Source organism: Giraffa tippelskirchi, chromosome 6 (genome assembly GCF_054371585.1).
Source record: "Giraffa tippelskirchi isolate mGirTip1 chromosome 6, T2T-mGirTip1v1.2.pri, whole genome shotgun sequence".
In the NCBI taxonomy this organism is placed as follows: domain Eukaryota; kingdom Metazoa; phylum Chordata; class Mammalia; order Artiodactyla; family Giraffidae; genus Giraffa; species Giraffa tippelskirchi.
Genome location: NC_137280.1, coordinates 116007004 through 116071865, shown reverse-complemented (window position 1 = coordinate 116071865; position 64862 = coordinate 116007004). Strand labels below are relative to the sequence as shown.

Below are 64862 nucleotides of genomic sequence, written 5' to 3'. Positions count from 1 at the left end.
TGGCATACTTAGCAATATTTCCAATGAATAAATAGGCACACAGGAAAAAAATTATAAAAAGGAAACATTTACCTTCATGCTTAGTCTGAGGACTAGATCCACACCTATATGAATTACATGGTTCCAAATTCTTATTTTCTGCCTGCCAATGCAGGAGACGCAGGAGACATGAGTTTGATCCCTGGGTTGAGAAGATCCCCCGGACGGGGAAATGGCAACTCACTCCAGTATTCTTACCGGAAAAATCCCAGTGGACAGAGGAGCCTAGGAACTACAGTCCCTGCAAAGAGTCAAACACGACTGAGCGACTGAGCATGCACACACAAATTTTTACATACGTGGGTATCCATGTGATGCATTTCTCTTAGAAATAGATGAGAGCCTGTGACTGTGGCAGACAAAGTGTGCTTTATCAGCTAGCAGAGCCACGCATGGCCATGTTTCTCTTGTCACCTTGTCCCTCAGGAGTCCCAGATACACTCATTGTGTTCAGAGCTTATAATCGTTTTTCACATGGGTTTCTGGAAGTATGTTGTCCTCATCTTCATAACTGTCACCTCGTTTAAATGGTTTCCCTATAGCTAAGTCTTATCTCAGTAAGAAGATCCCTTTTCAATTTTTGATAGTAAATGGTTTTCATGCTAAGTATAAACCTGTAGATGCCATGGTAGGAGTAAGTAAATCAGTTTCAAAGTTTCCCTTAGGAAGGCTCTGAGGCTTTAAAGCTCTCTCTTGTTAAATTACATTTATTCAGGTAAAGTCAATTTCAGTCAATGTCAAGCTATGATGGCAAAGATGTCATCCTAAGGCAACTTAAAAAAGTGTAGACAAGGGTCAAACTCAAACTGCTTATTCTGCTATTAGTGAGCCTGCAGGGAGCTGCCCACCAGGCAAATTCCCTGAAGTTTTGAGTTCTCCTAGATTCTTGGTTCCAAATGTCCCAAATCCTAGGAAATGACTTGAATTCTGGCTTGTATCTCCAGTCTTGAGTTTGATAGCAAGTGACTTAAATGAAGAGATTGAAGGGAAATAAATTGAACTGCCCAGTGTTCTATATGAGCTGAGAATATGGGAGAATTTTGGAGCTGATGGACACCACTGGGTCACTGAGAGTGAGCTGGAGGCACCGCAAATTTCAGAGGGATGCCAGAGATGTGACAAACTCTGGCCTTTATTTGCATGTCTTTCAGAATCCCTAGCAGGGCTATACAATCTATTACAAATTTACAAGTTTACAAATTAGGGGCAAACAGTAATTTACAATGCGTGGGTGTGTCCCAAGTTGCCTCAGTCGTGTCTGACTCTTTGCGACCCCATGGACTGTAGCCCATCAGGCTTCTCTGTTCATGAGATTTTCCAGGCAAGAATACTGGAGTGGGTTGCCATGCCCCTCTCCAGGGGATCTTCCTGACCCAGGGATCGAACCTGCATCTCACGTCTCCTGCATCGGCAGGTGGCTTCTTTACTACTAGGGTCACCTGGGAAGTCCATATAATCTCTGGGAGATCTGTATTTCCTGTTTCCCTGAATCTAATCCCTGGGAGTGGGCCCTGAGCACCCGTGCTTCTGAAACCTCCCAGGCTACTCTGTTGTGTGATCTGAGTTGAGACCTACTGCCCACATCTCACGGTTAAATGTGCAAAAGAACTTAGAAGACACAACTTGCCTTGGGTCTCACTGTGTATCACAGTGAAAGCCTTTCCTCAGTGTTCGTCCTGGCTCCTCCTGCTAAGCCATAGGGCTCTTCTAATCTATGGCTTTAAACTCCACCATTTCCAGGCTGCTCACACTGGACACACACAGACCCCTTGCAGTTGAAGCAAATATGCTCAGAGTATAGCAGGTCTTGCTCCCACAGCCTGTCTCTGAAGCTGAGCATGAGAAGTTAACACTGTTAAACCCAAACATTCAAGATGAGCTTTTAGTAAAGATATAACACACTGCATCTATTTTCTCTGTTTTACAATGCTTTGTTGTCTTGATAGCTCACAGGACAGGAAGAACTGCTCCTCTTGAGGGTTAGCCAATCTTACACATAGTAAACAACTTGCCTGGGAGAATGACTTTGATGTGAAAACCAACCATCTGCCTCCAAATATCAGGATTCTGGAGTCCAGGACACTATTCTTATGCCCTGAATCACCATTGGGCCATGTCCCAGACAATGAGAGATAACCCCTGTCACCCAGAGCCTGCTGACATTATTATTCAATGTAATCCTAAACTTCCTCAGTTGCTTACCCTGTCTCACTCAATTCTTCCCACAAAACCCAGTGAACACGTAAGGCTTTGTCTTATGCATTCCTCTCACTCCTCCTGCCTTCTGGCCAACCTTGGTTCTTTACTGCATGGTCTTGTATGGTGTAGCATTTCCTCTCCTCTTGGGAATTGTGAGTAACAATCTTTTCGATGGCAATGATCTCCTGATCTGTTCATCCTATCCACCATTCCTTCAATAAAAGTAAGATCTCAGGTATATTTTAAATATTCCCTTAAAGAGCGTTTTCTCACGTTGTCCCTGTTTTGGCATCTTGCAGGCACAGCTTGCATTGTTTGACATCTCACATGACTCAGCCTCCATAGATTTTACAGCTGTAAAACATTCCCATCTTCCCAATGGGAAAGCAGTGTGAGCTTTGGTCAACATATTTTTTATTTTCTGGGCCAGATCCCAACTTTTTATAAGTGTTCTATAGTAGGCTTTCTCAACCTTGGCACAATTGGCATTTTAAGGTGGATCACTGCTGAGGGAGGGTGCTGTCCTATGCATTACAGGGCATTTAGCAGCATCCTGGACTCTTCCATTAGATGCCAGAAGCATTTTCTCTCAGTTGTGACAAACAATAGTGCAGACATTGCAAAATGTTCTCTACATGACAAAATTGTCCCCAGTTGGGAAACTCAACACTAAAATTTTACTATCAGTTACCTTCTTTCCATTCCCACCCATTCCTCTAAGGCAAATTAAAAATAAGAACTCGCATGTGTAGAACCTACAATAATGCAGATATGATAGAATGTCTTTTGCAGGTTTTACCCAGTTTAAGCCATTGTGCTTAAGGAATTAGTCTCTGGAGTCAGGCAGTTTAGTCTCAAGCCTCAGCTCCACCGTTTCCCAGCCCTGTGAGTTGGACAAGCTACTCAGCCTTAGGCTCCTCATCTCAAAAATTGTTGGGACTGTTGAGAGTTTTAAATAATTAGTACACATTTAGTGCTCTTTGGTAATAGTCTTGGCATTAATAGCAGCTGACACTTAAATAGCACATTCTTTCTGCCTATTACCGTTTTTATAACCTTATCTCCCTGTAAAATGGGTCATAAAACTCATTTCTCAGGGTTATTGCAAAATGTTGAGTAAGAAAAATGTTGAGAGTGTGTCTTTTGCATAATACATATTCAATAAATGTTAGAACTCTTCCTTTCCTCACTTAAGCAAATTAGTTTTGCAAAATAATCACATAGTCAATACGTGTACCTGCAAAGAGCCCCTAGTCTCTTCTACTTGGAGATTTACTTTCCAAGGTTTTCCTCTCAGAAACCTTGGCGGGGGTTCTGTTTGTTGTGATAGGATGGGCTTCTTCACTGCGTGCAGGATCTCCCGTCTTGGTTGAGAAGTACCTGTAGTGACTGACTCTGTCCTTTCCTTCTTTGCACAGAATGTGGTTCACTATTGGCAATGTTTGTAGGATGTGTGGTGAGTAGTTGAAAGAAACAGACACTTATCCACAAAACACTGTTACCTCTGTGGCCATCCTCTGGCATAGCCATCTGAATTCAGTATCTGCTCTGTGGGGCTGTGCTTGAGCACCTGCACCCAGAAATGCTTCTTTGGTTGTCCTGACACTGTTCACTATTCTTTTCATGACTGTTTCTCAGTATTGACACACATGTCTGCAATGTAGTGCATGCAGTGAATGGGTGATGTCTGTGTGTCTCAGAATAATTTGGGGTGATTCTTTTTCTTTTAAGCTGTTCCATGGAGGAAGAGGATGTATTTTTCTATTCTTTCATCTTCTAGCTTACCTAGATCTGAAGTGGTACCCAACATACATTAAAGAATTACCACAATGAACAACAGCAAAGAAATCCTCAGTGTAAATGACCGTTTCATGGTGTTGGCTAAATATAGCCTAAGCCTTCATTTTCTCCCTTATGATTTTTCTGCACTGATATGATTTTTTTATTCCCTTGCAGTGTGATTGATTTTTCCTTCTTTCTTTTTTTTGTAAAGCACAGTCTTGGATTTTACAATTTAAGAGGTCTCATTTTTGAAGATGAGTGGTGTAAAAAAACAAACGAAAACAACTTCCAGTTAGAGATTTTAAATGCTGCAAAGTTTTAAATGAGGGGAGTTGTAGAATTGCCCTTTGTCAATTATGGGGCTGCATAAATGGAGGTAAAAGTTTTAAATTACTTCCCCACCTCTCCATCTCCCATTTCATCCCCCTACTCACCTCACATTGTCCCAATCTGCAGTTTCCATCAGGAGTCTCAGTCTCTTATTGACTTTTTTCCTTCCTAGGCTCCAGGCTGAGGTTCAGAAACCAGAGCAGGTGCTTTGTGGAGTCCACCTGGAGAATCTGAAAGCTGAAGCTTGAAATCCATCTCCTTTCAACAGGGCATGCCAAAAGGCTTCCTGTTTTCCCCCTAGAGTCCTATCTTTGCACAACATATATCTACCTTTACCATGATTAGTGTGAGCTGCTGCCTATTCCTATTGGAGAAGGAAATGGCAACCCACACCAGTGTTCTTGCCTGGAGAATCCCAGGGATGGGGGAGCCTGGTGGGCTGCTGTCTATGGGGTTGCACAGAGTCGGACACAACTGAAGCGACTTAGCAGCAACAGCAGCAGCTGCAGCTGCCTGTTCCTAGTGCTCCTTCCAATTTCAGAGTGCCATGACTGGAAAGCTTTTGTAACTATATTTGCCCCCGTTTTCTCATCCACAGATGCAAGGATTGCACAATCCCACGTAGATCAGTTCTCCTGATTTACCTGTGCTGTTGAGACTTGTAGGACATACATGCTGAGAAAATATAAACTGCTTAATCCCACATTACAAATAAGGTAATGATATTTAGAGCAATGGTTCCCAAATCGGTCTGCATGTCAAAATTATATGGGTAGCTTCAAAATACCAGTGCCTGTGGCTCATCCCCAGAAGTGGATATTGATTTGGTCTGGAATACAGCTGGACTGTTAGAAGATTTAAACAATTTCCAGGTATTTCTAATCTGCAGACAAATCTGAAAACCACCGAATTAGAGATTTCACAAACATGCCAGATATGCCAACGGCTGGTACCCAGACCTCCTTAGGCCAGAGGTGGTTCCTGGATCAGCAGTATCAGTCACTGTTAAAATGCAAATCCTCAGGGCCCACCTCAGACCTATCTGATTAGAAACGTTGGGTGGTGGCTCAGAAGTCTGTTTTCACAAGCCCTCTGGTTGGTTAAGACTTCCCTGGTGGCTCAGATGGTAAAGCATCTGCCTACAATGTGGGAGGACCCAGGTTCGATCCCTGGGTCGGGAAGATCCTCTGGAGAAGGAAACAGCAACCCACTCCAGTACTCCTGCCTGGAGAATTCCATGGACAGAGGAGCATGGTAGGCTACAGTCCACGGAGTCGCAAAGAGTCGGATACGACTGAGCAGCTTCACTCACTCACTGGTTGGTCTGATTTTGCTAAAGAATGAAAACCGCTGCTGTAGACCAGAGGTTCTCTGTAATCCAGAGGGTGATTTTGCCCCCCAGGGGACACTTGTCACTGTCTGAAGACATTTTTGGTTGTTACAACTAGAAGGAAGAGTGCTAATGGCATGTAGTGGGAAGAGGTCAGGGTGCTGCTGAACACGGATACACAGGGCACCACCCCCCAGCAGAGAATTAACCAGCCTCAAAATGTCCATAGTGCTAAGACCAAGAAAGCGTCTATAAATCACTCTGATTTCCTGGGTGATTTTTGCCCAAACGTATGTTCCCTAATGGTATTCCTATTACAAGTTCCATGGAGCAATATGATGAATAGTGCATGTTATGGCAGCTGAATGAGGCTGTTGAGTGGTTAAGTGAGTGAAAAAGACCACCACTCATGACAGAAGTAAAGGGATAGACCAAAGCTCACCCAGTTGACTAAAGGAGATGCTTTTGAAGTAGTGAAAATTCACACCTATTTAGGGCATCAAAACAACCTCAGCCTGGGTTTTATAGGATGCAAACTGACATGGTCAGGCATTTCCCAAGCAGTGGGCAGCTTGGCACAAACAGCTAATTCCACTGATGAATATTTGAGGTTGTTTGATATATACAGAAACATTGGTAAGTGTGGTTACTTTATAACACAGGGATGGAATTGGGCTTTCATGGATATAGTTCAGGATTCGTGAGGGAAAAACTGCCACTCTTGCCATTGGCCTCATTTACAGAGAAACTTTCCACAGTTCTGTTGATTTGTTTGATGCTCTGTAATTGTGGCCAAAATCTAAACTGTGCCAGGGAGACGATGAATGACTGATTCGTGAGCAGTTTCACCACCTGTTGAAACAGATCAGGGAATAGTGATGGTGAGAGGAGACATAAGCTTGTTGGGATTTCTCAGTCTGCAGTCTGTAGACACACATGGCTTTAATATTTCTACCTACCAGCTTACTGTGTGCCAGGATTGGGCTCAGTGTGCAAAATGCATATGTTCTACATAGGCTTTGTTATATGTGTTTTACAGGGTAGAAAGCCAAGATTCAGAGACGGCAGATGCCAGACTGGTAGGTTCAAACTCAGTCTGACCTGAAGCCACTACTTGTGGCACCATGCCGTTTTGTTTAGACAGCTTTCTGACTGCTCTCTGAAATCTCACAGCTCCAAAATATGTGTGTGACTGGTCACCAAATGCCAGCCTAAATTCTAGTAATTACTTTTAGAAATGTCTGTTAGCAGATGTACTTTAACCTTGAGCCAAGAGTAGTAGTAGTAGTGTTAGTGGCTAAGTTGTGTCCAACTATTTGTGACCCCATGGACTGTAGCTTGCCAGGCTCTTCTGTTCATGGGATTCTCCAGGCAAGAATACTGGAGTGAATAGCCATTCCAACAGACTCTGCTCAAATAAAACTTGAGTGGATCTATCCTAGAGAATGTTCTATAACCAAACCACTTTTCTGTACATCTGAAACTAACATAATATTGTAAATCAACTATATTTCAATTAAAAAAATGATTAAAATACCTAGGTAGAAACATCTAAAGAAACTGCTTACATATGGACAGGAGGAAAGAAGGTGGAGGGTGACTAAGACCTCTTAGTTCTCCTCCGGACCAGAACTTTAACAAAGTCCTCATGGTTAATGAATGCAGAATGAGGTGCATTATAAGAAGGATGTCCTGGAAGGGAAGGTTGTTTATTTCTAAAATAGCTGATTGAGGAAGATTGTGACTCTCCATCCTTTGGGATATTTTTACATATAGGTGAGCAGGTTCCTTACCTGTGCAGATACCTGAGTCCCTGCAGTTGGACAGGATGAGTTTTCCAGAACTGAAAGCTTTAATTCACTCCTTGCTGGCTCCTAAGTACTTCCTGGGGTTGGTTCATTTGTTTGTTTTTTACATGTAGGCAGTTAAGTGGTTTCAGAAAGAAGATACAATCTATATTGAAAAGAATTGTAAGTAAGAGCAAGTGTCAAGATCTGAGATAAAGTTCATGGTTTCTTGACTCTTGACATGGGGGGGCCTCTCTGAAACACACGCACACACACAAATATTTTCTTAGCCATGATGCAGTGTCTTCAGGGCCTTCAGGGCCCCCGCACTATTGTTTCAAACCCTTATATACACAGGGTAATTGTGGACCAGGCTTGGGAATTGCTGGTTAGATCAGCGCAGTATCATTTTGGTGCCTGAGGGAAACTGCTCCCTAGTCAGCAATTAGAGATGTAAAGAAGCATCTTTTCTCCCTCCCTGCCTCCCTTCCTTCCTCTCTTCAAAATATTTACTAAGTTACTGTAGTTATAGCTGTGTTTTTTTTTGCTTCAGTCCTACTGTTCTGAAAGTGAAAAGTAAAAGTGTTAGTCGATCTGATTAGTGTCTGTTTCTTTGTGACCCCATGGACTGTAGTCCACCAGGCTCTTCTGTCCATGGAATTCTCCAAGCAAGAATCCTGGAGTGGGTAGCCATTCCCTTCTCCAGGAGATTTTTCCAACCCAGGGATCAAATCCAGGTCTCCTGCATTGCAGGCAGATTCTTTACCATCTTAGCCACCACAGAAGCCCTATTGTTCTAATGGGTTTTTATTCCTCAGTTCTGAAAGGAATCACAATGGAAAGCAAACTAATTATTCTATCTCCCATTTTGTATTAGATACAACCTATTTAATTTAACTTTATCTTCATAGTAATCTTATCATGTAAGTAAATAGATCATTGTTTAACACATGAAGAAACAGAAATTCAGAGTTAATTAGCTTAGTGCTTAAGGTCATCTGCCCAAGAGATGTCAGATCTGGGGTGTAAACCAGGTCTAGATTTTGGTGAAGCCTATGATCTTTGTCTACATGCAGCCAGCATGTGCTATGTGTAATCTGCCAAAATCAGATTAATATGCGGGAATGTAGGTAAAGTTAACATTCGTCTAGTCAAGGCTATGGCTTTTCCAGTGGTCATGTATGGATGTGAGAGTTGGACTATAAAGAAAGCTGAGGGCTGAAGAATTGATGCTTTTGAACTGTGGTGTTGGAGAGGACTCTTGTGAGTCCCTTGGACTGCAAGGAGATCCAACCAGTCCATCCTAAAGGAAATCAGTCCTGGGTGTTCATTGGAAGGACTGATGTTGAAGCTGAAACTCCAATACTTTGGCCACTTCATGCGAAGAGTTGACTCATTGGAAAAAACCCTGCTGCTGGGAAGGGTTGGGGGCAGGAGGAGAAGGAGACGACAGAGGATAAGATGGCTGGATGGCATCACCGACTTGATGGACATGAGTTTGGGTAAACTGCGGGAGTTGGTGATGAACAGGGAAGCCTGGCGTGCTGCAGTCCACGGGGCTGCAAAGAGTTGGACACGACTAAGCGACTGAACTGACTGAGTCTGCCTGGATATGGATTTCTCTTTTCCTCCCCAGGTTAAAAGTTTTTCTGCCATGATTTCTTCAAGTAATTTTTCTGTTCCTTTCTCTTTTATCCTCCTGAATCTCTATAATGCAAACATTATTCTGCTTCATGTTGTCCCATAGGTACCTTAAACTCTCTTTGCTCTTTTAAATTCTTTATTTGTTTGTTTGTTTTTGCTACTTCGTTTGTTTGAGTTCCACTTATTGGTTTTCCTGGTCATTGTTCCCTCTCTTCTGCTTCTAGATGCTTCAGATTGGATATCTGCTGTTGAAACCCTCTAGTATATTCTTCACTCAGTTGTATTCTTCAGCTCTGTGATTTCTGTTCGGAACTTTGCTATACTTCTGTCTTTTTGTTGACATCCTCACTGTGTTTATTTTTCTCCTGAGACCAGTGAGCATTTTTATAATCATTACTTTGAGCTCTTTATCAGCTAAAATACTTATCTTTGTTTTCTTAAGTTTGTTTCTGGGTTTTATCCTTTTCTTTAATTTGTAGCGTATTCCTTTGTTTTCTCATTTTGCTTGACCTTCTCTGTGTGTGTGTGTGTGTGTGTGTGTGTGTGTGTACACAGCTCTCTCTCCCAAGACTGAAGGAGTGGTCACAAAAAGCTTGAGAAAGCATGAGGAAGTTTGATTCTGATGTCTGTGCAGTGCCCTGGAGATGTTAGCCTGCCAAGAACTGCCTTTCTGATTGTTTCAGTCCTATAGATTTCAAGAACATTAGCCCCTCTGACCACAAGAGCCTGGCATTCAGGGGGTGTTGCCTGTGGACTACACATAACTGGTGCATTTTGTGGGACAGAGCCAGGCCACAGTGGAGCAATGGGATGGGTTGAGGCTGCTCACCAGGTTTGATGAGGTGAGACTGAGCCATTTTGGGGCAGCAGAGCAGGGCCAGCCTGCATGTTGGGTTTGACAGAGTAGGGCTAGGCCATGCTGGAGTGCCAGGGTTGGGAGAGTCTGTGTGCCACATCTGGCAGTTCAGGGCAAGGCACGGTGATGCATTAGGGCAGAGCAAGTGATGCTAACAAAGTAGATGAGGAGAAGTGCCAAAATTGGACTCCATGAAAATGAACTAGCAACATAGGTGGAAGGTAAAATGGCACCTGCTTGCATATATGTCCCCACAAAAAGTTCCAATAGACCCCTGCCCTCTGCAATGGGAGTAGGGTGCTGGAAAGAGTGTATCTCTGCCTCTCTTAACTCATCTTGATATGATTTTTCTGTCACTTGTTGTGCAAGAGCTGTTCAGCTAGTTTTCAGAGAATATTGTTTTAGGTGTAGCTCTAATCTTAGTGTGTCTGTGGAATGAATATTTACAATTAAAGTAAGTACTGGTAAAGAGAGGCTTCTGCCAATTTGCTAAATAGTTTTCTCTACATCATACAGCTTTTAATTTTTTTTTTTGTCTCTCATTTCCCCGATAATTGTCTTCTTTGTATTACTCTTCGTAGTGACACATTTAAATTCCCTTCTTATTTTGTGCATTTTTTATAGTTTTTTTTTTTGGTATGTAGTTACAATGCAGTATAACATCCTAAAGTTTTAATAATCTATTTTAAGTTGATACTACATACCTTCAGTTGCTTAAAAAACTTTTTGCTTTACAGCTTTAGCTCCCGCTTTATACTATCCATATCAAAACTGCTGCTGCTGCTAAGTTGCGTCAGTCGTGTCTGACTCTTAGCGACCCCATGGACTGTAGCCTACCAGGCTCCTCCGTCCATGGGATTTTCCAGGCAAGAGCACTGGAGTGGGGTGCCATTGCCTTCTCCTATCTATATCAAAAATCAATCTTTAATTATTGTCTACTTATTAACTTAGATTTATGGATGTTTTTGTGCATTTGTTTTTTAATCCTGTAAAAAATAAAAAGTAGGATTACAAATCAAATTTAAATAGTGCTCTTTAAAAAAAAATTGCCTGTGTTTTTATCTCTACTGGAGAACTTTGAATTTTCATTTTATTTCAACTTGAAGGACTCAAGATTTCTTGTAGGGCAATTGTAGTGGTAGTAAACTCACTCTGAAGTTGTTTTCCAGACAGTGTTTTAATTTATTTCTCATTTTAAAAGAAAATTGCCAGAAGTAAAATTTTGGGGTGATGGTTTTTTTTCTTTCAGCTGTGTAAATGTATCATTCTACTGCTATCTGGCTTCTGAGGTTTCTGCTGAGAAATCTTCAGATAGAAATCACGAAAGGTCCCTTGTATGTGATCAATCACTTCTTTCATGTTGCTGTCAAGATTTTCTTTGTCTTTCAACCATTTCATTATGTTTCTCACTGTAGATATATTTGAGCTTATCTTATTTGGATTATGATGAGCCTTTGGATCTGTAAGTCCTTGCTCTTCCTTAAATTTGGAAATTTTCAGATATTATTTATTCAAATAATCTCTTTTCAGTTCTCTCTCTCTTTTTCTTCTTGGATTTCCATATGCATATATTTTCTACTTCTTGGTGTTCCATAAGTCTCTGAGTCCATTCATTTGTCTTCATTCTTTTGTTTTTTTTGCTTCTCAGACTCAATAATTTCAAATGAACTTTTTCTAAATTTGTTGTTTCTCTCCTTTGCCTGTTCAGCTCTTCTATTGAATTCATATATTTTTCAATTCAATTTTTGAATTTTTAATGCAAAATTTCTAGCTTATTCTTATATAAAATTTCTATTTTTTTTTTTTTTTTGGTATTCTCACTTTGCTCATATGTCATTTCTTGATTTTTTTTAGTCCTTTTTTCTGCTTTCCTTTAACAATGTAAGCATACTAACACTTTGGAATTGATATGTACACACTACTATATATAAAATAGATAATTAATAAGAACCTACTGTATAGCACAATGAACTCTACTCAATACTCTTAATGACCTATATGGGAAGAGAATATAAAAAGGAGTGGATATATGTATATGTATAATGGATTCACTTTGCTGTACAGGAGAAACCCATCAGTTCAGTTCAGTTCAGTCATTCAGTCGTGTCCGACTCTGCAATGCCTTGAACCGCAGCACGCCAGGCCTCCCTGTCCATCACCAACTCCCGGAGTTTACCCAAACTCATGTCCATTGAGTTGGTAATGCCATCCAACCATCTCATCCTCTGTCGTCCCCTTTTCCTCCTGCCCTTAATCTTTCACAGCATCAGGGTCTTCTCAAATGAGTCAGCTCTTCGCATCAGGTGGCCAAAGTATTGGAGTTTCAGCTTCAACATCAGTCCTTCCAATGAACACCCAGGACTGATCTCGTTTAGGATGGACTGGTTGGCTCTCCTTGCAGCCCAAGGGACTCTCAAGAATCTTCTCTAACACCACAGTTAAAAAGCATCAATTCTTCAGCGCTCAGCTTTCTTTATAGTCCAACTCTCACATCCATACATGACTACTGGAAAAATCATAGCCTTGACTAGACGGACCTTTGTTAACAAAGTAATGTCTCTGCTTTTTAATAAGCTGTCTAGGTTGGTTATAACTTTCCTTCCAAGGAGTAAGTGTCTTTTAATTTCATGGCTGCAATCACCATATGCAGTGATTTTGGAGCCCCCAAAAATAAAGTCAGCCACTCTTTCCCCATCTATCTGCCATGAAGTGATGGGACCGGATGCCATGATCTTAGTTTTCTGAACATTGAGCTTTAAGCCAACTTTTTCACTCTCCTCTCTCACTTTCATGAAGAGGCTCTTGTTCTTCTTCACTTTCTGACTTTCTGCCATAAGGGTGGTGTCATCTGCATATCTGAGGTTATTGATATTTCTCCCAGCAATCTTGATTCCAGCTCATGCTTCTTCCAGCCCAGCATTTCTCGTGATGTACTCTGCATATAAGTTAAATAAGCAGGGTGACAATATACAGCCTTGACATACTCCTTTTCCTATTTGGAACCAGTCTGTTGTTCCATGTCCAGTTCTAACTGTTGCTTCCTGACCTGCATACAGGTTTCTCAAGAGACAGGTCAGATGGTCTGGTATTTCCATCTCTTTCAGAATTTTCCACAGTTTATTGTGATCCACACAGTCAAAGGCTTTGGCATCATCAATAAAGCAGAAATAGATTTTTCCTAGAACTCTCTTGCTTTTTCGATGGTCCAGTGGATGTTGGCAATTTGATCTCTGGTTCCTCTGCCTTTTCTAAAACCAGCTTGAGTGTCTGGAAGTTCACAGTTCACATATTGCTAAAACCTGGCTCGGAGAGTTTTGAGCATTACTTTACTAGTGTGAGATGAGTGCAATTTTGTGGTAGTTTGAGCATTCCTTGGCATTGCCTTTCTTTGGGATTGGAATGTAAACTGACCTTTTCCAATCCTGTGGCCACTGCTGAGTTTTCCCAATTTGCTGGCATATTGAGTGCAACACTTTCACAGCATCATCTTTTAGGATTTGAAATAGCTCAACTGGAATTCCATCACCTCTACTAGCTGTGTAAAAATAATTTGTACAGAGAAGTATAACAATGAAGGGCTTTCAATTACAGAGAAACAATTTTCTAAAATAAATGAATATTACATGACACATTATGGTATGAGAATCTAAAGAATAATATTTGTATAAGACCAGAAAGTTCTGATATACAGAATGAAGAAAAAGAAACTACAAGTATAAAAATATCTCATTTCACGGTTCTCTGAAAGATTCTACATTCAACACTTTTTTTTGTTAGTGCCCTTATGACATCTTTATTCCTAAGACTATAGATTAAAGGGTTTAGAACCGGAGTGAGTATGGTGTAAAAGGCAGATACAGCCATGTCCTTCTCAGGGGTGTGGTAGGAGATGGGAAGCATGTAGGTATAGATGGCAGCTCCATAGAAGAGGATGACCACAGTCATGTGGGAAGAACAAGTGGTTAAGGCCTTTTTCTTGCCCTCTGCTGAATTCATCCTGTGGATGGTGAGGAGGATGAGTGAATAAGAACTTGAAATGACTGTCATGGGAATGAGGAGCATGAGGACACAGCACAGGTACATGAGTGTCTCATAGAGGGCAGTGTCTGAGCAGGAAAGCTTCATTACAGCAGGGACCTCACAGAAGAAGTGATGGATCTCCCGGGATTTGCAGAAGGGGAAGGTCATGGTGACTGGTGTGAGCATAAAGCCATCCACTGATCCCAGGAACCAGCAGCCAGACACCAAGAACAGCCACACCTTATGGTTCATGAGAGTAGAATAATGGAGTGGATGACAGATGGCCACATAGCGGTCATAGGCCATGGCAGCCAGAAGGAAATATTCTGAACCTCCAAGTGTCACATAGAAAAACATCTGCATTCCACATTCAGGGGCTGAGATCTTATTTACACCCATGACCTGGTCCATGAGCATTTTGGGCACAGTGACAGAAATGTACATCATGTCCATGAGAGACAATTGGCTGATGAAATAGTACATGGGGGTATGGAGGTGGGCATCAGAATATATCAGAAGGATCAGGATGCTATTTCCAGACAAGGCCATCAGGAAAATCACAAAAATGACCACACAAAGGAGAGCTGGATGCTTGGATTGACCGAAAAGTCCCATAAGGATGAAATCCAACTGTCCAGTGTGGTTGGTGACCCAGGTAGATTTGTCCATGAAGTTTCTCCTAGACCACCAAGGAAAGATTTGTGATTAATAAATCACTCATGGTATATGACCACCTGAGATGAATGTTTAGTGGGCTTGTGTGTGTGTGTGTGTGTGTGTGCGCCTGTTTGTGGATGTGAAGCAATGCAACTGTGCTACAAGAAGTTAGTAGTATAAGACTGGAGATTCAGGGGTTATAAGGTGCCTGTAAATAAAAAATTTAGTGGAAAACTAAGAATTCACAACTGTTGATTAAAATTATTTATTTATAGTAAAATATTAGGCTTTTGTTATATAAGGCAGAATTGATTCAATCTGTCTATTTTAAGGATTCAATTGGGTCTTAAAAACCTTTGGTAATATATGAAAAAATTAGAAGATAACTTAAACATAATTTGGTGAACACATATACCAAAAATTCCACCTATCTTTGTGTGTTGGTTCAAGCAATTTTGTGAGGCTCTGCATTTTTGTGGAGTGAGCCACGCATTCACAGGGGCAGATTTGGGTTCTCAATGATGACCAATCCCTTAGATATACTAAAGAGAGTGAGTGAGAAGCCCAGACTCTAAGGCTGGACTATGGGTCTTTATTATCCTATATCCACCATTCCTCTGTCTACTCTACTTAAACAAAGAATAATTTTTGATATAAAATGCACTTAGAATGAAATGAAGTAAAATATTGAAAAGGCTGAAAACATTACCAGTTACAGATGAATAATCATACATATTGTCAAAGCATTAATATCTAGTGTAAATATTGTGCATATTCTAAGAGAAGATTGTTATTATTTCTTTTATGATCAGATTCATTATTTCAGCTTGCTAGTTTTAATATCTATTCATTTATATAAGAATTTGGATTTGATAAATTCTGTAGTTCAAGACATATATATATACAAATTATATTGGTTTATAGTATTATATATTATATTATTCTAACATAATCTCTCTAAAATATATATAAATATGTGTATATACATAATCTCAGACTTTCTACAGTACAAACTTCATATATTTTATATAAATGGGAGAAAGTTGCTCAGTCATGTCTAACTCTTTGCAATCCCATGGCATACAGTCAATGGAATTCTCCAGGCCAGAATACTGGAGTGGGTAGCCTCTCTCTTCTCCAGGGGATCTTAGTTGTCTTGTAAACATCGTCAGCTTTATTGTCTATGGCAATCAATTTTTCATGAAAACAGAGATGCAGAGAGGAAAACTGAACAACATTGAAATGTCTCTGACTTTAGTTTTCTTTCCTCTACCTTGCTGTACATAGCTTATATCTGTGTTGGAGGCTGAAGACAAATCAAAGAAAAATTAAACTTATTTACATTTAGATGAGTCATATTCAGTCTATTTAGGGAGAAGTATTATGTAAATATAATTTAAATTAGAATTTTAAAAGGGCTACAAAATAAGAAAGAGGACTAAAGCAAAATACACCTGGTGTTTTTGAAGAGACTCAGTAATTGCTTCTACTATATTTTTTCTTATGAAGATTTAACCTTTGCAACTTTTCAATTTCTGATATGTTAAATGTTAAATTTTATGAATCTTACCAACAAAAGGAAATGTTGGCTCCTCTTGCAGAGAAAAGTTTAGAAGTACTTGTGATTGTAGGAATATGTCAGGAAGATTATCCAAGTCCTAATATACTTTATACTCTTATAATAATCCCAAAGACTTATTAACAGTCCCAAGTTCTGGGGTGCTGAAGCAGTAAATGATATAGAAAATAATCCTTTATTATAAATATCCAGCAAATCTGGGAAAAGTACCATTAAAAATGTAATATTCCTGTCAAATTCCACCTACACTGGCAGAGGAAAGCTGAACTCTGTGCAAAATTTAAAAACAAATAAACTAAAGACACACTTGTGGCTGAGTTTTTATTTGTGATCAAAGAAGCAAAGGACCAGTGCAGTGACTGGCAATGTGAAGACCTCAGAACTGCTGAAGGAATGAAGTGAGAGCAGGAGGGGAAGTGGGAGGCACTGGGCAAATCTCTTTGCCCTTTGGAAAATCACAGTCACTGTGATTAAGGCCACACTAAACAGCCTACCTAGGACACCAGACAGTCAAAGGAATATAGTCTGTATCAGGCAAGGCAACTTGCTTTCCTGGTAACTCTTACTGTTCTTTATCCAACTGTCTGAGTTTAATATAAGTAGAATAGTGCATATTGAACTTGCGGAGTTATTAACCGTAGGGGTAGAATCATATAAAATCTTGGGTGAAGCCAATTGTTCTATTATGTTGCTGTTTTTTTTTTTTAATCTCCCCAGGAGCCTATGAATTACATACTCATTTTATTTTCTTCTTTTACAGATTAAATAATTCTGGTGCCTGGGCATCTGTCTAGCATCACACAATTCATCTGAAGAAGTAACCAAGTCTCAGCTCATGTGTAGGGACACAGAACTTTTAATGCTATCTTACATTCTCTAGGCTACCATCTTCCCTCTAAAGTCTACAACTTGGGTATTAGCCAACCACTGTTGATTTCACCTGAGAAACAAGATTCAGACATTTATTTCAGTGTTCTATCAGAAATAATCCTCACTCAGAGTAAAGTTAGTTCATTTTCTTCTGTAAAATTTAAATCACAAGGACACAAGTTTATCATATAGTAATAGAGGAGAAATGTGAGTTCTTTTGTCCATAAATGATTGGAAATCAAAACCCATATTTTAATATGCTGCAGTAAATAAAGATTATATAAAAGATTTAAGAAAAAAAACAATCACTATTGATTTTCTCCATAAAAATAGATAATGGGGTAAAATTAGGAAATACAGTCAAGTATTAATAGCATGTCAGAAATAGAACAAGAAAAAAAATAATAATTACCCTTTTGATCCTGTAGACCTATATTCCTATCTGATTTACTCCAATATCAGATGCTGCTGAAAGCCTCAGCTAGATGGGCTAATGGAGAGGGGTCACAGTTAAATGTATAAATAGAGATAGGACATCCCTGGTGTTACTATGCTCATTAGGGGAGTGGAGGATGATTTTCTATTGATAAATCCTCTCTGGAACCTTCAAGCAGCATGCAATTAAGAGAACTAAAAAAAGATAATTGATCCCTCTGTCGCACTTTTTTGGTTTTCTCCTAATGTCTTTTTAAAAAATCCCCTTTTATTATTAAATTAGAAGTCTTAAAAAAATTAGCAATAATCTCAAATCTTACCATCATCAGTAAAATTTTATCTATGGCATGGATATTAGTTTATATATGGCTTTAGCCTTTTCACATTACAAAAAATGACTTCTTCTGTGTGTGTGTATATATCTTCATTGCTTCTTCAATACTTGTTGTGTGGTATTGATGCTTGTCTTTCAGAGTTACAGAGTCTGAAATTCATAGTCTAATTGATGTGTCAAAGACAGCACTACTAATCAGCACTGTGGTTGAGACTAAAATTGTGATGGTCTTTCATATTTTCATCTGGATTGATCTTCAGTAGGGTACTGATTTTAATCTTTCTTTAGTCACCCAGTTGCAATCTCTGTTGCTTTAATACTGCATTTAATTTTAGGTATTTGGTTTTAATTTATATTTTGACATGCTAATTGTAGAAAAAAAATTTTAAAACCCACAAACCATTACAAAGAAAATTTAAAAATCAACCATAATTTACTTTCCCAGGCAAAAATTATGCCTTAATGGTTATATCTTGATTTCAGAATGCAAATATTTATGAAATGTGTACCATATACCACGCAGGGAAGAAAATAAAGCAATCCTATTCTCAGGGAAATCGTAGCAAAATTCTTCTTAACCTTATTCTGTATGTGTATTCTCAAATTATGTTGATTATTTTTCCTTGCCATCTTTATTCCTTGGCCTCCTTTCTCTAAATGGTGACTTATGTTTGTGAGGCCCACACTTTGTGGGGTGGTCTCATATGTCCTCTGAGTTTCTGCCTACAAATGGTTTGTCCTAATTCCTTTGTCACCTTGTTTTCTATAAGACACTGAGAATGCAAGTACTGGGAGACAATGGACAGTGGGAGAAATAAAGAAGCTACATATTTTTTTCTTGTTTCTGCTGTTGGTCTCTGGCAGCTGCAGCAGTTGTAGCCAACTGAGGACCACATGAGAGCTATGGGATCCATCACTTCAAAAGTAGTTTCAGTGGCACTACGGGTTGCAGGCATCTGAGTTGCAGCAGAGGAGGGTCCCACCAGTAGCCCCAGAATGCAGTAGCTCAATCAGCTCAGCAGTGTGGGTATGTGGGTCTCCAGTGGTTCATGAGGGGTCTTGGTGCTTGGATGACAATACTCTCTTTCTTGCTTCCCCAGCCTTCTTTACAACACTCTACCAGCTAATCTGTAGCCAATCCCCTATTATATTCCATCAGTTTGAAGTGTATGAAGTGTTTGTATATAATTGGACATGAGGTTAATATCCTATCAAATTAATTGTACATTTATTATAATCCTTAATATTGAATAATTATGTTGCATTCAAATTTCTAAATTATAAGTTATGCTCAAATAAATGCACTTTAATTTACTAAAGGGTATAAAATGTTTCAGGTGTCTTCATACATAGCAGTAAATTTCTCTTCCAAAAACTTTCTCAAGTTTTGCTATTATACTGAATCCAGGCTCTTACAGATTGCTGCACAAAAGGTCAATAAATCAAGAGACAAGGTATTGGTGCAAGGAACAGTGAATTTATTTGTGTAAAGCAAGCAAACCAAGAAGATGGTGGAATAGTGTCCCAAAGAATCATCTTACCAAAGGGAGATTCAGGCTTCTCTCATGTTAAGGCTGTGTGCCAGAATCCTTCATTCTTGCCCCTGTCCATGTAGGCCTGGTCATAATGTTTCTGTAAACCTCCAACAAGACAATTGTTCTTTTCTGTTCTGCAGTTTTTTATCTCCGTATGAATGGAAAAAGTGTGGGAGGCAGAGCATTGAGATATTTCAGGCAATAGGCAACATTCTTTTACAAAGGCACAGAGCCAGCACAACCAAGTAAAGCCAATAGAATACAAAGATTAGAGGTAGAAAAATAGGTCCCATATGGAGTCAGATTTATTCTGTGTTCCAGTTCCCCACTGTCCATGTACATTCCACATTCTTGAGTGCAAGGGGTAATGATCATTTTGGCTACTTCCTGCTGAATTAGGGAAATAAGGGAGTGATTATGGGATGGAACTGATTAACTTGGGACTGACAGTATTCCTGAATCCCAAGCTGGGCGTACATTGTTTTCCTTTTTATTGCTATATTATAACACTTCAACAAACACCTGAATATATACATAAATTCTGCAATGCAGGAACCTGGGTTCCCCTGGGTTGGGAAGATCCTCTGGACAAGGGAAAGGCTATCCACTCCAGTATTCAGGCCTGGAGAATTCCGTGGAGGCATAGTCCAAGGGTCGAAAAGAGTCAGACACAACTGAATGACTTTCACTTTCCCTTCTCCTGCATTCAGGATGGTGAAATCCAAGATACTATTCCTTATGCTATTTTTATATCTTGCCAACATTTTACAGAAAGGAGGATTATTTTTCACATTGGTCCTTTACATAAGTGTCTATCACCAGTGTGGTGAAACAAAAGGGAACAAAAGGCATCATAACTTATCTTGACTTAAAATAGCAAATTAAGACCTTCTCAGTTCAGTTCAGTTCAGTCGCTCAGTTGCGGCCAATTCTTTGTTACCCCATGAACTGCAGCACGCCAGGCCTCCCTGTCCATAATCAACTCCCGGAGTTCATCCAAACCCATGTCCATTGAGTCAGGGATGCCATCCAACCATCTCATCCTCTGTCGTCCTCTTCTCCTCCTGCCCTCAATCTTTCCCAGCATCAGGGTCTTCTCAAATGAGTCAGCTCTTCGCATGAGGTGGCCAAAGTATTGGAGTTTCAGCTTCAACATCAGTCCTACCAGTGACCACCCAGGACTGATCTCCTTTAGGATAGACTGGTTGGATCTCCTTGTCGTCCAAGGGACTCTCAAGAGTCTTCTCCAACACCACAGTTCAAAACCATCAATTCTTTGGCATTCAGTTTTCTTTATATTCCAACTCTCACATCCATACATGACTACTGGAAAAGCCATAGCCTTGACTAGATGGACCTTTGTTGACAAAGTAATGTCTCTGCTTTTAATATGCTATCTAGGTTGGTCATAACTTTCCTTCCAAGGAGTAAGCGTCTTTTAATTCTGTGGCTGCAGTCACCATCTGCAGTGATTTTGGAGCCAAGAAAAATAAAGTCAGCCATTGTTTCCACTGTTTCCCCATCTATTTTCCTTGAAGTGTTGGGACCAGATGCCATGATCTTAGTTTTCTGAATGTTGAGTTTTAAGCCAACTTTTTCACTCTCCTCTTTCACTTTCATCAAGAGGCTCTTGAGTTCTTCTTCACTTTCTGCCATAAGGGTGGTGTCATCTGCATATCTGAGCTTATTGATATTTCTCCCGATAATCTTGATTCTAGTTTTGCTTCATCCTGGCTAGCGTTTCTCATGATGTACTCTGCATGTAAGTTAAATAAGCAGGGTGACAATATGCAGCCTTGACATACTCCTTTTCCTATTTGGAACCAGTCTGTTGTTCCATGTCCAGTTCTAACTGTTGCTTCCTGACCTGCATACAGGTTTCTCAAGAGGCAGGTCAGGTGGTCTGGTATTCCCATCTCTTGAAGAATTTTCCACAGTTTATCGTGATCCACACAGTCAAAGGCTTTGGCATAGTCAATAAAGCAGAAATAGATGTTTTTCTGGAACTCTCGCTTTTTCGATGATCCAGTGGATGTTGGCAATTTGATCTCTGGTTCCTCTGCCTTTTCTAAAACCAGCTTGAACATCTGGAAGCTCATGGTTCACATACTGCTGAAGCCTGGCTTGGAGAATTTTAAGCATTACTTTACTAGCATGTGAGATAAATGCCATTGTGCGGTAGTTGAGCATTCTTTGGCATTGCCTTTCTTTGCGATTGGAATGAAAACTGACCCTTTCCAGTCCTGTGGCCACTGCTGAGTTTTCCAAATTTGCAGGCTACTGAGTGCAGCACTTTGACAGCATCATCTTTCAAGATTTGAAATAGCTCAACTGGAATTCCATCACCTCCACTAGCTTTGTTCGTAGTGATGCTTCCTAAGGCCCTCTTGACTTCACATTCCAGAATGTCTGGCTCTAGGTGAGTGATCACACCATCATGATTATCTGGGTCGTGAAGATCTTTTTTGTATGGTTCTTCTGTGTATTCTTGACACTTGTTCTTAATATCTTCTGCTTCTGTTAGGTCCATACCATTTCTGTTCTTTATCAAGCCCATCTTTGCATGAACTGTTCCCTTGGTATCTGTAATTTTCTTGAAGAGATCTCTAATCTTTCCCATTCTGTTGTTTTCTTCTATTTCTTTGCATTGATTGCTGAGTAAGGCTTTCTTATCTCTCCTTGCTATTCTTTGGAACTCTGCACTCAAATGGGTATATCTTTCCTTTTCTCATTTGCTTTTTGCTTCCCTTCTTTTCACAGCTATTTGTAAGGCCTCCTCAGACAGCCGTTTTGCTTTTTTGCATTTGGTCTTGATTCTTGTTTCCTGTACAATGTCATGAGCCTCTGTCCATAGTTCATCAGGCACTCTGTCTATCAGATCTAGTCCCTTAAATCTATTTCTCACTTCCACTGTATAATCATAAGGCATTTGATTTAGGTCATACCTGACTGGTCTAGTGGTTTTCTCCACTCTCTTCAATTTCAGTCTGAATTTGGCAATAAGGAGTTCATGATCTGAGCCACAGTCAGCTTCCAGTCTTGTTTTTGCTGACTGTATAGAGCTTCTCCATCTTCGCCTGCAAAGAATATAATCAGTCTGATTTCAGTGTTGACCATCTGGTGATGTCCATGTGTAGAGTCTTCTCTAGTGGCTCATAAGACCACACCTGCTTTTTCTTCATACCATCAGTTTCTGTAGAAAAAATTTTAATCCACAGTTTTATCTCAGCTAATTTAATAGCACAGTGAGTGTTCAGCAGTGCCCGCTATGGTCCTATCCACTTAGGGGCAAGTTGATGCTTGGGTCCTTGTTTTCTCCAGTTTGTTTTTATTGAAATATGGTTGATTTGCACTATTGTGTTAGTTTCAGGTGTACAGTAAGGTGATTGTATATATAACTTTTTCAGGTTATTTTCTATAATACATTACTAGAAGATATTGAACATTTTTCCGTGTGTTATACAGTAAATCCTTATTTCTTACCTATTCTTAAGCAGTTTGTATATGTTAATCCCATATTCCTAATTTATAACTTCACCCTTCTTTTCCCCTTTGGGTAGCAGTAACTTTGTTTTTTTCTTTTGCCTCTGAATCTGTTTCTCTTTTGTAAATACATTTATTAATTTATTTGTATTATTTTTTAGAATAAACATGTAAGTGATACAATATTTGTCTTTCTCCATATTTCACTTCATAAGATATTCTCTAGGTCCATTAATGTTGCTGTATTATTTCAATTTTTATGACTGAGTAATATTCCATCATTTGTATATACTACATCTTCTTTATCCATTTGTCTGTTGAGGCAGACAGGTTGCTTCCATGTCATGGGTATTATAAATAGTGATACTATGAACACTGGGGTACATGCATGTTCAGTCACTTCAGTCATGTCCAACCTTTTGTGACCCCTTGGACTGTAGCCCACCAGGCTCTTCTGTCCATGGGATTTTCCCAGCAAGAATACTGGAATGGGTTGTCATTCCCTTTTCCAACTGGGGTGCATACATATTTTCAAATTGGAATTTTCATCTTCACTGGATATGTGCCCAGGATTGGGGTTGCTGAATCATATGGTAGCATGATTTCTAGTTTTTTAAGGAATCGCCATGATGTTTTTCAATGTGCCTGCAAAAATTTACATTCCCATTAACAGTATAGGAGAGTTCCCTTTTCTCCACACACTCTCCAACATTTATCATTTGTAGATGTTTTAATGATGGCATTCTCAGTGATGTGAGGTGATACCTCATTGTGATTTTGATTGCCTTTGCTTAAAAATTAGAGATTTTAAGCATCTTTTCATGTGCCTGTTGGCTCTCTGTATGTCCTATTTGGAGAAATGTCTATTTAGGTCTTCCACTCTCTCCAAGGGTCAACTATGACTCAAACTCTGGTGTAGAAAGGGAGCAGGATGACGTCATTCAGGTATGTGAACCTCTTTGAAGTAAACTCATGAGCAAAAATTAGCAGTGCCTAAAGTCTTGCTTTAGCTGGTGACAGTTAGATTCTTTAAGACAGCTACAGACTCTCCTGCCCAGGCTGACATCTGGAGTGGCCTACTATACAATAATTTAAGAGGGCTTAATTTAAGATTGCTTCTGAGAGCCACTCTAATCTGTAGTCTATTTAACTTATATGCAGAGCACATTATGCAAAATGCCAGGCTGGATGAAGCACAAGCTGGAATCAAGATTGCCAAGAGAAATATCAATAACCTCAGAAATGCAGATGACACCACCCTTATGGCAGAAAGTGAAGAGGAACTAAAGAGCCTCTTGATGAAAGTGAAAGAGGAGAGTGAAAAAGCTGGCTTAAAACTCAGTACTCAAAAAATGAAGATCATGGCATCCTGTCTCATCACTTCATGGCAAATAGTTGGAGAAACAATAAAAACAGTGACAGAGTTTATTTTCTTGGGCTCCAAAGTCACTGCAGATGGTGACTGCAGCCATGAAATGAAAAGATGCTTGCTGCTTGGAACAAGAGCTATGACCAACATATATGGCATATTAAAAAGGAGAGACATTACTTTGCCAACAAAGTCCATCTAGCCAAAGCTATGGCTTTTCCAGTAGTCATGTATGGATGTGAGAGTTGGACCATAAAGAAAGCTGAGTGCTGAAGAATTGATGCTTTTAAACTGTGGTGTTGGAGAATACTCTTGAGAATCCCTTAGGTTGCAAGGAGATCAAAGCAGTCAAATCTAAAGGAAATCAATACTGAATACTCATTGGAAAGACTAATGCTGAGGCTGAAGCTCCAATACTTTGGCTACCTGATGCAAAGAGCTGACTCAGTGGAAAAGACCCTGATGCTAGGAAAGATTGAAGACAGGAGGAGAACGGGATGACAGAGGGTGAGATGGTTGGATGGCATCACTGACTCAGTGGACACGAGTTTGAGCAAGCCCCAGGAGTTTGTGAAGGACAGGGAAGCCTGGTGTGCTGCAGTCCATGAGGTTGCAAAGAGTTGGACATGACTGAGCAACTGAACTGAACTGATAAAGAAAATAATCCATCCATATATAAATTAAATCAATTAATGTTGTTAGGTATACATTAACCGACCATAAATCTATTTTTTAAATAAAATTGAGGACAGTGGCTGCCTTTCAGGCAATAATGGTGTTGGATAAACAGGTATAGAGACTTTAGGCATGAGGGAAGTTTTCCTTATATATGTGGAGGATGGGCACTTCGTGGTACCTTTACAAACATTTCATAAAGTATAAACTTTAAACCAAAACACCTTTTTGCAATGTTAATTTTCACAATACAATTTTATTTTGGAAGAATGAATTGATTAGAAGAATACAGAAGGCTAAACAGGAAAATATTTTACTATAGTTTCTGAATGTAATGTACTACATATCAATTAAGTGGCAGCTGGAAATACTGAAAGAAAAATTTTTAAGAAAATTATTGAGAAAATTTTCAAATTGTTCTTTATTAAATTGGGAATTAATTTCCATTTCTCTTCCTTGAGAATGGCAAACCACTTTCTCTTAGGTATGTTTGCTTCTATCCTTGCCTTTTTCCAATTTCCAAAACTCTGATACTAGACCAAATGTTGTAAAATTGATATACTAGCACATATATTTAATTTTATATTAATGAATTATATATAATGCATTAGTACTGGAATGCAAAAGTAGGGAGTCAAGAAATACCTGAAGTAACAGGCAAATTTGGCCTTGGAGTACAGAATGAAGCAGGGCAAAGGCTAATAGAGTTTTGCCAAGAGAACGCACTGGTGATAGCAAACACCCTCTTCCAATAACACAAGAGAAGACTCTACATGTGGACATTGCCAGATAGTCAACAACGAAATCAGATTGATTATATTCTCTTTAGCCAAAGATGGGGAAGTTCTATACAGTCAGCAAAAACAAGACCGGGAGCTGACTGTGGCACATACCATGAAGTCCTTATTGCCAAATTTAGACTTAAATTGAAGAAAGTAGGGAAAACCACTAGACCATTCAGGTATGACCCAAGTCAAATCCCTTATGATTATACAGTGGAAGTGACAAATAGAATCAAGGGATTAGATCTGATAGACAGAATGCCTGATGAACTATGCATGGAAGTTCATCACACTGTACAGGAGATAAGGATTAAGACTGTCCCCAAGGAAAAGAAATGCAAAAAGGCAAAATGATTGTCTGAGAAGGCCTTACAAATAGCTGTGAATAGAAGAGAAGTGATGGAGGAGGAAATGGCAACCCACTCCAGTATTCTTGCCTAGAGAATCCTGTGGACAGAAGAGCCTTGTGGGCTGCTGTCCCTAGGGTCGCATAGAGTCAGACACGACTGAAGCGACTTAGCAGCAGCAGAAGAGAGGCAAAAGGCAAAGAAGAAAAGGAAAGATATACTCATTTGAATGCAGAGTTCCAAAAAATAGCAAGGAGAGATAAAAAAGCCTTCCTCAGTGATCAGTGCAAAGAAATAGAGGAAAACAATAGAATGGGAAAGTCTAGAGATCTCTTCAAGAAAATTACAGATACCAAGGGAACAGTTCATGCAAAGATGGGCACAGTAAAGGACAGAAATGGTAGGGACCTAACAGAAGCAGAAGATATTAAGAACAGGTGGCAAGAATACAAAGAAGAACTATACAAAAAAGATCCTCACTACCCAGATAATCATGATGGCTTGATGACTCACCTAGAGCCAGACATCCTGAAGTGGGCCTTAGGAAGCATCACTACGAACAAAGCTAGTGGAGGTGATGGAATTCCAGTTGAGCTATTTCAAATCTTGAAAGATGATGCTGTCAAAGTGCTGCACTCAGTAGCCTGCAAATTTGGAAAACTCAGCAGTGGCCACAGGACTGGAAAGGGTCAGTTTTCATTCCAATCGCAAAGAAAGGCAATGCCAAAGAATGCTCAAACTGCCACACAATTGGACTCATCTCACACGCTAATAAAGGAATGCTCAAAATACTCCAAGCCAGGCTTCAGCAGTATGTGAACCATGAGCTTCCAGATGTTCAAGCTGGTTTTAGAAAAGGCAGAGGAACCAGAGATCAAATTGCCAACATCCACTGGATCAACGAAAAAGCAAGAGAGTTTAGAAAAACATCTTTTTCTGCTTTATTGACTATGCTAAAGCCTTTGACTGTGTGGACCACAACAAACTGTGAAAAATTCTTCAAGAGATGGGAATACCAGACCACCTGACCTGCCTCTTGAGAAACCTATATGCATGTCAGGAATCAACAGTTAGAAGTGGACATTGAAAAACAGACTGGTTCCAAATCGGGACAGGAGTATGTCAAGGCTGTATATTGTCATCCTGCTTATTTAACTTATATGCAGAGTACATAATGATAAACACTGGGCTGGATGAAGCACAAGCTGGAATCAAGATTGCTGGGAGAAATATCAATAACCTCAGATATGCAGATGATACCACCTTTATGGCAGAAAGTGAAGAAGAACTAAAGAGCCTCTTGATGAAAGTGAAAGAGGAGAATGAAAATGTTGGTTTAAAACTTAACATCCAGAAAACTTAGATCATGGCATCTGGTCCCATCACTTCATGACAAACAGATGGGGAAACAGTGGAAACAGTGAGAGACTTTATTTTGGGGGGCTCCAAAATCACTGCAGATGTTGACTGCAGCCATGAAATTAAAAGACGCTTGCTCCTTGGAAGAAAAGCTATGACCAAGCTAGACAGCATATTAAAACGCAGAAACATTACTTTGCCAACAAAGGTCCTTCTAGTCAAAGCTACGGTTTTTCCAGTGGTCATGTATGGATGTGAGAGTTGGACTTTAAAGGAAGCTGAGCACCAAAGAATTGATGCGTTTGAACTGTGGTTTTGGAGAAGACTCTTGAGAGTCCCATGGACTGCAAGGAGATCAAACCAGTCCATTCTGAAGGAAATCAGTCCTGTTTGTTCATTGGAAGGACTGATGCTGAAGCTGAAACTCCAATACTTTGGCCACCTGATGTGAAGAACTGACTCATTAGAAAAGACTCTGATGCTGGGAAAGATTGAAGATGGGAGGAGAAGGGGATGACAAAGGTTGAGATGGTTGGATGGCATCACCCACTCAAGGGACATGAATTTGAGTAAACTCCGGGAGTTGATGATGGACAGGGAGGCCTGGACTGTTGCAGTCCATGGGGTCGCAAAGAGTCGGAAACGACTGAGCGACTGAACTGAACTGATAATGCCATTTACTCTAGAGTAATTGGTAACTGGATGATGACAAGATAATTTAAAGGATATTTTATATTTGATACAGAGTGAATTTAACTTATTTTAATGTATTTAGTATTTTTAATTTAATATGTTAAATTTAATTTAATATATAAAATATATATTCTTTACATGCTCCCTGTTAATTCCAGTGTAAAGCTATGTTTAATTTGGCCTTTATAGCTTCCTGATATCTCCACTGCCTTTTTTATACTCATGTCTGTTCATGTGCTGGTCCTCTCTTTGATATGTTCTTTTGTCTCTTTACATGTATACGATCGTTAGTTTAGAATCACTGCTCAAATCTGGGCTTCCCATCTAAATGCTGCAGGGCTTTCTGGGTGCAGTCATCTCATAGTTCTTGTGACTGGGAACTCATGACTAGACAGCTCTCTCCTCCACTAACAAATAAACTCCTTGAAGTAAGGGCTTGTGTTCTGGCCACTGTTGTGTCTCTCAGAAATTGCAGACTATCTGTAACATAGAAAGTAATTCATGAAGATATAATAAGTGAGTAAATGATTCAAGAATCTAGGAACAGCTGCTTTGCAGAGAGTTTGACAGAATGGCATTTACATCATTTATATCAAATGATATTTGAAAAATACACATTTGTTACTTGACACAAATGTAATATGGTTTTACAATTTAATCAAATACTTCTAAGAAACTGCCCAATTGAAAGATGAAAAAAATACCAGAAATGCTGTAGTTTAATTCAGCAGACAGCTGACGAGCTCCTCTGAGGTGACAGAGAGTCTGCAGTGGCTTCCTCTTATACATGAAAATATGGAACAGACACACAGAGGCAGAGTCATGGGCAAAGTCATCTTGATTCTGTCACACGTTAGAAAGGAGAACTATTTATCTAGACCTTTCAAGGGGCCAGGCTCTGGACTGGGCCAATGAATTAAATTCATTTAACATTCAAAACCCCACGATGATACTTACATTGCTAGTTCTATTTTAGTGGAGAGAAAACAAGGCCGTGGTGGCATAATCAGCTCCACAGAGCTGCTAAGTAGCAAATCTAAGATTTAGCTGGAGGTCCTTATGGTTCTACACAGTCTCTCACACCTTCACCCCCTGAAGGCAAACAAGAGACTAGGATTTATAGAGATAGAAAGAGAACTCACCGTTTGGAGCAGGTGTTAGGGCTATCTGTGTGTATTATGCCGCTTAGTCTTACAAGTAACTTGATTAAGAAGTTTTTCTTTCCCTGTCTAAAAACCGATGTATGTAAGCAATTGAAAAGATTTGGGCAAGCTAAAAATGTCACACAACTCATGCTAAAATGATCAATAAACTTGGGATATGAGAGCAGATAAAAAGGCGTTATGTGCAGTTTTCTTTATGACAGCTATCATGTCACAGACAAATGAAGTACAAAAACATTGAATATAATGAGATAAATTATGATAGGTAAATCATATGGAGAAGAAATATCACATGCATAAGAAAGAAGAAAGTGATTACTGGGCTCAGTGTTTGCAGCCCTGGAAACAAGTGACAAAGGAGAGGAGAAATAGGGAGGAGAGGAATAATATAATAGGGGAAAAATGTATGGTCAGCCTCAGGCTTTCTTCTTTACAACTTTTCTTAGGCTCAGCCCTGACTGTATCCTGCTCCTCAGGGCCCCTGTGACATCCGTATTCCGGAGGCTGTAAATGAGGGGGTTCAGCACAGGGGTGATTATGGTATAAAAGGCTGATACCATCATGTCCTGCTCAGCTGTGTGGTAGAAACTAGGAAGCATGTAGGTGTAAATCGCAGCACCAAAGAAGAGCAGCACTACAATCATGTGGGAGGAGCAGGTGGCAAAGGCTTTCCTGCGGCTCTCTGATGAACTCATTCTGTGGATGAGGTGCAGGATGAGGGCATATGAGCTTGAGATGACCACAGTGGGGATGAGGAGCATGAGAACACAGCACAGGTGCATTACCATCTTGTAGAGGGAGATATCGGAGCAGAAGAGCTTCATCAAGGCAGGAGCCTCACAGAAGAAACTCAGGATTTTTCTGGAATGACAGAAGGGGAAGCTCATAGTGATGGGTGTGAGCAATAAACCATCCACCATTCCTAGGAACCAGCATCCAGACACCAGGCATTCACAGACTCTCTGGTTCATCAGCAGGGGATAATGGAGAGGTCTGCAAATAGCAGCATATCTGTCATAGGCCATGGCAGACAGGAGAAAAAATTCAGCTCCAGCGAGCGTCAGATAGAAGAACATCTGGATCCCACAACCTGAGGGAGAAATTGTATGATCTCCTGTCACCTGGCCCAAGAGCATCTTGGGCACAGTCACAGATATGTACATGAGGTCCATGAGGGAGAGCTGGCTGATGAAGAAGTACATGGGGGTGTGCAGGCGGGGCTCCAGGTGGACGAGGATGATGAGGAGGGCGTTCCCAGCTAGGGCCATCAGGAAGAAGATGAAGGTCACAGTGTAGAGGAGGAGGGTGTGTTTGGTTTCACCAAAGAGCCCCACAAGGATGAAGTCAGTATTCAACGTTTGATTCTGTGAAGTTTGATTCTCTGAATACATGGTCTTGGTTATAGTTTTCATCTGAGGAAGAAATGAGTCACTGTTTGCAGATATTTCATATGCATATGATATTCTTAATCATTTTTTTCAATAAGAAAAATACTTTGAACTATTTTTTCAAATATGAAGTTGTACTGATATAGAATTAAAAGCTAAGTTCTCTAAGAGGCCAGATTGCATATTGGCCATAAGTCTAGAGTAGATTATGAAACAAACCTGGGGAGGTGACAACTCTACAAATAGACAAATTGTTTACAGTCAGTAAATCTTATGTATTTTTTCCCCAAGCTGAGAATATAAAAGGGCTTATCTCATGAGATGATTAGAATGCTAAAGTATGAAACACAGGTTAAGTCTGTAACACAATGTGAGTGTTAAATGAAGTCATCTAATGACGCTCCCACTCCACTTTTGGACACAGTAGACCATGCAGGAATCAGTGATAAAAGATGATGTTAATGTCAACATTAATATTGTTAATGATACTAATATAACCGAAGTTCACTGAGAACTTGTAATCTTAAATATTTTCTCCCCGATACATCTCTATTAACTGCCCTTTCATTGCTAAAAATATTTCAGCTTATTCAACCTTTCTTTTCTCAATGAAGCAGGATCACCAGGGGCATCAAAACAGTCTTCAGCCTGCCTGTGGATTGCAGCTCAGGTTGCAGACCTAGGGCAGGGAAGAAGGGCAGAAGGTGGGCAGACCTTGTACAGATAAGAGGGTACTTGTGTGCCAACTTTGTATAGTTCAGGAGGGCAAAAGGGATGCAGGTCTGATGCAGGACAAGAGGATGCTCAGTGTGAGGCCTTTTACAGAGTGAGGAGGGCAGTAAGGTTGGTGATCTGGTGCAGAACAGGGGGGCAAGAATATGATGTGCAGACATTGTACTGGGCCGAAGGGCACTCAGGGTGCAGACAGTGCAGGACAGGACATTTGGGAGGCAAACCTGGTGCAGAGCACGAAAGATGTTGATCTTGCACAGTGTAAGAGGACATTTGGGGTGCAGAGCATGGGCAGGGCAGGATGGCATTCAAGTTGCCAACCACAGTACAGTGCAGTATGGCGGTTGGGGTGCAGATATGGTGATAGGAGAAGGGCACTTGGGGTGCAGATTGTGTGCATGGGAGGAAGACACAGGGTACATAGTTGGTGTAAGACAGGAGGTCAGCAACATGCTACCTGGTCCCTCTTTGTAACACCAAAGCAGGGTTAAAGCATTTAATGTTTCGTACAGAGAAATGGTTTTTATAAGAAATCACAAAACCAAAAGCTATAGATTTCCTAAATAGCAACTGTCTAATTGAAACATGCATTAAATAATTATTTTTCCTTGTGTTGATGCCATTTATTCACTGGGAACAGTGTCAAAATTATTATGTATTCTATGTATATGTACAGTTAACAAGTGAATGAATGTAGTTAAATGGTATGGAACACAAATAGCAATATGAAGCAATTGGGTACCACACACAAAACTACAGCCTTAAAACCCAATATACTGATCTTGTATCTTAGTTTAATCAGGAAACTAGTAAATTTCATGCATGCGTGCTAAGTCGCTTCAGTCATGTCTGATTCTTTGCGACCCTATGTACTGCAGCTCACCAGGCTCCTCTATCCATGGAATTTCCCAGGCAAGAATACTGGAGTGGATTGCGATGCCCTCCTCCAGGGGATCTTCAAACCTGCATCTCTTACAGCTCCTATATTGACAGGCGGTTTCTTTACCACTAGTACCACCTGGGAAACCCTCTCTACAAACCAGCAGTTTTGCTCAATAACTGCTCTCCCTGAGTATTTCCATTTTTAATATCCTGGTTGAATTGCTTAAGTCATGCTTGACACAACTGTCTAAAATCGTTAAATTAAGAATAGAGTTCAGTTATAGGTTATGGAAAGTTAGGAGCTCCATAACTGACTAGGGTCTGATCAATTCCAGAGTTGCTACACACCAGGTTAGAGAAATTTGCAGAGAAAAAAATCACATAGTAACTAAGACAAATGGAAATATGAAGCAAAGTAATGTACAGTAATGTAAAGTAATTGTAATGTACTTGGGTAAAAAAAATCTAGGATTTCATGAAATTGAAAGTCAGAATTACATAAGAGATTAATAACTGTAACCAGACATATTTGCTCCTTTCTTGTTTGTACCTTTAAAGGGTTCTGAAGAGATGTTAAAAGAACACATTCCATCAAAAAGACAAATACAGCATTTAAAACACATACGTTTTGTTTCACCTCATCTTCTCTACCAGAGAGTAACTGATACACAAAAGCTGAATAAAGCTGCTTTTTACCATTCCAAAGCCAGGCAATCAGGCTTAAATTCAGAAGACAGAGTACAAAAGTTACATCATCAGTTTCTTTACATGAGGGAATTGAGATGAATTTCTGTTGTTTAGTCCTTTGCATTGTTGAATAAGCATAAAAACTAACAAGACTGGCAAGCCAAAAGGAATTTTCAATGGGGATTGAACATGTTTGTCATTTAGGTGCTACAGCTATCAAAAAGCAAATCTTTTTCTAAAATACTGCAGTTTTTTTTTAAGCTCAGCAGTATGTTTTCCAGTTTCAAATCACATTTTCCTACTTGATGTTTGTTTTGAATGTTCTCTCACTCTCTCTTTGTAAAAATAATTCTGATTTTCAGAAAGGTAGTATCAGGCAGAACATACACATCTGAGACAGAACTTGACCCAGCATTGATTTAAAATGTTTGAAGTTACAAATCCCTAAAAGAAAGTAAGTTGCTACTATCAAAGTGAGGTTATCTGTTTTCATAGATTAAGAATGATAGATTTGGTACAATGTGTTGAAACACAGGCTGTGACCTGGTCAATATCAAGGGCAGTATTCAAGATCTTTTATTGTCCCCTTGTGATTATCCACTCCTATCTAAGTTTGCATACCATGTATCCCAGAAACACCTTCAATTTGTGGATCTAGGTTAAAGCTTCACAAGAACAGGAATCTCATTCAAATTACAAAAATGAAAGTGAAGTTGGGAGCATTACTTGTTGGAGCTTTTCCTGATATGATAGTTTCACAGACATTTCCAAGGTCTTATGATCTAGTCTTACCTTGAGTATACAATGGAGGCTTATTGTTATTGTTCAGTTGCCAGGTTTTGTGACCCAATGAACTGTAGCATGCCAGGCTGCCCTGCTTTCCCGTTTCCCAGAGTCTGCTCAAATTCATGTCCATTGAGTCGGTGATGCTATCTAACCATCTCTTCCTCTGCCACCCCCTTCTCCATTTGCCTTTGATCTTTAACAGCATCAGGACCTTTTCCAATGAGTTGGCTCTTTGCATCAGGTAGTCAAAGAACTGGAGCTTCAGCTTCAGCATCAGTCCTTCCAATGAATATTCAGAGTTGATTTTCCTTAGGGTTTACTGGTTTGATCTCCTTGCTGTCCAAGTGACTCAAGAGTCTTCTCGAACACCACAGTTCGAAAGCGTCAATTCTTCACTGCTAGGCCTTCTTAATGGTCCAGTTCACACCCATGCATGAATACTGGGAAAACCATAGCTTTGACTAGACAGGCCTTTGTCAGTGAAGTGATATCTCTGCCTTTTAATATGCCATCTAGGTTTGTCATAGCTTTTCTTCCGAGGAGCAACTGTCTTCTACTTTCATGACTGCAGCCATTGTCTGCAGTGATTTTGGAGCCAAAGAAAATAAAATCTGCCACTGTTTTCACTTTTTCCCCATCTATTTGCCATGAAGTGATGGGACCAGATGCCATAATCTTAGTTTTTTGAATGTTAAGTTTCAAACCAGCTTTTTCACTCTCCTTTTTCACCCTCTTTAAGAGGCTTTTTAGTTCCTCTTTGATTTCTGCCATTAGGATGGTATCATCTGCATATCTGAGATTATTGATATTTCACCCAGCAATCTTGATTTCAGCTTGTGATTCATTCAACCCAGAATTTTGCATGATGTACTCTGCATCTAAGTTAAATAAGCAGGGTGACAATATACAGCCTTGGCGTACTCCTTTCCCAAATTTGAACCAGTCCACTTTTCCATGTGCACTTCTAATTGTTATTTCTTGACCTGATAGAGGTTTCTCAGGAAGCAGGGAAAGTGCTCTGGTGCTCCCATCTCTTTAAAATATTTCTGCAGCAGTAATAACTTCTTCAAATTTATGAGAGTACTGAATTCTTCTCTGGAAGGGTTGCACTAATTTCCTCTCTCATTTTCTCTCTTTCATTTATTTATTCATTCAACAGATATTAATAAATATGTATTACAGGTCAGTCATAGTGCTGTGTTAGGGGAAAACAAGAAAATAAACCCATTTGCCTGTCAAGCATAAAACAACATAATATCATTATGTTAGAAGCTGATATGTGTAATGAAAGCAGAAAAAAGAAAGGGAGGTAGGTGAGGATTAAGGGGAGACAGTATTGCACTTTTAAATACAGGGGTGGATCAATCATAATGGACAATGTTGTGCTGCAGTAAAAACAATTTCAATTTCTCATTGACTTTCAACAAACAAGTGTGTATGAGGTATCCACACTGTGAGTGTGTTCAGTGGGACTGGGGCTCTGCTCATCAAAAATCTCTCAGGCACTCAGTATGACAGAGCTCTTCATTGACTATTTTGACATTTTGTTTTATTGAATCCTTTTATATTTGTGGTTATAGAAGAACGTTTATTGTTTTTTAGTCATTAAATCATATCTGACTCTTTTGTGACCCCATGAACTGTAGCCCACCAGGATCCTCTGTCCATGGGATTTCCCAGCAAGAATATTGAAATGGATTGCCATTTCCTTTTCTGGGAGGTTTTCCTGTCTCAAGGATCCAACCCACAACTCCTCTCTTGGCAGTCTGATTCCTTACCACTGAGCCCCCTGGGGAAGTCTCAGAAGAACCTTACAAAGCCCTTAATTGAGGTAAAATATGCACAAAATATTCATATGTACAGCTCATTAATGATGTCATCATATTAAATAAAATTCATGAAGAGAGAATTTCACAACTTGATGTATTCAAATACATTAACTCTCCACCTGTGATTTTTAAAGATTTATTTTAGGACATCCATGGTGGACCAGTGGTAAAGAATCCACCTACCAATGCAGGGGGCTTGGATTTCTACCCCTGGTCAGGGAAGATTCCACTTGCCTCAGGGCAGTGAAGCTCATGTGCCATAACTACTGAAGCCTGTGCTCAACAAACATGGAAGCCACCACAATAAGAAGATCTCATACTGCAATTAAAAAGTAGCCCCTGCTCACTGCAACTAGAGAAATTTTGCACACAGCGATGAAGACCCAATGTTGCCAAAAATAAATAAAATTTTTAAAAAGATTTTACATTTTAAATTTTCTTATCTACACAGAATTCAGATATCCTTTCACATCTTTTTTAACTTCAATTATAAACACATAATTTATGTGGAATTTTTGCTGAAATTTAAAAATAAGTAACTAAACTACAGGAGTAAGTGATATAAAGCCTATGAGAGTAGTATAAACGATACACTGTGATACCTCAAATGTGTGGGAATTCTCAGTGATTGAGGATAGAGAATGCAGAAGTTTTCATTTTAACTGAACATGTAGGGACTCTTAGAATTTAGACAGAAACCAAGGGATTAAGTTCACAGAAAGGAAGGATACAAGAAGTGTTCAATTTGAAGGTACCAGAGACCTAAGGGTAACAAAGTTGGAGAGCAGAATGGGCTCTAGTAAAGAGCTGATTCTTATTCCTGGTGTTCAGACCTACTTGTCCACAGGATCAGACAGGGGCCTGAAATGAATTATTCAGTCTTTGTACCCATGACATGCTGAGAAAGGTTCAGCACAGTGTCCAGGACCAAGTCAGCACTGGTAAATATTCATTATTTTTCCATGGCTTTTTCCATTTCAGAATTATGTATTCTAAGTTTGTTGCAGCAGATCTTCATGGGAAATCTCTGAGCCTTTGAGGTTAGGAATAAGGGGAAGGAGGATCACCCTGTCATGGAGAAAGCTTAGACCACATTTGCATATTACAACTATAGATGTCTTGATAGTCACAGAAGCATAGGAGGTACATAAATGTTGCCTTTTTTGTTTGATTCTGAGAAACTGACACCCAGAGATTTTAGTGACATGACTAAGATTATTCAGTTAGAAGCAAAGGTAATACTTGAACAACAGTTCTAAAAGTTTAAGCCAAAATTTTTTTTCTATTATAAAATGCCTTTTGCTGCCATCTGGCTTCCTCTATGCTATCCCAATTGCATGAAAATAGGAAACTGAGCAGAATCAGAAAGCTGAATTGCTGATAACATTTTAAACTCAGGTTTCTTTGAGTTTGGGAGTCATATTAATAAACTTAGATACACAATTAGAAAACACAAATTGAATAAATGTTTCATATAAAGCTATAATGGGCTTTTAAATCTGCCATGTGGCATGGAGAAGAGATGTGAACTGAAGATACAACACCTGCATCTTCAAGTATTAATATATTTGTTATACTGTGGAGCATCTGAAGCAATCGCTGGATGGCACAGTGTCACACACAAAAAGTATGCAACTACAGAATGACCACAGAATGTGTAAGGGGAAAAACACAGTTTTAAATCAGTTCTGGGTCAAGTTCTAACTTTGTTGTTCATATTCCCCAAAATACTTCCTTTATGAAATTAAGATTTATATTTACAAAGAGAGAGAACATTTTAAATAAGCATGAAAAAGGAAAAATGTGATTTTAATCTGAGTAGTATATTTTAAGCTTAATGTACAATATCCTTACAGAAAAGGAAGATTGCTTTTTGATAGGTGCAGCACCCAAGTGGCAAACACATTCAATTCCCATGTATACCCGAGTGGAAATATACAATATAACTGGTAAAGCAAGTGAAAAAACAAAAAACAAAATGATGGATTATGAGTGCCTTAAAAAAAGTAGAGTTCTAAGGATGAGCTGATGCCAAGTGTGGGTAATACGAATAAATAAGAAACTTCAAAATTCCTCCTTGCCTCTCCAGTCTTGTTAGTTTTTATGCTTGTTTAATGCTACAAAGGGCTGAAGAACAAAATTTTATCCCAATTCCCTAATGTGAAGAAACTGATGATGTAACTTTCCCACTTTTTCTCCTGAATTTAAACATGATTGCCTTGGCTTTGGAATCGTAAAAGCAGCTTCACTGGTGTGACTCAGATTTACTCTCTGAAGGAACAAGAAGGACTTAAAAGGTATATGCATTATATTCTTTGCTTGTCTCATACCTGGGATGTGGCTTGTTAGCACATTTCCTCAGAAATTGATAAAGGAGCAAACAAAGTAAGGAGCTAAGACATCTGATTTCTGTTGTATCCTTAATGCAATTCTGACTTTAGATCTCCTGAAGTCACAGACTTTTTATTTTTGCTTTAAGTTTTGCTCTAAGTTCTAAATGCTAACTTTTGCTCCAAGTTCACTACATTATACTTTACTTATCCATGTATTTCAGGTATTATGTGAACTTTTCCTCTACAAATTTCTCTAAACTGGTGTGCAAATTTCTCTAACCCTGAGACTGATAAAAAGTCTTTCATTGAGCACCTGAACTTTCCATAATCTAGAACTCTATCCCTAACTAATAAGTATAGGATACTTACATTAAGTATAACTTAGAAACTTGAAAACTGAAATATCCAGGCAAGGCAATTATTGAACAAAGCTGATAATTTATAGACCAGAATTTTATTAGTTTCCTAAGAAAACTGAGATACAGGGCTGGAGGGATCAAGGTTGGGTTGCAGCTTTGTGTGTGGTTAAACTAGCTACCCCATCCAATCCTATTAACTCCTATCACTCACTCATTCACTGTGCATGAAATATCTAATATTTTCAACACTATTTTGGGAGAATAAATGACATGAGAAAAAAAATGTTATTCAATTCATTCTAAACTAAAATAATTGCTATTCAGGACATGTGTTACTTTTTAAAAAAATTCCTGTAAAAATCATTTGTCTAAATGAAAATTAATATATTAAATGCCTTAGACATTATCTTGGGGCTTTGAAGGGGACCAAGCAGGACATTCCTGGACTCCTGGCCTTTATCAGCTCTGTATCCTAATGGCCCTCCTTGCTCTGTACAAGGTCTGCACACTGAGTTCCCTTCTGTCCTGCACCAAATCTGTACATCTTCTGGCTCCCATATTGTGTAAGACTGATCCCCTCTTGCTTTCTGTCCTGCATGAGGTCTTCACCTAGAGCTGCTCTCCACAGCAGGTTGGGCAGTCTCCGCTCTGATACCCATGGTGGTTCTGCTTTATGGAGCTTCATTGTGCAAGAAACAGTTGAGTAAATTGAAATGTTTTGTGAGGGAAGTGGAATTAATGGAAACATGACAGAAAAATATTTAATATTTCAAATTTCAGTAAACTTAACTTATATCAGTACAATTAACAATATTAATGTTGACATTAGCACCAGCTTTGACTTCAATTTCTGAGTCCTGGATGGCCTGCTGTGTCCAAAAGTGGAGTGGGAGCTTTAGTGGATTATTTCATTCTACATTCACATTGTGTTAAAACTTATTGTGTGTTTCCTACTCTAGTTTTCTAATCATCCTATGAGATGAGTCCTTTTATATTCTCAGTTTTGGGGAAAACTAAGTAATTTACAGAGTGTAAACAACTTGTCTATTTGTATAGTTGTCACTTCCCCAGGTCTGTTTCATAATCTCCTCAAAACTTGCAGCCAAAATGCAACCTGGCTTTTCAGAAATTTGAACATTTGACTTTACATCAGTACAGTCTCATGCTAGAAAAAAAAAAAAACAGTTCTAAGTACTTTTTTGGAAAAATCTTAAAAAAATACGTGCATATGAAATTTCTAAAAGTGATAGCTCTTCTTTTCTTCTTCATTGAGACCTGTAACCATGTACTCAGGGAATCAAAATTCACAGAATCAAATGTCAAGTGATTTTATTCTTGTGGGGCTCTTCGGTGAAACCAAACACACCCTCCTCCTCTACACTGTGACCTTCATCTTCTTCCTGATGGCCCTAGCTGGGAACGCCCTCCTCATCATCCTCGTCCATCTGGAGCCCCGCCTGCACCCCCATGTACTTCTTCATCAGCCAGCTCTCCCTCATGGACCTCATGTACATATCTGTGACTGTGCCCAAGATGCTCCTGGGCCAGGTGACAGGAGATCATACAATTTCTCCCTCAGGTTGTGGGATCCAGATGTTCTTCTGTCTGACGTTCTCTGGAACCGAGACTTTCCTGTCTGCCATGGCCTATGACAGATACGCTGCTATTTGCAGACCCCTCCATTATCCCCTGCTGATGAACCAGAGAGTCTGTGAATGCCTGGTGACTGGATGCTAGCTCCTAGGAATAGTGGATGGTTTGTTGCTCACACCAATAGCCATGAGCTTCTCCTTTTGTCATTCCAGAAAAATCTTGAGTTTCTTCTGTGAGGCTCCTGCCTTGCTGAAGCTCTCCTGCTATGACATCTCCCTCTGTAAAATGCTCATGCACCTATGTTGTATTCTCATACTCCTCATCCCCACTGTGGTTATCTCAAGCTCATATGCCCTCATCCTGCATTTCATCCACAGAATTAATTCAGCTAAGGGACCCAGGAAGGCTTTTGCTACCTGCTCCTCACACATGATTATAGTGTTACTCTCTTTTGGTGCCACCATCTACACCTATATGCCTCCTGATTCCTACCACACAACTGAGCAGGACATGATGGTGTCAGCCTTTTATACCATCATCACCCCGTGCCGAACCCCCTCATTTACAGCTTCCACAATAAAGACGTCACAGGTGCTCTGAGGAGCATGATGCAGTTAGGACTGAGCCTAGAGAAAGTTGTAAAGCGGAAAGTCTAGGAATGACCACAACTCTTTCCACTTTTGTATTATCCCTCCTTTCCTTTTTTCTCCTTTCATTTGTCTGCTGTTTACAGGGTCCCCCAAACTAAGTCTGGTCATGTCTTTCTTCTTTCCTATGCCTGTGACATTTCTCCTCCATCCTGTTTATTCATCCTAATTTATCACATTATATATAACACTCTTATGGTCCTTTTATATATGAGTCCTTATGTCAACATTGACATAAAGAAAACTACACATAGTGCCCTCTATCTCATCTCACATCCCAAGTTTATCGATCATTTTAGTATGAGACTTGATTTTGAACAGCAGCAGTTCAGGTGTATTTTTTTCCTACTGTTCTTAACAATTTATTTTGTATCTCTTTTAATATTCTAGTTTAAATCACACGTATGTAATATTTCTCCCTGATTGACTGATTATGACCTCCTTAAGTGTAACCAAGCTTAATTTTTTAAAATTTGTCTTCAGCATTGAACACAGATATGTACTGTGAGCAGCAAGATAGGGGACAGAACATTACATGGAGTCAGAGACTTCTCAGTGTTTTTCAGTTTTCCTTTATGCATCCCTTTTTCCATGAAAACTTGATTGCTGCAGGCAATAAAGCAGATAATGCTTGCAAAACAATGAATGCCTTGTCTTGTAAATGGAAGTGACCTTCTAAATGCTAGTTCTTTTCCCTGATATTTGAAACAAATGGTAGGAACTATAAGGAGATGAAGTTGCAGAAGCATGTACTAGATAAAACAGAGATGGGATTCTCTATGAAACTCTGCTTATCCACAGTTAAAATTGGAAATAAAAGTTATATTTATTTATATTTATATACTCTTATTTGCTTAAATATATATTTATGCAGAGTTTGCATCAGGAAATCTCATGACGTTGAACTTTGTCAAACTTACTATTAGTAACTGATTGTTTTAACCCGCAATATATTCACTGAAAGACAAGTTGTGAATTCCTTCTCTTTCAAAGAATGTATTTAATTGCAGGAATCTTATAATCCTCAAATCTACAACCCCGTAACATTTCCTCTTATTGGCACAACTGGATTGTACACATGGCTGTGCATGCAAGTGTGTATGCACACACAGACAAAAAACAAACACACATGCAGAAGTACACTAAACATTAATATCAAGTAGTCATATTGCATGAACAATCTATCAATTACAAAGCTTTCCTTGCTTATCTAGGTGAAACTTCATGGACAACTCCACCTGGGTGGCCAACTACACCGGACAGTTGGATTTCATCCTCGTGGGACTCTTCAGTCAATCCAAGCACCCAGCTCTCCTTTGTGTGGTCATTTTTGTGATTTTCTTGATGGCCTTGTCTGGTAATAGCATCCTGATCTTTCTGATACATTCTAATGCCCATCTCCAAACTCCCATGTACTTTTTTATCAGCCAGTTGTCTCTCATGGATGTGATGTACATTTCTGTCACTGTGCCGAAGATGCTCATGGACCAGGTCATGGGTGTAAATGAGATTTCAGCCCCTGAATGTGGAATGCAAATGTTTCTCTATTTGACTCTAGTAGGTTCAGAATTTTTTCTTCTGGCTGCCATGGCCTATGACCGCTATGTGGCCATCTGTCATCCACTCCGTTATTCTATTCTCATGAACCATAGAGTGTGTCACCTCTTGGTGTCTGGCTGCTGGTTCCTGGGATCAGTGGATGGCTTCATGCTCACACCAGTCACCATGACCTTCCCCTTCTGCAAAACCAGGGAGATACATCACTTCTTCTGTGAGGTCCCTGCTGTAATGAAGCTTTCCTGCTCAGACACTGCCCTCTATGAGACACTCATGTACCTGTGCTGTGTCCTCATGCTCCTCATTCCTGTGATAGTCATTTCAAGCTCTTATTCACTCATCCTCCTCACCACCCACAGGATGAGTTCAGCAGAGGGCAGGAAGAAGGCTTTCACTACTTGTTCTTCCCACATGATTGTGGTCATCCTGTTCTTTGGGGCTGCAGTCTATACCTATATGCTCCCCAGCTCCTACCACACCCCTGAGGAGGATATGATTGTATCTGTATTTTACACTATACTCACTCCTGTTCTTAACCCTTTAATCTATAGTCTTAGGAATAAGGATGTCACAGGGGCTCTAAAGAAAATGTTAAACATGAAATCTGTCACAAAACTGTAAAGTAAGACATTTTTGTACTAATGGTTTGTTTTCTTTCACTGTGCATATCAGAAATGTATAGTCTTATGCCAATATTATTCTTCAGATTTTCATGCCATGATGTATCATCCCATATTCATCCTTGAGAGAGTTGATAGGCAGTCCAGGACCCTCCAGTAGGAGGTGAATATTCTCCCTCATGCTTTCCTTAAGCCTTGTGCAGCAATGTACCTTGCACAAAAACTGGCCTTTCTTTAGGTCCAGAGCTAATGATCACACAGCATGATGTCTTACTCATGGAAATGCTTTTCTTAAGCATTTCTTATAGTACATTATAATTTTTAAAAAATAGATGAAATTAGTTTAAAATCTGAGTAACGCATGGATTCTACCTTGAAGGAATTTGAGTTGTAAATGTAGTTTGTGCAATAACTGTAATTGCTGTTGCTCAGTCACTAAGTCGTTTTTGACTCTTTGTGACCCCATGGACTGAAGCATGCCACTGTCTACCAGAATTTGCTCAAATTCAGCATCTGGGTGTTTTCCAATGAATCGGCTTTTCACATCAGGTGGCCAATGTATTGGAACTTCAGTTTTAGCATCAGTCCTTCCAAAGAATACTCAGGGTTGATTTTCTTTTAAGATTGATTGGTTTCATCTCCTTGCTGTCCGAGGGGCTCTCAAGAATCTTCTCCAACACCACAGTTCAAAAGCATCAATTCTTTGGTGCCTAGCCCTCTTTACAGTCTAACCCTCACACCCATACATGACTACTGGAAAAACCATAGCTTTGACTGTATACACCTTTGTTGGTAAAGCAATGTCTCTGCTTTTTAAAACATTTTTTAGGTCTGTCATAGCTTTCCTTCCAAGGAGCAAGCATCTTTTAACTTCATGGCTGTAGTCACCACCCATAGTGATTTTGGAGCCCAAGAAAATAAAATCTGTCACTGCTTCCACTATTTCCCTTTCTATTTGCCATGAAGTGATGGGAATGATGCCATGATCTTAGGTTTCTTTTTTTTTAATGTTGAGTTTCAAGCCAGCTTTTTCATTCTGCCTTTTCACCCTCATCAAGGTGCTCTTTAGCTCCTCTTTTCTGTCTGTTATTAGAGTAGTATCATCTGCATATCTGAGGTTGTTGATATTTCTCCCAGGAATCTTGATTCCATCTTGTGATTCATCCATGTTAGCATTTCACATAATGTTCTCTTCATGTAAGTTAAATATAAGCAAGGTGACAATATATAGCCTTGTTGTACTCCTTTCTCAATTTTGAACCAGTCCATTGTACCACGTCTGGTTCTAACTATTGCTTGTTGACCCACAAACAGATTTCTCAGGAGACAGATAAGGTATTCCGGTACTTAATTTCTCTCTATTTACAAATGATAAGATATTGTATATTAAAAATTCTAAGAAATATAAACAAACACTACTGAATTCTATTAGTTCAATACAATATAAGACAAGTATGCAAACATTGTATTTTTAAATGCCAGGTATTAACATTCTGAAAATGAAATTTAAAAAATAATTAATTAAACAATAAAATATGAAGCATTTGGGGAGAAATTGAACAAAACTACTGTTAAGATTCATACACTGAAAACTACAAAACTTTGTTGAAAAGACCTTTGTTATAAAGACCTAAATAAACAGAAATGCATCTCATATTCATAAATCAAGGATTTAATATTATTACGATGGAAACACTGCTTAAATTAATTTACAGATTAAATACAATATTTGTCAAAATTGCAGCTGGCTCTTCTATAGAAATTTGGAAGCTGATCCTAAAATGCTTATAGCATTGCAAAGTACTTTAAAAAGCCAAACCAATAAGTAGAAATAATAAACCTGGAAAATTCCACTTCCCAATTATAAAAATTGCTACTAAGCTACAGATATCAAAAGAACATTCCACTTGCATAAAGTGACGTGAAAGTCGCTCAGTCATGCCCAACTCTTTGCAACCCCATGGACTGTACAGTCCATGGAATTCTCCAGGCCAGAATACTGGAGTGGGTAGCCTTTCCCTTCTCCAGGGGATCTTCCCAACCCACTTGCATAACGGTAGACATTTAGATCAATGGAGTAGGATTTGTTGTCTAGAAACAAACACACATTTATAGGCAATTTATTTTCAATAGAAGTTCCAAGATAGCAGGGAAAGAATAGACTATTTAACAAAAAGCACTGCAACAAGTAGATATCCATGTGTAAAAAAAAAAAAAAGTGAAGTTGGTCCCCCAACTCACACAAAAATTAACTGAAAATAAAGACCTAAATTCAATGATAAAAATATAAAGCCCTTGGAAAAAAAATATGAGTAAATTTTCATGATCTTTTGGCTTCTTAAATATGGTACTAAATGAACCAGATTCCAAAAGAAAAAAAAATGAATTTCATTTCATCAAACTGAAAAACCAAGTCCCCCATAGAATGGAAGAAAGCCCCGCAGGCTCAGAAATTTGTCCAGGGAGTTCCAGAAATTTGTCCAAGGACAACCATTTAAAGGTGTACCACTAATACGAGTGAGGGATGGAGTGATTGTGTGAATAAGAGTGATTGTGTGAGTAGAGCAAGCCTCCTAGTCACACAATGAATGAAATGAATCCAAGAGAGTGTGAGTGGGTGAAAAAGAAAGAGACTAAACAAAGAGGACAGATAGATGGAGAAAGAGAAATATGGACAGACAGATGGGATACCTGGACGGATGAAGGAAGAGTGGACATAAGGAGAGTCAAAGAGGAGGAAAGAAGAATAAATACCAAGAAGAAAAGTTGAGAGATGAATGAAAGTACAGAACAAAAGAAGGACAAACAAGTGAATGGTTATTTGGATGTATGAAAGAAATGGAGGAAGAAAAGACGGAATGGAGGAAGGGAGATTTATATTTGAGAAAACAGATAACTGGTAGGATAGAAAAATGGATGGAAAAATACATTAGGGAGGTGTTGAATAAAAAAATGCAAATTTCACCATTAATAGTGAATAGTCACCAGTGTTTACATCTTTACCTTGATACTTCTGCGGCACCCATAGGAAATTTTGTTAGTAGGAGTCATGAATTACAAGCTCATTATTGAACTTCAACTCATTTCTGTGGGAAATTATTGCTGAAATATACCCTTCTAACTCAGAAAAATACAGAAAATAAAATTTGACAAGCCAGTACCATTGCTGCAGGTGCAAAAAGAGACCAAAGGCTCAGCGTTTTTCCTCCCACTGACATCTTGGCTCCACTCAGGAGACCAGTCTGAGTTTGGGGAAAGCTCCCTTTCTGAGTGAAAAGAAAAGCTTGGTAAAAGACCCATGGAGGCTGAAATGAAAGATAGATGCAAAGATATTTACTTGTAGGAGGCTCATTCAGACCGTGTCCATTAAAACCTGGAGACAAAAAAGGCACACATTAAGGAGAAGTGAAAAAACAACCCCAGATTTCTTTGTCCACGTGGGGCTCCTTTATAGACGCCATTCTCTCTGTACCAGGTGAGCATTTATTCATCTTCTATTCAGACTTAAATGTCATCTCTATTATAAAGGGACTCCTTACCTTTCGATTAGAAATGACCCTTCTATACCCACCTCTCCAAGATATCCCCAACAAGAGACCCTCATTACATTTTGGTCCACATATTTTTGCCCCCACACATTTTGCCCCCATTTTTGCTTGCTATATGCCCTTTTACCCTCACTGGCCCAGGGAAGGAGTGGTTGATCTTTGGGGGATGCAGTCCACTTGGAATCTCTCCATTTGTCATCATCGCACACTTCATTTCCAGCCTTGTTGAACCACTTAGTTTCTCCACCCTGTTATACATTCTCATCCTGGAATCTCTGCACATGCAGCCACTTCTGTCTGGATGTTTCTCCTCTTCTCTCCGTATCTGAGTAGTTTCCTGATCATCCTTCAGGTCCTCACTTAGATGCCTGCTCCCCCAAGAACTCTCCCACACTAGGTGAAGGACCGCTTTTGGTACTCACAATACCCAGTGCTTAACACATCGCAGCCCTGGTTACCCTCTATGTGAACATTTATTATTCATCCCCATTTCCTCTAGATTGTGACCTCCACGAGGTCAGGGAATGGTACAATCTAGTTTATCTTTTTCCTGCCAAACCCCTAGCACCTAGCACATTGCCTGATCTGTGTAAAAACTGAAATCCTAATGAGTGAAGAACTAATGAGCCTCTTGATGAAAGTGAAAGAGGAGAGTGAAATAGTTGGCTTAAAACTCAACATTCAGAAAACTAAGATTATGGCATCTGGTCCTATTACTTCACGGCAAATAGATGGGAAACAGTGGAAACAGTGGCTGACTATTTTGGGGGGCTCCAAAATCACTGCAGATGGTGATTGCAGCCATGAAATTAAAAGACACTTACTCCTTGGGAGGAAAGTTATGACCAACCTAGACAGTATATTCAAAAGCAGAGACATTACTTTGTCAACAAAGGTCCATCTAGTCAGAGCTATGGTTGTTCCAGTAGTGTCACGTATGGATGTGAGTTGGACTATAAAGAAAGCTGAGCACCAAAGAATTGATGCTTTTGAACTGTGATGTTGGAGAAGACTCTTGAGAGTCCTTTCGACTGCAGGGAGATAAAACCAGTCAATCCTAAAGGAAATCAGCCCTGAATACTCATTGGAAGGACTGATGTTGAAGCTGAGACTCCAATATTTTGCCGACCTGATGTGAAGAAATAACTCACTGGAAAAGACCCTGATGCTGGGAAAGATTGAAGGTGGGAGGAGAAGGGGACGACAGAGGATGAGATGGTTGGATGGCATCACTGGCTGGATGGACATGAGTTTGAGTAAGCTCCGGGAGTTGGTGATGGACAGGGAGACCTGGTGTGCTGCAATCCATGGGGTCACAAAGAGTCGGACTCGACTGAGCAATTGAATTGAACTGAATTGATAAGCCTGCAGCAATCATTATTCTCAATGGTTAAAAACTGAAAGTGTTCTAAGATCAGGAACAAGACAAGTGTGTCCACTCTCACCACTATTAACACAGTTTTGGAATTCCTAGCTATGGGAATCAGAGAAGCAAAAGAAATAAAAGGAATCCAGATTGGAAAAGATTAATTAAAGCTCTCACTGTTTGCACATGACATGATACTATATATAGAAAACCCTAAGGATACTATCAGAAAATTACTACAGCTAATCAGTGAATTTAGCAAATTGGTGGGATACAAAATCAATATACAGAAATCATTTGCATTCCTATGCACTAACAATGAAACAATATGGTACTGGCAGAAAAATAGAAATATAGATCAATGGAAAAAGAGAGCCCAGAAATAACCCACACACCTATGGGTATCTTATTTTTGACAAAGGAGGCATGAATATACAATGGGGCAAAGATAGCCCCTTCAATATGTGGTGCTGGGAAAACTGTACAACTACATGTAAAAGAGTGAAATTAGAACACTTCCTAATACCATACACAAAGATAAACTCAAAATGGATTAAAGACCTAAATTTAAGACCAGAAACTATAAAACAATGCAGTATACTAATGCATATATATGGAATTTGAAAGATAACGATAACCCTATATGCGAGACAGAATAAGAGACACAGATGCATAGAACAGTCTTATGGACTCTGAGGGAGAAGGTGAGGGTGGGATGTTCTGGGACAATAGCACTGAAACATGTATATTATCATCTGTGAAACAGAACACCATTCCAGGTTCAATGCATGAGACAAATGCTCGGGGCTGGGGCAATGGGATGACCCAGAGGGATGGGATGGGGAGGGAGGTGGGAGGGGGGTTCAAGATGGGGAACACATGTAAACCCATGGCTGATTCATGTCAATGTATGGCAAAAACCACTACAATATTGTAAAGTAATTAGCCCCCAACTAAAATAAATAAATTTATTAAAAAAAAAAAAAACCTTAGGGGAAAACATAGGCAGAACACTCATAAATCAAAGCAAGACTCTATGACCCACCTCAAGTAATGGAAATAAAAACAAAAAATAAACAAGTGGGACCTAATTAAACTTAAAAGCTTTTGGACAGCAAAGGAAACTATAAGCAAGGTGAAAAGACAACCCTCATGATGGGAGAAAATAATAGTAAATGAAGCAACTGACATAGAATTTCCAAAATATACAACCAGCTCATACCACTCCATACCAGAAAAACAGACTACCCAATCAACAAGTGGAAAAAAGACTTAACAGACATTTCTCCAAAGACTTCATACAGTTGGCTAACAAACATGAAAATATGCTCAACATTGCTCATTATTAAAGAAATGCTAATCAAAACTGCAATGAGATCACCTCACATCTGTCAGAGTGGCCATCATTAAAAAGTCTACAAATAATAAATGATGGAGAGGGTGTTCAGAAAAAGGAACCCTCTTTCACTGTTGGTGGAAATGTAAATTGATACAGCCACTATGGAAGATAGTATGGAAATTCCTTAAATAACTAGGACCAAAACCACCATATGACCCAGCAATCCCACTACTAGGCATATAACCTGAGAAAACCAAAATTGAAAAAGACATATGGTGGAAATGTAAATTGATACAGCCACTATGGATGATAGTATGGAGATTCCACTAGGAATAAAGCCACCATATGACCCAGAAATACCACTACTAGGCGTATAACCTGAGGAAGCCAAGATTGAAAAAGACACATGTTCACTGCAGCACTATTTACAATAGCTAGAACATGGAAGCAGCCTAGACGTCCGTGAAGATGAAGGGATAAAGAAACTGTGGTACATATATACTCAATGGAGTATTCCTCAGCCATAAAAAAGAATGCATTTCATTTGAGTCATCTCTAATGAGATGGATGAATCTAGAGCCTCTTATAGAGAGTAAAGTAATACAGAAAGAGAAAGATAAATATCGTATATTAATGCATATATAGTCAATCTAGAAAGATGGTACTAATGAATTTATTTGCAGGGCAACAGTGAAGAAACAGACATAGGAACAGACTTATGGACACGGGTGGGGGGAGGAGAGGGTGGGATGTGTGGAGAGAGTAACATGGAAACATACAGTACCATATGTAAATTAGATAGCCAATGGTAGTTTTCTGTATGACTGAGGGAACTCAAACAGGGGCTCTGTATCAACCTAGAGGAGTGGGATGTAGGGGGAGATGGGAGGGAGGTTCAAGTGGCAGGGAACATATGTATACCTATGGCTGATTCATGTTGATGTTTGACAGAAAATTCTGTTGATTTCTGTAAAGCAATCATACTTCAATTAAAAAAAATACTAACGTTCAGTTTTAAGATAAACACAAAAGAAGTAATGTACATGAGGACCATACTTAACACTGAAAGTTAAGGATTATCATAAGAAAAAAGTTACAGTATGAGATAAATGCTATAAAGTTCTGTAGTAATCAGTTTATAATACATATAAGTCATATCATTGTGCTGCATTTTTAAACATACGGTGCTATATGTCAATGATCTCATAAAATGAAGAAATATTTATTTAAAAGATAAAGAATAAAAATGCAAAAACATCACTGAAAGAGAATAGCTGTTTTTCCTTTAGAAGTCTTTATTAAATCATAAATGTACAACAACTTCTTAATACTACAAGACACTTCAGTTTTTTTAAATGTCTCATTGTACCATGATCCTAGAAAACAGTTTTTCAAAACTTTGTGAGAAAAATCTTGAAAACAGGTTCACATGTCACTGGACACTTGAAAAATTAATGTTATCAAAGAAAGGATGCTCCTATCTTCTTGAAAGAAACAGAAAGTCAGGAAACTGTCTCAAAAGCAATTTTTTTCATTCTTTCCTCCATAGTAAGGTGATGTTCTTAAGTAAACCAATCCATTCACAAATGACTCTCTGCATCTGTTCTGGTGTCTTCTGCTACATCACTGCCAGTCATAGCATGACTGAGAAAAGAGTTTCCTTAAAGTCATTAATTATTTGGATAACCTAAAGCTGCCCTGTTACCTCTGGGCTCTTATCCTCTCCTCTTACAGTCAAGTCCATGTAAAATAGGAAGCTAAAGATCCTCTTGTCTATCCATATCCAAGTCCTCCACCACCATAAACTCCTTTTCCTCCTCCATAACCAAGACTAACTCCCAAACTGCCACTTCCTGTTCATCCTCTACACCTATTATAACCATGACCAAGTCCACCGACCACTTCTTAATCCATCAGATTGTCCTCCAAAGCTACTTCCTCGTCCTGACCCTGGTCCAACATTTCCATCATCACCAGGAGAATCTCCAAAACCAGATTTGCCTCCCCTTCCACTTCTAGAACTCTGGACTTGTTGCATTTTAGGTCGAGAAAAGGCCTTTCTTACTTCTGCGTGATGGCCGTTGATGGTATGGTTTTTCTGCAACACAATCTTATCCACGGGATCATGATCATCAAAAGTCACAAATCCAAAACCTCTTTTTCTTCCAGACTCTCTATCAGTAATTATCTCAATGGCATCGATTTTTCCATATTTCTCAAAGTAATCTCTAAGATGATGTTCCTCAGTATCTTCAATTCCACCAACAAACAGCTTGTTCACAGTTAGGAAAACCCCTCGCTGTCCAGAGTCCTCTCTTGGGACAGCACGTTTTGGGGCAATTGTTTTCCCATCAATAGAATGAGGTCTGGCAGCCATGGCAGCATCCACTTCAGCCATGGATGAAAAGGTGACAAAACCAAACCCTCTTGATCTTTTGCTTGCAGGGTCCCTTATGATCTCACAACTTATAAGCTTTCCCCACTGCTTGTAATAGTTCCTCAGACTTTCTTCTGTGGTTTCAGAGCTCAAGCCACCAATAAAGAGCTTACGGAATTGTTCTTGTTCCTTCTTTTTCCTGCAAGAATTAACGGTTTGGAATCTTTGCTCGATCTTGGATTCCATCACTTCAGCCATTTTCCTGGTGAGGGAAGGTGAGGGAGATGAGGGAGATCTCTGGGAAAGCTCAGCAACTTGACTGTTCACAATGCTGAGGTAACAAGAAAGTAGAACGTAACTCACCCCGGATCTGAGGGGAGAACCTCCACTGCTCCAGGAACAACACCTTCTAGGAGCACCTTCACAAGGACCTGGTACCACCCTTTGAAATTCTTGAGCACCTTTCAATTTTCCTGCAAAATATCATTTACATGAGTTACATTTCCTAATTCAGGAATCCAAATTAATATTACATTTTCTATTATTTTTTTTCCAGTTTTAGATTGTACCTATATTACTATCTTTTATTTCATATTGTTTTTCTCACTAAATTGGATATCCAATGAAGACAAGATTGATCTAGACTTTAATGTTTAACATTGACATATAACAACATCAATATTTTAGTTCTTAGGAAATGCTCAGAATTTTGAAAGAAAATTATCCACACCCCAAATTTTTTTTCTACATTTTTCAAATAAATTCACTATAGTTAAGCACTGATACTCTCTTGTGGTGGACTGCAATCATTTCTTTTCAAATCACTTTTCTCTGTGTAATCCATTTTAAGACTTTAGCCACAATAATCTGTTTAAGATGTAAAGCTAATCAGTACACCTTTCTTTTAAATTTCTGTCCACATTGGTATTTTTAAGGGGAGAAAAAAAATCAAATTCCATTCCTGCTGTTCTGCCATCATTATTAACACTACCTCTTAAAACACTCAAGATGTTTGAGTCTGGAGGGAAAGTTACTTGATCCTCTCATTTGCAGAGCACCTAATATATGCCAAGTTGTGGACTAAAACCCAGGATTCATAATTCCACGTAACAAAGTTACTGCCCCAATTTATTTTAACCCTGATGAGATAAAAGTGTTAATAGACTAAAGAATGTCTACTCTAGTGTTAGGTATGAATAAGGATTCTGACAACAGTAAGGCCAATGCAGAGATAGAAGGAGACATAGAGCAGGAGCAGTAAGAAAGGCGAAAGGGAGGGGTAATTAACTACAATTTCAGACAATGATGAGATTATGGGAAGTCTGACTCCTGATATCTGAGCAAAGAAAAAAAAAGATGGGGGTAGAGTTCCCTGGGGATCCAGTGGTTAGGACTCATCACTTTTACTTCTGTGGTCTGGATTCAATCCCTGGTTGGTGAACTAAGATACCAAAAAATAAAGGGAAGAAAGGAAAAATGGGAAAAAAACACATTGTAACTAAGGAATTTTTCAGAGAGAACAATTTCTGCAACACAGGGCTAAACACTACTTTGCTTCCCAGGGACGCTGATTTTAAAAACTAAAATGTTGGGACTTGCCTGGTGGTCCAGGGGTTATGAATACTCCTGCCAATGCAGGGGACACAGGTTCGATCCATAGCCTGGGAAGATTCCTCATGCCGTGGAGCAACTGAGCCCACACTCTAGAACCCTTGAGCTATAACTACTGAATCCCACATACCCTAGACCCCATGCTCTGCAACAAGAAAAGCAAACGCACCGCAACTAGAGAAAGTCTGAAAGTAATGAAGACAGCACAGTCATAAATAAAAATTAAAATCTAAAATCTGGACTGTTATTCCCAAGAAAGCTTCATATACAAAGGTATGTAAAACCATGAATCATAAACAAATAAAAATTAAAAAACTAAAATTTGGACTATTATCCCAAGAAAGTTTCATATACAAAGGTATATAAAACTATTTCTTAATACTGCCACTGCTGCTGCTGCTAAGTTGCTTCAGTCGTGTCCGACTCTGTGCAACCCCACAGACGGCAGCCTACCAGGCTCCTCCATCGCTGGGGTTCTCCAGGCAAGAACACTGGAGTGGGTTGCCATTTCCTTCTCTAATGCATGAAAGTGAAAAGTGAAAGTGAATTTGTTCAGTCTTGTCCGACTCCGCCACGCCATGGACTACAGCCTACCAGGCTCCTCCGTCCATGGGATTTTCCAAGCAAGAGTACTGGAGTGGGTTGCCATTGTCTTCTCTGCCTTCTTAATACTAACACCAAGGAAATAACTTTAAAAAGATAACTTCTTGTTTTAAGAGTAAAATCTGCTAACTTAAGAAGAGATTTTACCAAATAAAAAAGGATACAAAAGGACATTCTTGCCATCAATAAAAATGCCACACTTACCAGAACAGTCTGATTTGTGAATGCTAGTTCTCTCAGTTCCAAGAGCTGTCCTGTGACCCACACCTGAGATGAAGGCAACCAGTAGCTTGCTGGAGATAGTAGTGACTTCTGCCTCTGATTACCCTTTTATAGACTAACAGCGTGGATAATCCAATCGGTCAATAACCCAGAGGCACACCCTATTTTAGATTAATGAGATTGAAGAGATTCTAAAAGAAAAAAATATAGGGCTACTGATATTTGCATAATGTCCTAGATGAAAAAATGTAATGTTTGTAGATGGGGAGTGTTACTTAGAGTTTATGTCAACATTTTAGTCAATATTTTATGTTTCCTTTTTCTCCCAGTATGGAATACATTCTGCAAAAATAAGAATGGAAGTTTCTTGATATAGGATTTTCAGATAAGTTATGGTTTCATAGGAAAAAATAGAAACTGTTTAAAGTTTTTCAATAAAAAATGTCAAAAAACTTATTGACAAGACTATATCTATATCACACAGCCACTACAACAAAATTAATGTTTTGTGCATTTACATTTCACCTAATTACTGATATTTGAAATGATCACCGTATTGCTTTTTCCTTACCCTTTGACCTAAACAGTCTCTTTACTCTTTTTACTTCACTTTTATTATTCCAGGATTCCCTAATCAATTTGTTAATCCTAATCATATACAAATCTGGGTGTAATTACATTGGTGATTAAATTATGAATCTTTCACTTAATAGTCTAACACAGATAATCACTTTCACTACCTTTCCCAAAGTCTAAAACCTTAGAACACTTTCAATTCCATTACACTTTCCTGAGTGTTTTATTATTTCTGCAATGCATTTTAATTTTATCTATATTTTAATTTCCATCGGATGTTATCTGCCACTGCTGTTTGGTCAGTAAGTCACATCTGACTCTTTACCAGAGATGTAACTAGTTCTTTATAAAACAAAATTAAATTATATTTATTTCCTAATCGTTGCTTCCTTTCCTCCTCATTCCATCCTGCATTCCTAATTTTCAATCTGGGATTATTTTCCTTGGAGCTTAATATCTCACTCTAGTATTTTGTCTAATTCAAAGCTGTTAACAATGAAATATTTCACTTTAAGTTTTTAAAGACATATTTACTTGGGGCAACATTGATGCTTGATATAGAATTCTGTTTTGATATGATAATTATCATACTTTAAAAATAGTGTTCTGTTAGTATCTATCTTATTTTGTTTCAATATCAGTGTCAAAAATTAAGCTTTTTCTTACATGATTACCTTCTGTATTCTCTACAAATTTGTTAGGTTAACTTTGGCTTTTAGACCATAGGATAGCTTTTCATTGTTTCTTCTGCATATGCTTGTGTTAGCTAATGTTGAGTTACTGCAAATGTAGGTGAATGTCTTTCACCAATATGAAATGTGCTTGTGTATTTTCACTTGTAATATTGTGACTGAAAGTGGGGTCTAGCTATTTATCACTCAAAAGCCACTAAAGAGGCAAGGTTGGTAGAAAGGAAAATTTGCTTCATTTTGGATGCCAGAAAGGGGGGCGGGGGAGGGAGGACTCCTATCCAAAGGCCAACTTCCACCCTCACAATCAGGGAGTACTAGCTTTTATTGACAGAGGGAGAGGGCTACATGCAGAAACAGCACAGTCAGCTCTGACAGTCATCTTGAAATTGGTCATGCAGTAGTGTGACCAGTGTCATCTTGATTGTTTTAAGCAGTTCAGTTCAGTCGTTCAGTTGTGTCCGACTCTTTGCGACCCCATGAACCGCAGCACGCCAGGCCTCCCTGTCCATCACCAACTCCAGGAGTCTACTCAAATCCATGTCCATCGAGTCGGTGATGCCATCCAACCATCTCATCCTCCTTCGTCCCCTTCTCCTCCTGCCCTCAATCTTTCTCAGCATCAGGGTCTTTTCAGATGAGTCAGCTCTTCACATCAGGTGGCCAAAGTATTGCAGTTTCAGCTTCAGCATCAGTCCTTCCAGTGAACACCCAGGACTGATCTCCTTTAGGATGGACTGGTTGGATCTCCTTGCAGTCCAAGGGACTCTCAAGAGTCTTCTCCAACACCACAGTTCAAAAGCATCAATTTTCAGCACTCAGTTTTCTTTATGGTCCAATTCTCACATCTATACGTGACTACTGGAAAAACCATAGCCTTGACTAGACGGACCTTTGTTGGCAAAGTAATGTCTCTGCTTTTTAATATGCTGTCTAGGTTGGTCATAACTTTCCTTCCAAGGAGTAAGCGTCTTTTAATTTCATGGCTGCAATCACCACCAGCAGTGATTTTGGAGCCCAGAAAAATAAAGTCAGCCACTGTTTCCACTGTTTCCCCATCTATCTGTCATGAAGTGATGGTTTTAAGTAGCGTGAGTCTTTATTTTCAGGGTTGGTTTGTTCCCATTTCCTTGAGGCAAATTCCCAGAATTATGTCAGATTAGTCTTGGCTATTGTCTGGCCATCAAGTAGTTAACTTGTTTCACATGGTGAAAGTTTCAGTATTTAGCTCAGAGGGTGTGTTCAGAATTTATTTATAGCTCTTGAGGAGGAGTTAAAAGACTTTAACTTTGCATAATGACTAAACTAAATTGCTTATTCTTGTTGGACTCTTTTTTTTTATTCCTGCATTTTCTCATTTCTCTGCTTAAACTTATTTTTGACTAAAATTTTTCCACAGACAAAAGGCAAGCTGAGGACATTGGGGGGATGGCGAAAGACCATAAGGTCTCGCTCTGTTTCAATATCAATTCCTCCATACCTTCTCTCTGCTCCCCTGTTAATCATATCTCTCTTCCATTTAAGTCTGTGTTGTTTATTATTTTTCACTCACAGTTTCTGTTGAAATATTTGCTCTGCCTTACTCTTTAGTAATCCAGGTAAAAAGTGTAGAATCAATATCTTCTTAATTACCAAAATTCTTAGTTTCATTTCTAAGACAGACAGAATAAAAAACTTTGATTTTTAAAAAGGAACAGTTTTACAATAAGGCCATACAGTGAAAGAAAAATTTCACCACTTCTCTACTGATTTGAATAAGCTCTATGATAATCCTATTTTGACCTCATAGGGTCTGACACTCTCCTGCCCTACATGAAGGAGGAGCTAGTAATGTAAGTCTGAGGTCTACTCAGAGAAGAGTGTTTTTTCCTCCTCCCCCACTTTCCTTTGATTATAAAATTGTGGCCCACTTAATCCTTGGGGCAGAGCTCCCTTGCCTGCTTCCTTGCATTGCATATAAGCATCCAATATTAATAAATCTATTTATTGCCTATCACTTTGCCTCTTGCTGAGTTCCTCTTCCTGATTCCTTCTGCACTAAGACATGAAGAATCTGAGCCTCAGTAAGTATAGACACCAGGTGAGTGATTCTAATTAAAAGACCATGGGTTCGAGTTCCAATATGAGGTACACAGTTTCAGGTGTGTTCTTGAGGGTGTTTCTGGAAAAGACTAGCACTTGATTCCATAGACTAAGTAAATAAATCCATTTTATGAATGTGAGTGGGTGTTTTGCTATTTGGTCAGGGCCCAAATGGAAAAAACTGAAGGAAGGATTAATCCATTCTCCCTCACTGATAGGCCCATATTTTCCTGCCTCTGAACTTCAGAACTCCTGGTTCTCAAGCATTTGGAATTGGAATCAACTATACTCCTGACTTTTCTGGCTTTCCAGTTTGGAGATGGTAGTTTCTGGGACTTTTCCATCTATCAAGCCACTGAGTCAATTCTTACAATAAATTTTCAGATATATATATATATGAATAGTTCTGGTGAGCGGACCAGATTTATGTTTTAAATGGATCATTGTGACTAGAATCTCATACCTGAATTAATGGAGAAAGGATTAGGAATCTTAAACTGTCATTGCTAATCTATTAGAGGTCATTCAAAAGATGACATCTTGCATAAGTTACGGTTAGTGGATGGATTTCCAATATACCAAGAAGTAAAGATTTAAAAATTTACCAATTTGTAAATTGGTCTGGGTTTGGATAATAATTTTCAGATTTCTCTCCTTGTCTCACACCAGCTTTGTATTGTCCCTAAATCCTTTTCTCAATGTATGATACCTGTACCAGCATTATCAACATCAACTAGGAACCTCTTAGAAATGAAAATTCTCCACTCCCACCTAAGACCTATGTGGGTTGAAGTCCAGAAATATGAGTTTTAGAAACCCTGTAGCTGATCGTGATGGCACATTTTTCCAGGACAGAAAAATGATAGAATATCCAAATAATAGGCTGAGACATTCACCATGGATATCAGTGTTTGTCCCTCATTTTACTCAAACTACATATTTTAATTTTAAAAAGAAAGCTCAAGAAATACGCCTCGACTTCACAGAGGAAACAATGAGGCTATGAAATAGGTCAAGCAGGAAACTGGCTTCAGCTCTAGGTACCCTGTAAGGCTTGTATCTGCATTGTATCTGGAACTGCGTGTTCCAGAGGTCAGTGACAAGAATAATTTCCCAGGCTGACAGTGAGTTCAGGAACAGCCAACAGGAGACCACCTTGGAGATCAAGAGACTGCAAGGACTACAGGTTGCAGCAGTGAAGGAGAACTTGTATGTCCTTTGTATTTTACAAATGCCTTAACAACAGTTGCACCAAGTAGTTCTGATAAATCCTTTGGCCAGTGTAAGGGTGGATGGGGGTCTGCATAGTAGTCCTAAAAAAAGCTCAAGAATGTCCATATCTATCATAAATGAGCCCAGAAACAGACCTGGTTCTCTTGCAGCCTCTCTTTAGGAATCAGGAAAATTCTGGAGATGACAAGAAACAGAAGAAAGCAGAGGAGAGACTGCCACTAGCCTTGAGGACAGATGGGATTGCCAGGGAGGAAGAGAGGAAGAGGATCCAAGAAAGACCCTAGAAAACACACTAAGAAAGGCAATTCATACTGAAGAAAAGGAAAGTGGTGCAGACCTTGAGAAATTCATCTTATGATGTATCTGACCTTCCATCAGCATCTCCTTGCAATGTCCATCATCATATTCATGTTTCATAGTGAAAGGTTGTTGCTGAACCATGAAAGGCTGGATTCTTGGCCTCCAGAGGAGAGGAATTCAATCTGGGGCCAGAGACGAGGCTTGATCGCTCAGAGCTTTGTGTAATAAAGTTTTATTAAAGTATAAAAGAGATAGAGAAAGCTTCTGACACAGACATTAGAATGGGGATGGAGCATGCCCCCTCGCCAGTGTTAGCAAGGGAGTTATATACTTTTTAATTAGTTATTACAGTGAATCAAAAGAATGTCTGGAGGTTGTAAAAATCTTACTAGACCCACTCCCATAATTTACATTTTAAGATAACAGGATTAGCCAGAAGGTTTTCAGGAAGGAGAAACTGTCCTCAAGCAGGATACATTGTTGTTATATAATCCTTAGTACAGAGTTTAAGCTGAGTTGTTTGTTGTGTAATCATCAGTTCCAGGCTTAAAGATAAAAACATTTTATCTTTATCTTTTATCTAAGACTAAGGAATGTAGAGGAAAAAAAGCATTTGTCCTTTCCTTCTCCTTGATAATTCCAGACCCCTCTCTCTTTGGGGACCTCAGGACTTCTTATCAACTGCCTAGGCATTGACTCTCTCAATAGGAACCTCAATTCATATTTTCTTTGATTGGTCTTCATTTTTATATTAAATCAATAGTATAATTGAAGCTGAGGCTTTACTTACTGATTTGAATTTACATTTCTTTCCTCTAGTACTTACACTCAAAGAAGAGGTATCTATTCAAGTGAGATTTTTTTCTGTTAATGCTGTATTAAATATGATTTCATACATTATTATTCTCTTAATAATAATTGGTTTTGCTTGTAAGTTTCAGATAAAATCCATCAAACTTTCCTTTATTTATCATATCTTAATGCACATATAGGTAATTTTTATATAAGAAATTGAGTTCCTTAGTACTTGATAAAATTATCATTTCAAGTAAATGGGAAAACTCTGATTTAAAAGGATGAGGAAAACACATTGTAAGTATTAAAAATTGGCTAAATTTTCACTCAAAAATAAGTCTTTGATTTTTGTTTCATTTTAAATGAGTATATTGCATTAATTTAGAATTTTGAAACTCTAAAAGAGTTGCAGTAACATATGGGAAAATCATGTATTAATTGAATATTTTATCCAAATGTGAATTTTTACACTAATTGACAATTGAAACAAAATACAGAAGGTGCAGTAAAAGATATTCTAAATAGCATTTAGTTATGAAAAATATTGTGAGATAGTGGAGTGGTTGAGGCAATAAGGATGTGTTTAATGTATAAATAGTTAGATACTAAAAGCTTTGAGGAAAGTAAATGATCTGTGATAGAATACCTATCTAAGTCTTGATGACTGAGTGTAGTTTGAGTGAAGTTGCTCCAGATGTAATTTGTCGGAGGATGCAGGTGGTTTTGTTGGGATGGGCAATGGAGAGTAAGCAGCAGAGGAAGCACAGGAGGAGGGAGATGAGCAGGACATAGTTGAGACCCCAGTTGTTGGCCTTGACTATGGGGGTGTCTCAGTGTTTCACAAAAACCCACAAAACCACAGCTGTAATGACCCAGAATCACAGAGCCATGCAGGCCAGTGACATCCCTAAGGAATCCTTGAAGGCCAAAGAAGGTCACAATTTTAGGGAGGCAGTGATTTCTCTCACTGGATACTCTTGGTCTGGGCACTGGACACACTGCTTTGCATCTGGGGATAAAGCATTTTTTCATTTGTACCACATTTCAATATGTGATAAACAAAAATATTTACTGTCATTGTGCATATGTGCATCGTGCATGTTGATCCCTCCTGATGTCATACTCAGACACATTTAATTAGAAAGTGTAGGTGAGGATGTAAAAATTGGAACCTTTGTGTGTTCTTGTGGGAATGAAAAATGATATAGCAGCTGTGGAAATATATCTGGCAGTTCCTCTAAAAATTAAACATCACTGAGCAATTCTCATGAGGTGTATGATCCCCAAATTGAAGGCAGTGACTTGAATAGATAATGTGTTACCAGCATTACTTACAATAGCCGAAAAATGGAAGCAACCCTAATGTCCATTGAAAGATAAATGGATAAACAAAATGAGATACATATATACAATGCAGTATTATTCTCTCTAAGAAGAGAAATTAATTTATCTCGTTGAATAGTCAAATCATAGACACAGAAAGTGGAATGGTGTTTACAAGAGTGTGTGCTAAGTGCTCAGTTGCTTCAATTGTGTCCAACTCTGTGAGACCCCATAGACTGTAGCTCTCCAGGCTCCTCTGTCCACGGAATTCTCCAGGCAAGAATACTGGAGTAGATTGCCATACCCTTTTCCAGGGGATCTTCCTGACCCCGAGATTGAACCCATGTCTCTTACATCTCCTGAATTGGCAGGTGGGCTCTTTACCACTAGTGTCACCTAGAAAGCACCACAAGGGAGTGGGAGTAACTCTTTCTTGGTAACAGAGATGAAGATAGGGGTGATAGTTCTGTGGAGGGACAGTGGAGATGGTCACACAGCAACAGAAATTCATTAATGTCCCCAAATTGTACTCATAAGAGTAATTAAAATGGTAAGTTTTATATGATGTTTATTTTTACCACAATCAAAATTACCCTACCTGACGTAACATTAGCACTTCATTTATGTAGATGTTGAACAAAAGGAGCTCTGTTTTGGAAAGGAAAAATACTGATGCATGGGTATGTAAGTTAAAATTCCATACACGATTTTCTGACGTCCCAGTTTGCTTTTCCTGCTTTAGTTCTGAAAATGCTAGTAGCTCCCAGAAAGATTCCTTTCAGAAGAGGCAGATCATTTCAAAGAAAATATCTAGAAATACTGACGTTTGGCACCCCAGATCAATGTAGAGTGAGATTATAGTTCAGTGAACTCTACCAATAATAATTGACCCAGAGACTTTCCCAGCAAGTGTGTCAGGGATCACTAGCCTTTGGAGAAAAGCATTTAAAACAAATAACAGAATTCAAAACAAAAAATAATACTTTTTTAAAGATGACAGACTACACAGTGAGCAAAAAACTAAAAATAAATCAAAATTGAACTACAATTTATCTGCTCAAAGAGGTAAGAACAGTTATTAAGCTAATATAAGTTATTAAAAAAAAAGAATTAGAGGTTCCAGTGAGTCAGTATCATGGGGTTGTAATGCATTCCTCCTCTTATCCCCCCTTTTAAGAAATGATTTGGATATCCATTCACAAAGAAAAGAACATCTGAGGATGTTGCAAGTTATAACACCATACACCAAGGTGTCTGGGAGGATTCTCATCTACCTGTGAATCTGTCAATAGACAGAGTTCGGTATGTACTGAGAAGACTAAAGAGTAAGGAAATCTGCCCAGGCCCCTCTCTCTGTGGTCACGATAAAATCTGGAAAGTGTGAAGTTGGGCATATTTCATATTTCCACACATAAGGGAGAATTTGAAAAAAGTCTAACCATCTAACCATCCAAATGGTAGATTTCAGTATAACACTGGGATTTTATATGTGTGTGTGTGTGTGTGTGTGTGTGCATGAAGGAGTCCTCGGGCCTAGAAAAAAATGTAAAGACCTCAAAGCCCTTGGGCCTGGGAAAAGAAGATAATGACCTCAAGGGCCCTTGCTGAACCACCTGACTTCGGGGATGACAAAACTGAACTTCAAGTCCCATCTTTAGGCTCCAGGCAGATTGCGTCAGCCCAGGACCCTCCACCCTCGGCCCGGGACCCCTCACCCCTGTTCATCCCTTTGACTAAATCTTCCCCTATTGCTTTTGCAAAACCTCCCCTTAAATATGAAGCCTCCCTGATCCCGCAAGCGCTCAACCTGGTCGTTAGACCAACTGTCGCCTCCGCTTGTCTGAATAAAGTAACCTGTCTCCGTTGAGGTCGTCTTCCTTTCTTCCTTGCCTTGTCTCGAACTATACCTTACAGTGCGTGTGTGTGTTTATAATATATTTATATTTACATGTAAGATATATATACATATACACATGACTTTGATTGTGTGGAAGCAGTGATCATAAGAGTAACTTTTGGAGTGTCTCCACCAGGGGAAAAAGAATGCACTAAAGGGATTGTGCTCAGGAAGTTCACCCAGAAGCCTGTGGGAATATAGCATCAAGAGAATAGACTATGAGGTCCATAGGTACCCTCAATGCCCTGACAGCTAAATCTAAACTTCCCTTCAATCTGTAGCTTGAGGTGCACACTTACAGAAGGTAAGAGAGAACTCTGGTAGACAGGGAACATACTCAGGCAATAGACTACAATCTGTGGCCCAGATGTGCTCAGTCACTCAGTTGTAGCTGACTCTTTTCAACCCCATGGACTGTAGCCCACCAGGCTCCTCTGTCCATGGAATTTTCCAAGTAAGAATACTGGAGTGGGTTGCCTTTTCCTTATCCAGGGAATCTTTCCAACCCAGGGGCTGAACCCAAGTCTCCTGTTTCTCCTGCATTGCAGGCAGATTCTTGATCACAATGGCACCTGGGAAGCCAAGGAGAGATGTAAGTCATCCTCCCTTTGTCTGTCCACCAACTCATGTCACAGTACAGGGCACAGATGGAGAGGGGACCAGCTGGCCAAGTCAGAGCAGAGCATACAGCTCTAATGTCTACAGAAATTCAGTTTTACCTGTTACACCAAGGGGGTCCCAAGGCTCCACCAGGGTAATGAGAATGGATCAGGTGGGATCCATAGCCAGGCAGGCACCCAGGCCCCGTCTGTTGGTATGTGGGCTCTCTCATCCAACTTATTCATAAAAAACTGAGGCTGGTCGGGGTTGCCCCTCGGCATCACCCAGGAGAGTGCTCAGGACATCCACTCTCCCAGTGTGCCCTTTCTGACAAAAGCACATTGGTTTGGGTCTAGGTGGCTTCTTGGTGGTCTGTCCAGTTTTCTTGGTCCTCCAAGGTCCTCTCGAGGTGGTGGGTGAATCAGAACAGCCAAGAGCTGCAATTTCTTTATTAGCCTCTTATCCTTATTGACTTCCTCCATCAAATTTCAGTCGTTACAGACCTTAAAGGCCTCCTCTACCAAGTTGACGATGGGGTTTGGGGCCCAGCCTCAAGCTTTTGTAATTTTCTCTGGATATCAGGAGTATCCTGAGTCATAAAATGCATCGAATGTAGTGTCCTCCGCTCTGCAGACTCAGAGTCTGTACTGGTGTAATTCCTTAATGCCTCTATCACCTGGCTCAGGAAGAATGCTGAGTTCTCATCTTTTCCTTGTGTAACCTCTCCTACCTTAACATAGTATAGTGTTCTTTAAAAAGTCATACATTCACTAAGTCTGTAAGTCAGGCATTGCAGCCCAAAGTATTAATACAGGAAAAGTAAAACATATCCATGTGAAGAACTATTAATATATTCAAATGTCTGCAGCAGGTTTACTTGCAACAGTCAAAAACTGGGAACTCAAATACAGATAAACAGTTGAATGGACAAATAGTGGTATATCCACAGAACATATTTCTCATCAATATTGAAAAAAAAACCTAACTACTCACTAATAAGTATGTCACATAAGGGCACTGGAGAGGAAGAGCATAAACATGTTTTGACTTTAATTATATAAAAATTTAGACAATTAAAATCTATCTAAAAAAAAACAAATCAATGCTTGACTAGAGGTCAGAGTGATACCAATAAAGGAAACAAAGTAAATATGAAGGTAGATAGGCTTTTTATGGTTGTGACAACGGTTTCATGGATTTATATGAATGTCAAAACTTATCAAAATGTGTATTTTAACTATGTGCATTTTATTGCATGTATTTTAATGTTATTAAAACTTAAAAATATTCAAAATAAATTCTGCATTTCTTACTATTTTTTTAAAATCTCCCATACTGACTTCACCACTTTCTGCCTCATGCCTTGGGAGGGGCACCTTGCCTCAGTGGTCAAAAATATAAGTAAGCAATGAAGACTGTTCTTAACATGACTCAACAGGAATATTGTCACAAAGTCTATTACTCACTGAAAAGATATCCCTTCTCTCTATCCTCATTTTTCTGTCTGCACAGAAATGGCCTTGAGGAGGATAGCCCAGAGAGGCTACAGAAACCACAACATTTTCAGATTATTTTCTCTCATAATGCCCTTTGCTAATACAATATGCACAATTTAGGAGG

General features: G+C 39.2%; 3 protein-coding genes and 2 pseudogenes across 3 annotated transcripts; 2 read left to right on the top strand and 3 right to left on the bottom strand.

The window, feature by feature from the left end:
* Positions 1-13693: 13693 nt before the first annotated feature.
* Positions 13694-14656, bottom strand: LOC145510889 (olfactory receptor 2T29-like). Its single transcript, XM_081503051.1, has one exon. The coding sequence runs from the start codon at positions 14654-14656 to the stop codon at positions 13694-13696; it is 963 nt and encodes a 320-aa protein (XP_081359177.1).
* A 15028-nt stretch (positions 14657-29684) lies between these two features.
* LOC145510757 (olfactory receptor 2T3-like) lies at positions 29685-30659 on the bottom strand. Its single transcript, XM_081502972.1, has one exon. It carries the CDS (start codon positions 30657-30659, stop codon positions 29685-29687), a length of 975 nt encoding a protein of 324 aa, XP_081359098.1.
* An 8888-nt stretch (positions 30660-39547) lies between these two features.
* LOC145510888 (olfactory receptor 2T3-like) lies at positions 39548-40513 on the top strand (annotated as a pseudogene).
* A 1215-nt stretch (positions 40514-41728) lies between these two features.
* LOC145510419 (olfactory receptor 2T29-like) lies at positions 41729-42682 on the top strand. Its single transcript, XM_081501542.1, has one exon. It carries the CDS (start codon positions 41729-41731, stop codon positions 42680-42682), a length of 954 nt encoding a protein of 317 aa, XP_081357668.1.
* An 8025-nt stretch (positions 42683-50707) lies between these two features.
* On the bottom strand, positions 50708-51569 carry LOC145510887 (heterogeneous nuclear ribonucleoproteins A2/B1 pseudogene; annotated as a pseudogene).
* Between the last annotated feature and the right edge of the window lie 13293 nt (positions 51570-64862).

What these genes read in the sequence shown, in the direction of transcription:
- LOC145510889 (XM_081503051.1), bottom strand. Translation starts at nt 14,656, where the DNA reads ATGGACAAATCTACCTGGGTCACCAACCACACTGGACAGTTGGATTTC.
- LOC145510757 (XM_081502972.1), bottom strand. Translation starts at nt 30,659, where the DNA reads ATGTATTCAGAGAATCAAACTTCACAGAATCAAACGTTGAATACTGAC.
- LOC145510419 (XM_081501542.1), top strand. Translation starts at nt 41,729, where the DNA reads ATGGACAACTCCACCTGGGTGGCCAACTACACCGGACAGTTGGATTTC.